The sequence below is a fragment of the Oryctolagus cuniculus genome, chromosome 17 (assembly GCF_051225735.1).
Source record: "Oryctolagus cuniculus isolate XC-2025 breed Fujian yellow rabbit chromosome 17, ASM5122573v1, whole genome shotgun sequence".
In the NCBI taxonomy this organism is placed as follows: Eukaryota; Metazoa; Chordata; class Mammalia; order Lagomorpha; family Leporidae; genus Oryctolagus; species Oryctolagus cuniculus.
Genome location: NC_142883.1, coordinates 68,129,454 through 68,201,542, shown reverse-complemented (window position 1 = coordinate 68,201,542; position 72,089 = coordinate 68,129,454). Strand labels below are relative to the sequence as shown.

The window sequence follows — 72,089 nt, the reverse complement described above, 5'->3', positions numbered from 1 at the left end:
AGGTTTACCTAAGCCATATGCTTTCAAACAGCAGGAACATCAAACAAAACTCCTGTAGCCAGAGGCTGGGGGAGACATTAGCTTTGGAGTGCAAGCTGAGGGCAGACTGTGGCAGCCCATGCCATTGGTGATACTGCATGAGTGAGAACCTTGAGGACTACACTGACTTTGAGTCTGGCCTGGAGACCTAGTTAGGCAGCAGGGTACCAACCCAATCCAGTGAAGGAAAGGCACATTTATGTCTCCCCATCACCCAAAAAATGGTGCCTGGTAACTGGCAGGGAGATGGCACCATCTTGACAACAGTAGAAGCTGTGGCACTCTAGTATGTATGACCAGGAGATTTTACCAGAAGGAGAAATCTACCTTTCCCACTGACTTTGAGTCTGGCTGGGAGGACTGACAGGGGCCTGGGAACCCACTTAGGACTGTGAGGTGTCCCCACCTTCTCAACCTATCACAAGCTCCAGAGCCCAAACTTCCAAGGTGTAGCACCCACAGGCAGCTGGATCTGGATGACTGCTCTCTCCATGGACAAGACAGGCTTGTGGGGTGGATAGGGGATCCTATGCACCCTGTGACTGTAGGGCCTCGCACACTGTGCTTGTGGGCATTCTGACTGCATGATAGGGTGTAGTTGGGTCTCTGGGAAATCACATGTCTGATGTCAGAGGCTCAGAGCCCTCTGCCTAGGCTGGGCCATTGCTGAGGATTCTGTGATCACAGTGAATCTGTGCAGATTCACAGATTCTTTGTGTGGTTCATGCACCAGGGCAGGTGAGGGTTGTGCACACTGTGGGCTAACCTCAGGCATTGATCACCTTGGAAGAGAAGGTGAGGGTGTGATTACACCAAGAAGCATGGTCATATTCTCCCTGCTGCTGACAGTAGAGGAGATCTACCAAGCCCAACGTGGGTGTCATGGACTTTCACACACTAGAGCACTGAGCAGAGCTCCTTGGCCCCACCCAGCATATGCTTCTACGTATTCACTGAGGGAGCACTGTATTAAGCCACAGGGGCATAGGTAAAAGATAAAACCCAACAATGGAGAAAACCAACAAGTGTTTCTATGAATACCTAAAAAAATGAGAAATCCAAGAAGCAAGAACAAGGAAGACAGTGTGACTTCCTGAAAGAAACACAACCACAGTTCAATATTAGAATGTGATGATGAAAGTTTGGTGAATTCCTAGAAAGGAATTCAAAAGAATGATAATGGAATTACTCACAGGCAATGAAATTCATGAGTTAAAGAAATCCATACATGACATGAATGAAAAATTTTCCCATGAGGTACAGATTTTGAATAAGAATCTGAAATATTAGAAATGAAGAATTCAATATGTCAAATAAAAATACAGTGGAATGCCTTAACAATGGTCTTAGGGAGGCAGATGAAAGAACATCTGAGCTAGAAGATGAATACTTTGGAAATATCTAAATCACGCAAAAAAGAAATTACAAAAATAAAACAGTGTTGGAGACTTATGGGATGCTATCAAACAACCCAACATGGGGGTCTTAGGATTTTCTGAAGGTGTGGAAAGAGAATGGATTAGAAGTCCTATACAGTGAAATAGTAACAGAAAACTTTCCTAATTTAGAGAAAAAGGATATCCAAGTATAGGGAGCACATAAAACTCCTATGATCAGAAAAGATATTCACCATAATACATTGTAATCAAACTTCCAAAAGTAAGACATAAAGAAAAGATTCTAAAATGTGCACAAAGAGAAATACAATTACCTTCAGAAGATCTTCAATTAGACTCATGGCTGATTTCTCATCAGAAACCCTGCAGACTAGGAGAGAGTGGAAGGACAGTCCAAGTCTTAAAAAATCATCCCAGAATACTGTACCCTGCACAGCTCTCATTTATGATTGAAGGTAAAATAAGAACTCTTCATAACAGACATTGAGAGAATTTGTTACCACTCATCCACTCTTACAAATGATGAATTGGGATGTGCTACCCACAGAAACACAGAAAGATAGTCATCATTATGAAAAAAAAATGTGAAGACAGAAAATCTCCTACTAAAAGTGCTAAGGAATTCAAAGCAAACAATAGGAATATTTACAGAAAATGGCATGATCAAGTCATTACTTATCAAGGTAACCTTGAATGTAAGTAGCCTAAATTCTCCAAATAAAAGGTAATTCAATATGTAAGCAGTAATCAGTCCATTAGTAATTGGGGAGATGCAGTCACAATCTGGGAGCAGCAAGTAAATCTCACCATAGCAGGTGGTGGCATGGGGACAAGCATAGAAATGCTCTTCACTGAAGGCAGATTCAATTGGATCCAGCTAGTTTGGAAACACATTGACATGACATATTCCAGGGTCATGGGCTGGCCTGAGGCTCATCACCTCTATTCTTAGGCTATTTCAAGTGACATGACACAGTTATGTAGCCCAGTGGGTATCATCTTAAGAGTCCTCAAAATGTAAAAATGAATGTGCCACAGATTGCCATGTAGCAATGAATTCAACGTCACATAAAATGAAAGAAGCAAGTGCCTGAACCTCACCTGCATAAAGATAAGAAACAAGCAGAAAATGGCAGTGTATTAGAGGTGTGTGCTGTGAAGAAGGGGAGGGTGAGAAACTTGATTCCTCACATTCATATTCTGTTCACAAACCAAGGTTGGGGAAGGCAATTTGGACCCTCAGCTGGGGGCCACTACATAGTTTTCATTCTTTTACTTAAGAAGATGCACATGAGAGTTTTGTTCTTTCATCAGTATATGGGATGCATTCTAAATAATAACACCAGGAGATAATCTGTGTAGGTGACCCACCCATCTATAAACTTGCTGGGGGAGGCAGGGACAGCCTTACTTAAAAAGGGATTCACTGGACCCACCTGGGATAAGGCTGTGTCACAGCATGAGTGTTTCTACATGAATAGATTGCACCTCTGTGGCTAGATGACATGGTAGGGGCTACCTCCAGAGTCCAGAAATTTATTCACCACAGATGGAGCTGAACTCAGCATATGGAGCAGCCAGTGCTCAGGGCCTCTCAGATGTTCAGGGTTGACCTTACTTTGTTGGCTCTGATGTACTCACATTAGGGTACTTCATCCTAAGGCACTGCACCATCAAGATCAGCTGTTTGCCTCAGAAATCTCCTTGCTGTGGCACATGCCGCACATCAGAATTGCATGGTCTCAGAAGTCCCCTTACTTGCCATACACCTCCATCAGCATCTCCATCACATTGGCAGAGGATCAGGTGCCCCAGGCACTGAACTTGTTACAGGAGCTGTACCTGCCAAGGAATGATTGGGAGCTGGGTGCACCATTGCATGGCTGGAAACTGGGCATGTCACAGGACATCAGAGAGCGGAGCACACAAGTCAGTGAGGGGATAACCTTGGTACAAGAGCTGAGCCCACAGTAGAATAGCTAGGAATTGGGAACATCAAAGAAAACTGGGGACCATAGTGCACTGCAAGACAGTGGTGAGTTAATCAGCTGTGTCCACTGCAGAGTGACTGGAAAGTGGATGTCAAAGAGGCAGATGCCATGGATATGCAGGGAGAGTCAGTGGCCATTCAGGTAGGAGCCAGCCCTACCTCCTGATAGCAAAGACTGAAGCTTCCTGATCTGAGGAGACATGGGGCTCTGGGAAGGAAGTAGCCTCCTGTGGTTAGCTTTATATTAGGGAACAAGAACTGACTTCTCAACATGTTTAGGTTGAATAGTATGTTGGTAAATATGAGTTTCGTGTAATTATCAACAAAGTTCATCCTCTTGTAGTAATAATTAATCTTAGTAGCAATAGACTTGATGCCTGACTCTGAAAGATTTAATTTCTCATCAAAGAGCAACATGGGCCCTGGTGAGAAGTCTTCTCTGGACAGAGAATGAGGAAGTTGAGCCTAAAAGACACAATAAGGCAAAAATCTGCAAAGCAGAGAGCCCTTGCCAGAAAACAAATAACCAAAGACCTTGACATGGAACCCAGCTTTCAGAACTATGAAAACTAGTTTACTTCCTTTAACCATCATAAAATGGTATTTTTTGATGTGTCAGGGAGAGGGGCCAACTTGGTGGTATAGCAACAGAATGTTCCAAGATGTACAGGGCAAAATAGATAGCAAGCAGAAGGGAAACAAGCTGGTGACAGAGTCATGGGAAGTTCGTGCAGAGAAGCCCAGGAGTCCACCAGAGACTGCTGAGGTCCACGTTAAGGGAGCAAAGAGGGAGGAGAAGTGGCAGAGGTGCAGTGAAGGTGCAGTGGAGAGGTCAAGTGAGGATATGGGCACCACCCCTCCACCTGCAGCGAACCAGGCAAGGAGACAATGGCAAAACATATTCCAAGTCCTAAGAGAAAAAACTGTCAATGCAGAATACTTTACCCTGTACCCTGAAAAATTCTCATTTATTAATGAAGGAGAAATAAGGATCTTCCACAACAAGCAGAAATTGAAAGAATTTGTAACTACTCTCTCAGCCCTACAAAAGATGCTCAAGGATACACACAGAAACAGGAATATCACTACAAAAGATGAATGCAGAAAATGACCCAGCAAAAGTACAAATGAAATCCAAAATACATAAACAGGACTATTTAAGGAAACATGGCAGGGCAAAGACAGTACTTAACAATAGTTGGACTGAATGTAAATGGCCTAACTCCCCAGTTAAAAAACACAGACTGGCTGAATGGATTAAAAACAAAACACATCTATTTGCTGCCTACAAGAAACACACCTTACCAACAAAGATGCACACAGACTGAAAGTGAAAGGATGAAAGAAGGTAATCCATGCTAACAGACACCAAAAAAAGGTAGTGTGGCCATCCTAATATCAAACCAAATAGACTTTAACACAAACACTATTAAAAGAGACAAAGAAGGACACTACATAATGATCAAAGGATCAACTCAACAGGAAGATGTGACTATTATAAATGTATATGTGCCTAAATAGAGGGCACTTGGCTATTTAAAAGAATTGTTAAGAGATTTAAAGGGAGATACAGACTCAAATATAATAGTATTTGGGGACTTCAATACCCTGCTTTCAGCAATGGACAGATGAACCAGAAAATCAACAAGGAAACAACAGAGTTAATTTGACACCATAGACCAAAGAGACCTAGCAGACATCTACAGATCCTTCCACCCTACAGCCAGAGAGTATACATTTTTCTCTTCAGTGCGTATACATTTTTCTCTTCAGTGCATGGAACTTTCTCTAGAATTGACCATATGTTAGGCCATAAAGTGAGTCTAAGCAAAATCAAAAATATCAAAATCATACTACGCATTTTCTCAGACCACAATGCAACAAAGCTGGACATCAACAACTCAAGAATTTCTACATCATATGGAAATGCATGGATAATGAAAAACATGCTTCTGAGTGAACAGTGGGTCATAGAAGAAATCAAAATAGATATCTAAAAATTAATGGAAACAAATGAAGATGACAATACAACTTACCAAAATTTGTGATATAGCAAAAGCAGTGTTAAGAGGAAAGTTTATAGCAATTGGTGCCTACATCAAGAAACTGGAATGCACCAAATAAATGATCTTTCTATGCACCTCGAGGATCTAGAAAAACAGCAGCAAACCAAATCCAAAACTAGTAGAAGAAAAGAAATAAATAAAATTAGAGAAGAAATTAACAAAATTGAAACAAAAAATATAAAAGATCAGGAAAATGAAGAGCTGTTTTTTTGAAAAAATAAACAAAATTGACACACCACTGGCTGAATTAACCAAAAAAAGGAAAGAAAAGACCCAAATCAATAAAAGTAGAGATGAAAAAGGGATTGTAACGACACCACAGAAATAAAAAGAGTCATCAGAAACTACTGCAAAGAGCTGTATGCCAACAAACTGGGAAACCCAGAAGAAATCGATAGATTCCTGGACACATACAACCTACCTAAATTGAACCATGGAGACATAGAAAACCTAAATAGACCCATAACCAAGACAGAAATTAAATCAGTAATAAAGACCCTCTCAACAAAGAAAAGCTCAGGACTGGATGAATTCACTGCTGAATTATACCAGACATTTATTTATTTACTTATTTCTTAAGGGAAAGAGTTTATTAGGGGAAACCAGACAGATGAGAGAGAAGGGGCTAAGAGGGAAAAAGAGAAAGAAAGTGTAAGAGAGAGATCCAGAGAGAGATCAAGAGACACAGAGAGAGACAGAGGGAGAGAGATCAGGAGATGGAGAGAGAGTCATGAGTTCAGGAACAGGTCCTTTTAAAACTTTGCTGGGGGGTGGGCAGGGCAGTAGGAGTAGTGAATCCCATTAGGATGGGGGTGGGGCTGGTGGTTGGGTATGTGGCCACCTGGCTTCCAGCAATGGCGGCAGGGGCTAGAGCCTAGGATGGTGTCGGGGTTCTACCAGACATTTAAAAGAGAACTAACGCCAATTCTTAAGTTATTCAAAACAAGTGAAAGGGAGGAAATAATCCCAAATTGTTTCTATGAAGCCAGCATCACCTTAATTCCTAAACCTGGAAAAGATGCAACAGAGAAAGAATTAGAGACCAATTTCCTTGATGAACCTAGCTGCAAAAATCTTCAACAAAACACTAGCCAACTGAATCAAACAACATATCAGAAAGATTATCCACCAAGACCAAGTAGGATTTATATCTGGTATGAAGGGATGGTACATCACTCACCAATCAATCAATATAATACATCACATTAATAAACTGCTGAATAAAAACCATATGATTATTTCAATAGTTGCAGAGAAAGCATTTGATAAAATAACAACACCTTTTCATGATGAAAACTCTAAGCAAATTTGGTAGAGAAGGAACATTCCTCAAAACAACCAAGATAATTAATTCAAACCCATGTTCAGCATCATATTGAATGGGTAAAAGTTGGAAGTATTCCCACTGAGATCCGGTGCCACACAAGGATGTGCAATCTCATCATTGCTATTCAATATAGACCTGGAAGTAAATGCAGCTGATGGCAAGAGCCTTGGGTGATAACTGATGTCATAAATAAGAGTATAAGAGTGTTAATTCTTAAATTACCAGCAGAAGTCATTGTGCACTTACTCCCCATGTAGGACTTCTGTCCTTAATGAGTTGTACTATCAGAATTAACTGCAAAACTTGTACTCAAACAGTACTTTATACATTGTGTGGGTGCGGTGGGTTCAAACTGTTGAAATCTTTACTTAGTATAGAGTTGGTCTTCTATATATAAAGTTAATAAAAATGAATCTTAATGAAGAATGGGATGGGAGATGGAGTAGGAGGTAGGACAGGAGTGGGGGTGGGAGGGTGGTTATGGGAGGAATAACTATATTCCTAAAGTTGTACCTATGAATTTACATTCATTAAATAAAAGCTTTAAAAAATATGTAGTATTTTTCTATGGTAGCCCAAAAAATTGAGAGAGATGATGGCACTAAACTTGGGGTAGTTTTCTAACAAATACTTAGGCTTGTGGAAGTAGATTTGGAACAGCATAATGGGGTGAAAATTGGAATGATAATTCAAATATATACTAGAAATATGAAGAAAAAAGTTATTCTGCTGTGATCGCAGTTGCAAACCAGGGACAAGTCATAAGAAATGAAACAAGGCAATTAAAATATCAAGAAACTTGGTTTTATCCTTTTTCTGAGGATCATACTTGTGAGCTATTAAATTACATATTTAACAGAGTACATATAACAAAAAAACTAAGCATCATAGGAGAACATGACAAAGAAGCAAGTAGGCTTTTAAAGAAAGGCATTTGGTGATTTCAATATCTCACATTTAAAAAGGTAGAGAACAACTATGGAAAAAGGAGAAATATATGAACATTATAAGAGTAAAGTTAAACATAAATATCACAACACTGAACAAGACAATATGCACTTTTCACAAATACATATATTTTAGAGAGAATATAATTTACTAGATTATAAAAGGTCTGAATGAATTTGAAATTATGGAAACCATATGAGGTATTTTATCTGACCACAACAGATTTCAACTGAGAACCAGAGATGATTGCTTGACCTGGTGTTTAAGAAGCTACCAAGGCCAGCTCTGTGGCTCACTAGGCTAATCCTCTGCCTGTGGCACCAGTACCCTGGGTTCTAGTCCTTGTTGGGGCACTGGATTCTGTCCTGGTTGCTCCCCTTCCAGTCCATCTCTCTGCTGCGGCCCGGGAAGGCAGTGGAGGATGTCCCAAGTCCTTGGGCCCTGCACCTGCACCTGCTGCACTTCTGATCCAGGTCTCTGCTATGGCCTGCAAAAGCAAAAGAGGATGGCTGAAGTCCTTGGGCACCTGCACTCATGTGGGAAAACTTGAAGAGACTCCTGGTTTCTGGCTTCAGATTGGCTCAGCTGCAGCTCTTGCGGCCATTTAGGGAGTGAATTAGCAGATATAAGATCTTTCTCTCTCTGTCTATCTCTACTTCTCTCTCTAACTTTGTCTTTCAAAATAAGAAAAATCCAGGGGTATAGGTAAAGTGTTATAGCTGCAAAATGAGTCAAGTGATATAACTGTAGCCACACCACTGGTTTCTACTAGAATAATGTGAGAAAGGAATCATGGGCAGAAAAGAAAACCACTCCACCAAATAAGTTGGCAATCAAGGAAGGTGATATTTCAAATAAGTGTTATAGACTGAACATTTGTTAAGAAAATTTGTGAAAGTGTAGTTCATTTACATTATCACACTCAAAATAATGGGAAGCTAAAAATGCAGATTGTATGTCAAAGAGAAAAGCAGATTTTGAAGAACATATAGTCAGCCTGTGTCACACACTTTACTCTACCACATGAATTCCTTAATCCCTGCTGAGTCATGATTGCAGAAAGGGACTTTCCCATATGTATTACATTTTCAGTGTTTACTCTCTGAAATTTTTCTGACATTTGTGGCAGTTTGCCTTTTAGTAAAGGCTTTTCTACTTCCATTGCATACAGAGTGTTTTTGCAACTGTGTGGTTTCTCACGTAGTGAGGTGACTTATGGTCATCACATACGTGCATGCTTTCTCATCTCTGAATTGCTAAATGTGTGCTGAAGATTGACAAGGCAAAAATATTTTTCATATTTATTATAAGATTGGGCTTTTTTTCCATTTTGTGTGACTTCTCTGTTATCTGTTGAGGTTTAACTTCTGGTAAAGATTTTTTTTTGCATTCATTGCATTCAAAAGTTTCCCTTTCTGTGCATTCTATGCCTCTTGAGGCTTGGATCTCAGAAAACTGTATTTTCACATTCATTGCATTCATAATGTTTACCCTCACTGAATTCTCTGATGGTAATGAGGATTGACCTATGCCAAAAGGCTTTTTTTTAAAAAAGATTTTTATTTATTTTTTGACAGGTAAAGTTACAGACAGTGAGAGAGAGAGAGAGACAGAGAGAAAGATTTTTCCTTCCATTGGTTCACCCCCCCAAATGGCCAGAGCTATGGCGATCTGAAGCCAGGAGCCAGGTGCTTGCTCCTGGTCTCCCATGCGGGTGCAGGGGCCCAAGCACTTGAGTCATCCTCCACTGTTTTCCCAGGCCACAGCAGAGAGCTAGACTGGAAGAGGAGCAACCAGGACTAGAACCAGTGCCTATATGGGATGCTGGTGCTGCAGGCAGAGGATTAACCTAGTGCACCGGCCCTGCCTAAACACTTTTCTATACTCATTACATCCAGAAGGTTTCTCCCTTGTGTGAATTTTCTGATTTGAGAATTGACATATGGAAAAGGTTGTTTCCACACTCATTACATTCATGTTGTTTTTTTCTCATGTGAATTGTTCATTTCTAATGAAGTCTGGCTTCTGCTAAGTGACTCATTGCACACATGAGGGTTTGCTCCCATGTGAATTCTGTGATGGATGGTATGGAAGGAACTACACTGAAAAATTTCCCATGAGGTTTACACAATAGAGTTTTTCTCTGTGTTTTTTTTTTTTTGATTTGCTGTACAGTCTGATTTGTAAATGAAAGGTTTGTCATACTTAATTCATAAGGTTTCTCTGTTGTGTGACTGTTGACATGAGAGGTAAGAATTTATGTAAAGTGAATTTCATCAGGTTCACTAGTGAGAAGCACATTGTGGAATAGTTTGCATGCATTAGGTTTCATTTCTGAACAATTTCTTTCTTTGATATTCAGTTTGGAATACAGTTTGAGCTTAAATTAAGTGCTTTTCTTAATTCAACTCTCTTGTGAGTTGATGTGTTATTGTTTGTCATTGCATCTTGCTTCAAATTTATGTCTTGAATCTTCTTTTTGGTCTCAATAAAGTCATTTCTTTTCAGGGCAACTGAAATGAGAAAAAAAAGCCATATCCATGAATCACATCTAAATATTTCTTCTGAAATGTTCATGTAAAGGCAATGAAGATATCTGTTAATCCAGTGACATGAAATTTTAACGTATCAGTAAAAGATATTCATTTCTGATTTTATCTTCCATACATTAAGGTAATAAAACTAAATAAATAGACTTCCCAATGTTCAATGTTTTTTTTTACTACCTTGAATGTTCTCTGAAGTGTGACAGACTGGGTTGTAAGGTAACGTGTACTAATCCAATGCTTGGGATGCCTGCATTCCATAACACTTGCAGTTTTGAGTTCTAACTACTCTTCTCCCAAGAGAGCTTTCTGCAAATGCACCATGTAAGGCAACAAATGATGGTTCAAGCCTAGGCCCCTGTCACATACTGGAGAAACCAGATGGAATTGAGACTTCTGGCTTTAGCCTAGTCCAGCCCAAACTGTTGCTAGCATTTAGTGAGTGGCATAATGACTACATGTCTCTCTATGTCCCTCTCCCACTATTAAGCAGTCTTCTCAGGTGAAAATTGTAAGATTTTAAATACTGGTGAAATCTGTAGTAAAAATATTCATCCACTGTCTTGTTGTACTAAAATGGTGAGTCCTTTCCAGTATCCGTTTGCCCCTGTTGCTTTTCTCTATTTTTTAAAAAGCTGTTTCCTATTTCTGTACTAGTTTTCCAGCCCTGAAGATGGTGAGGTTTTATTGGATCATTACTTGCAGGTAGAGAGGGACATATGCCTGTCTACTAGGAGGACCACAATCTTAGAACATGATTGGAACCTATGATTGTCTCATATCAGTCTTCCCAGGTTAATAGCACTTGTTGGATTTTTCATCTCTTTATCTGCACTCAATGACAGTTTTCTCCATATTTATAAGAAAGCCTCACATTGTCAGCTTTTCAGACAGCAACAAGTACAGTAAAGGAAAGAAATTCCCCAATATACCACCCTGGGATGCGTTCTCTACCAGGTTAAGTGATTAGTTTCTGCAACCCAGGGTGTGTTCACTTTTGAAAAGTGTTTTCTAAAGTGGGAAGCATTCCCTCTGAGTTCTGGTACCAGACAGGGATGCCCACTCTCACCATTGCTGTTCAATATAGTCCTGGAAGTTTCAGCTAGAGGCATTAAGCAAGAAATCAAAGGGTTACAAATTGGGAAGGAGGAAGTCAAACTATCCTTGTTAGCAGATGGCATGATTCTTTATATAGGGGATCCAAAAGACTCCACTAAGAGAATATTGGGCCGGTGCCACGGCTCACTAGGCTAATCCTCCGCCTTGCGGCACCAGCACACGGGGTTCTAGTCCCAGTCGGGGTGCCGGATTCTGTCCCGGTTGCCCCTCTTCCAGGCCAGCTCTCTGCTGTGGCCAGGGAGTGCAGTGGAGGATAGCCCAAATCCTTGGGCCCTACACCCCATGGGAGAACAGGATAAGTACCTGGCTCCTGCCATCGGATCAGCACGATATGTTGGCCGCAACGCACCAGCCGCGGCGGCCATTGGAGGGTGAACCAATGGCAAAGGAAGACCTTTCTCTCTGTCTCTCTCTCTCTCTCACTATCCACTCTGCCTGTCAAAAAAAAAAAGAAAAAAGAAAAAAAAAAGAGAATATTGGAACTCATAGAAGAGGTTGGTAAAGTAGCAGGGTATAAAATCAGCACACAAAAATCAACAGCTTTTATATACACAGACAATACCTTGGCTGAGAAAGAACTTCTAAGATCAATCCCATTCATAACAGCTAAAAAAAATCAAATACTTTGGAATAAATTTAACCAAAGAGATCAAGAAACTCTACGACAGCAAAACAAACAAGCCAGTTAAGAGATGGGCCAAGGACTTAAACAGACATTTTTCAAAAGAGAAAATCCAAATGGCCAACAGACACAGGAAAAAATGTTCAGGATCACTAGCCATCAAGGAAATGCAACTAAAACCACAATGAGGTTTCACCTCACCCTGGTTAGAATGGCTTACATACAGAAATCAACTAAAAACAGATGCTGTAGGGGATATGAGGAAAAAGGTACCTTAATCCACCTTTGATGGGAATGTAAACTGGTAAAGTCACTATGGAAGACAATGTGGAGATACCTCAAAAATTTGACTATAAACCTACCATATGACCAGCCATCCCACCCCTGGAAATTTACTCAAGAGAAATGAAATCAAAAAACAAAAGAGCTATCTGCACCCCCATGTTTATTGCAGCTCAATTCACAATAACTAAGACCTGGAATCAATCTAAATGCCCATCAAACAAAGACTGATTCAAGAATTTATGGGAGGGGCTGGCACTGTGGTTTAGTGAGTGAGGCTGTTGCCTCTAGTGCTAGCATTCCATGTGGGTGCCGGTTCCAGTCCTGGCTGCTCCACTTCTGATCCAGCTCTCTGCTGTGGCCTAGGAGAGCCATGAATGATGTCCTAGGTGCTTGGGTCCCTGCACCCACGTGGGAGACCTGGAGGAGGTTTCTGGCTCCTGGCTTCAGATCAGTGCAGCTTCAGCCATTGCAGCCAGTTGGGGAATAGACCAGCAGATGGAAGACCTCTCTCTCTCTCTCTCTCTCTCTCTCTCTCTCTCTGCCTCTCCTTCTCTCTCTGTGTAGCTCTGACTTTCAAATAAATAAATAAATAAAGCTTTAAAAAAAGAAATTATGGGATATGTACACTATGGAATACTAAACAGTGGGAAAAATAATGAAATCCAGTCATTTGCAACAAAATGGATGAATCTGAAAAACATCCTACTTAGTGAAATAAGACAGTCCTAAAGGGACAAATAGAATATGTTCTCCCTGATCTGTGAGAGCTAATAGAGCACCTAAAATTAAATCTGTAGACATGACATTGACATTTTGTGAATGGGTGACTTGAGCTTCCCTTGTCTTGACTGTTGAGGAAGAGTTTCATATTCTTTTTTTGTCTTTTTTTCATACTATTTGTGGAACTCTTTAATTAACAGAGAGTTAATCATATGTGTATAAAGTCAATTGAAAATAGATCTCTGTAAAAAATAATAATGGGAATAAGAGAGGGAGAATGAAGTTTGTAACTGTAAAGCTGTGTAGTTCTGCATACATTCCTACAGACTTACTTCTAAGGATACAGTTTAAAAATTTGTCATGGGATCCAAAATCTCATTAAGCCTGGTGATAAAAGTGCCATATTAATTGTTAAAGTGATCATTTTAAGTGTTAAAGTGAACATATGGATAGGATTAAGTGTTAAAGAGAATTTATAAATAGGATCAAGTGCCTGGGAGTAATAATAGAATTAAAAAGGAGAGAATGCCCTACATGAGAAGCAGTCCACACAGCAGATTCATAGGATGGCAATTGCTTTAACTAACAAAAGAGAGAGAGAGACTTAAGATTGTTCAAGTATCAATTTATTCTCAAGTAGAATTAACTACAAACCACCTCTGATTAGAAAAAGAAAAGCAAATGCCAGTGACTCATAGCATTTTGGACATGTTAGACACTTTTAGAGAGTACCATTTGCTTAAAGAGTTCTGGCACAAACTACAGGCGTAACAACAATTACATAAGATGCCACATGCTAACTGCAACAGTGTGCACATTATTGAATTTTTAGAGCAACCCATAATGATGAATAATTTGAGTTAGTAAAATAGTTTACCTTACGGATCCATTGGTTTATTTTTAAAATAAAGGCAACTGATAAAAGGTGTTGCATATCTTCATCAAATCCTAGACAAAAATGTATGTAAATGGTCACACACATGGGGGAAGCACCAATTCCCACAAGGCATTAGAAACATTGGATAAAAGGTTGGGGGATGTGGTAAAGAAAACTCTCAGTGTTAACAGTGGTTTCAGTACCCAGTTTGTTTAGAGATGTCACACAAGCTGCAGTCTGCCTTCCGCAGAAGCAGTGGAGGAAAAAAATGAGAGAGGCATTAAGTTTTAACAAGCACAGTGAACACAAAGTGCTCTGCTCCTTTCCTAAAGCCCTCTTTTCCTCTCTACATGAGAAAAGCCCCTCTGTGAGTGCAGAGTGCGAGCGCATGCCTGTCCACATCGTCTGCGCAGACCAGAGTGGTGCACCAGGGTCACTTTCCTTTCTTCCAGCCACATGCCCTTGCACCTCTGCCTGCACCCAGTGAGGGGTGGCGGGACGGCGGTGCACATGCATTCATGTTGGGAGGCAGGGAAGGAAGGAGGAGACCAGAGTGCCTGCAGTTCTTCCCTGTAAAGGATCCAAGTGCAGAAGGAATCCAGTCGTACTTTGCTAACACTTTCTCTGGGCACCCTGGGGGTGCCACCATCGCCTCACCATCTGTGAAGCTGCATTCTGTGGCTTGTACCTGGATTACCTCTGGCTCCCCAAGAGCACATGCCAGGGTCTCTTGGCCACCCCTGCCCCACCGCCTCACCTCTGTCAAGCTGGAGCTCTCTTGAGGCTGAGGCCAACCAAGAGCCTGGTGGCTACGCGGCATTTCATGACCCTGGCTCTGGAAGTGACACCAGCTGGTCAGAGGTGGTTCCAAGGTGCCAAGGCAGCTGAGCCTGCACCCCAGGGCAGCAGCTGACCAGCCCCTGTGCAGAACTCAGGAAGACTTCTTCCCGCAGCACTTTCCTAAAGCAGTGCTTGGAGAGTCTGCACCTTGCAGACAACGCTTGATCTAACGGTCATCCTGCCATTCTCATGCCTTGGATGAGCTGAAGCTAGGAGCTCCCAAGCTCCCCGGGGCTGCATGCAGGGGCTTGGAGGTAGGAGGTGCGGTGTGTGGGACCCCTGCTACACTCCCTGCCATCATTGCTGGAGTGACTTGGAAAACAACGAAGTATCTTCCAGAGGGGAGCAAGCACAGGCCAGGAGCATACGCACTGTGAACAGCACATGTGAACCCAGCTGCCAGCCCTCATCCTTCTCTCTACTCCTCTCCCCTACTTCTTCTCTCCCTGCCCCCTCTGCTCCTCTCCTTTCCTTCTCCTTTCACCACTTCCCTCCCTTCTGCTTGGGAGAGAACAGGGAACAAACCGCTGTCACCCCTCTGAAGTTCCTATATTGCCTGAACCTTCACAGCCACCAGAGGCTGGGTTTAAGGGGGGCAAATTTGATGTCTAGGTCTCTCAGTTTCCAACATCAGCCACGTTAGGAACTCTTGTAAACTTCCTTTCTCAACATAGCCAGCAAAAGCGGTTGGGGGATTTTGGAAAGGACCTGTTGTGGCACAGAGCTTCATGAGAAGCCGAACCACTGAAAGTGAATTGCACTGGCTGAAATGCAGCCCTATCCACAGAGAGACCTTCCCCCCATAGGCCAGGCACTTCTCTGCTGTGTCAGTGCTCAGCACTGGGAGAGAGGGCAATGGGCTCATGTGTTCACAGGGCCAAAACCAGGAGCAGACCACCCTCTCCTGAGAAGGGCATACTGTTTCATGGGGAAATAGTGGGGGTGAGTTCAGGACCTGTAAGGAATCAGAAGCTAGATGCATCTCAAAGGCAGAACCAATACCAAAATAAATGCACTGGTCTTGGCAGTGAATGTCATTGAACCAAAAGCATAACTCATGTTCTACAATTGTGGTTTTCTCTGTGTTTTTAGGTTAGAATGCTTGCTCTACATGGATTCAATTCTGGCAGTTGCAGGTACCAAAAAATGCTTTGCTAAGGGAATGGGAGATACATTTGTTTACTCTCTCTTTTTTATTTCTAAATTCACAGATGTTGGAATATGAGAGTTGTGGCGAAGTGGTTTCAAGCAAATTCCAACTTCCTGGTAAACTATTATTACTCACTTTGAAAGCATGCTTTAGTCATCCCCTTGCATGATCATCAAAAGTATTTAATTTTTGAAATGTGTGATATTAGTTTTATGAAATTATTTCTCGAAGATAGTCTAAATCCCCAAATTAGAAAATTGGAAACCAGTTTCTTTCTGATAAAATATTTAAGTAAAAAGAGCAAGCTAAGAGGTTTTTTAACAAAAATATTTTATTTATTTATTTGAGTTACAGACAGTGCAAAGGAGAAACAGAGAGAAAGGTCTTCCATCTGCTGGTTCACTCCTCAAATGGTGACTATATCCGGAGCTGAGCCAATCCGAAGCCAGGAGCCAGGAGCCAGGAGCTTCTTCTGGATTTCCCACTCAGATACTGGGGCCCAAGTGCTTGAGCCATCTTCCACTGCTTTTCCAAGCCATAGCAGAGAGCTGGATCATAAGTGGACCAGTCAGGATTGAACCAGCTTCCATATGGAATGCTGGCTCCACAGATGGAGGATTAACCTACTAAACCCCACAGCACTGGCCCCACTAAGAGTTTTTTTCACTTTTCCTATATAAATAAGGAAAATTCTGGTAATATGTGAATCTTAATAAGTATGTTAGGAAATTAAGTAGCATTTGGTAATAGTGTATTTACTAAACATATTATTTAATTTAAAGATCTTTTGAAAAATATCCAGAGAGCATAAAACTGAATTAAATGCCCAAATGCCTGAAGCAGTGACAGTAAATGTCTGTCTTTATTATCTGGTACACAACTTGTGAAAGGCATTTCAGTTCAATGCCTGTACTTTCTTTTTTTAAAAAAAATAGATTTATTTATTTTAAAGTCAGAGTTACACAGAGAGAGAAGGAGATGCAGAGAGAGAGAGTGAGAGCGAGAGCGAGAGCGAGAGCGAGAGAGAGGTCTTCCATTCACTGGTTCACTCCCCAGTTAGCCACAATTGCCAGAACTGTGCCATCTGAAGCCAGGAGCCAGGAGCTTCCTCCTGGTCTTCCCATGCAGGCACAGGGGCCCAAGGATTTGGGCCATCTTCCACAGCTTTCCCAGGCCACAGCAGAGAGCTGGATCAGAAGAGGAGCCACTGGGACTCAAACCGACGCCATCCCTATATGGGACACCGGAATTGCAGGCGGTAGCTTTACCCACTATGCCACAGTGTCAGCCCCTGCCTGTACTTTCACCGAAAATCATATAATTATCAGCCTTTCATTTTGAAGACTGCAGGCAATTTTCCTAATTTACATTAATAAGACTAATTTCACTGTTACTGAACACATATCTAGCCTATTCACCATTGGATTCTTTTTTTTAACTTTTATTTAATGAATATAAATTTCCAAAGTACAGCTTATGGATTACAATGGCTTTCCCCCCATAACTTCCCTCCCACCCACAACCCTCCCCTTTTCCGCTCCCTCTCCCCTTCCATTCACATCATGATTCAATTTCAATTCTCTTTATATACAGAAAATCAGTTTAGCATATATTAAGTAAAGATTTCAACAGTTTGCACCCACATAGAAACACAAAGTGAAAAATACTGTTTGAGTACTAGCTATAGCATTAAATCACAATGTACAGCACATTAAGGACAGAGATCCTATGTGAGGAGTAAGTGCACAGTGACTCCTGTTGCTGACTTAACAAATTGACACTCTTGTTTATGGCATCAGGAATCACCCTAGGCTCTTGTCATGAGTTGCCAAGGCTATGGAAGCCTTTTGAGTTCACTGACTCTGATCATGTTTAGACAAGGTCATAGTAAAAGTGGAAGTTCTCTCCTCCCTTCAGAGAAAGGTACCTCCTTCTTTGATGACCTGTTCTTTCCACTGGGATCTCACTCGTGCAGATCTTTCATTTAGGTCATTTTTTTTTTTTGCCAGAGTGTCTTGGCTTTCCATGCCTGAAATACTCTCATGGGCTCTTCAGCCGGATCCGCATGCCTTAAGGGCTGATTCTGAGGCCAGAGTGAAGTTTAGGACATCTGCCATTCTATGAGTCTGCTGTGTATCTCGCTTCCCATGTTGGATCATTTGGATTCTAAGAAATGTTAGAATACTATAGAAATTGAAATCAAAAAGAGAAATAAGATAAAACTCTGTTCTGAATCTTGCCTCATATAAAATGGTAAATGATCCTTATTAATCAAATATGACCCAGTCTACAGTTTTGTGGCTTCTCCAAAAATGTGCCTAAAGAACTGAAAAATAAATCTATCCATCACATGAAGGACACTTCCCAAATTGCTTTTTGTAGGCCTCCTTCCCCCTTCCAAGTTGTTAGTCTACTTATGGAAATAAGTTTCCTGGTCAAATAATTTTGGGAAACATCCCATATTTAAGCAGCCTCTAATAAATTTATGGTGAATTGTAGCATATTAAATAATCCAAAAGGCCCTACAATTAAGAAATATTTCCAAAAGAGTTTAATCCATCAGTTTGCAAACTATTCTTTTTTAAACAAGTTTTTCCCCCAGAGCACCTGTTACCATATTGTAGATTGAGTGTTACAAGGAAGATTACTTGAGAATGTCATCTTATTTTTTTAAAACTTTTATTTAGTAAATATAAATTTCCAAAGTACAGTTTATGGATTACAATGGCTTTCCCCCCCCATAACTTCCCTCCCACCTGCACCCCTCCCATCTCCCTCTCCCTCTCCCATTCCATTCACATCAAAATTCATTTTTAATTATCTTTATATACAGAAGATTGATTTAGTATATATTAAGTAAAGATTTCATCAGTTTGCACCCACACAGAACATAAAGTGTGTAAAATACCATTTCAGTACTAGTTACAGCATTAATTCACATTGCACAATACATTAAGGACAGAGATCAGAGAGAGCAACAAGATGGTGGAAAAGGAAGGGAGCACACTGATAGTCTGGGAAGAGACAGTTTAATAAAAGTGGAGATACTGCAGGTTCAAGGAAGAGTAAGGGAAGAAACAGCAGAGGAAACTCTTGCGGAACTAGTGATTCACAGTGGACCTGCATGGAGAGCGTGGGTGCCCATGGTTTGGGACACCAGCAGCAGAGTCAATGCACCAGTGCTGGAATGCGAGGTGAGACGAACCTCAATAGCCTGAGACACTGGCAGGCAAGCAGAAAGAGGAGATTAGAGGGAATGAGGCAACTAGAGGGAACGAGGCTTGAAACCTCATGGGGAAAAGTTCACCAGGCTAACTAGAAGAGAGAGGAAAAAAAAAGAGACTGATACGGACACAAGTTTCTCTCTCTGCTCACCTCTCAAAGGCGAGCAAGACAAAGAGCAGGCACCACTTTGGACATACATCATAAGTGGTGTGACCTTAGGACTGCACCCGCCCTCAGCCAAGCAGAAAAACCTGACTCTGGGGGGGAGGTGAAATAACAGGAGATTAGGACCTAGTGAATGTGTGGTGCTAATGAACTGAGACTGTGAAAAAAGAGATGGTGGGTGAGAGACTCATGGAATTCATGTGAGTACTCTCCAGAGACACTACAATGCAGTAACCTTGGCAAGCCAGTGGGAGATTACAGGAGAATTTGATTCCACACTGAGGGCAGAACAGATTCCCTGTGTGGTCCTTGGGAAAGAGCTTCCGATCTCTGGCTCCTGTGGGTATATCATTCACCTGCTAAATACCTTCAATTCTGCTCAGCTGTGTGGAATTACTTCCCTTTTGAATGAAAGAAAGAAAGAGAGAGAGAGAGAGAGAGAGAGAGAGAGAGAGATTTACCATGCCTAACCTGGGAGTGTCACCTTTGGCACACCCTTAACCCTGAGGAACCAAACAGAGCTCTTAGGCCACACCCATCTCAAACCTCTAAGACTCCATCAAAATCAGACAACCCACTTAATAGAGTCATAGTATAACAAGAAAAAACACCACAGTGAGAGAAGAAGAATCCAAAGAATATCTCCACAATGCCAAACAGCAAACACAGAAACTGAGGAAACAAGAACAAGGAAGACATTATGACACCCCCAAATGAACAAGACACCCCAAGCCAAGATTATGAAGATGATGAGATGGAAGAAATGCAAGATACCAATTTCAAAAAACTTATGATAAGAACAATTAGAAGTTTTCAAAAACAAATGCTTGAGCTACAGAAATCCTTACTGGACAGGATAGAAAATCTCCTTCAAGAAAATGAAATCTTAAGGAGGAATCTAAATGAAACACAGAAACTAGTAGAACAGGAAAGTGTGAGAGTGAAGAGAAATCAAAATGAAATGAAGAATTCAATAGATCAAATGACAAACACATTAGAGAGCCTTAAAAACAGAGTCAGTGAAACAGAAGAGAGAATATCAGACTTAGAAGACAGAGCACAGGAAAGTATACAGTCAAACCAAAGAAAAGAAGAGGAAATTAGAAATCTAAAAAATATTGTTGGGAATCTACAGGATACTATTAAAAAAGCCAACATTCGGGTTCTAGGAGTTCCTGAAGGCATGGAGAGAGAGAAAGGATTAGAAGGCCTTTTTAGTGAGGTACTTGCAGAGAACTTCCTGGGTTTGGAGAAGGACAGAGACATCCTAGTACAGGAAGCTCATAGAACCCCTAGTAAACATGACCAAAAGAGATCCTCACCACGACACGTTGTAATTAAACTCACCACAGTGAAGGATAAAGAAAAGATTCTAAAATGTGCAAGATAGAAATGTCAGATTACTCTCAGAGGATCTCCAATTAGACTCACAGCAGACTTCTCATCAGAAACCCTACAGGCTAGGAGGGAATGGTGAGACATATCCCAGGTACTAAGATAGAAAAACTACCAAGCCCAGATTATTATATCCTGCAAAGCTCTCATTTGTGAATGAAGGTGAAAAAAAGACCTTTCATAGCAAGCAGAAATTGAAAGAATTTTTCGCCACTCGTCCAGCCCTGCAAAAGATGCTTAAAGATGTGTTACACACAGAAACACAGAAACACGGTCATCAATATGAAAAAAAGTAAAGGAAGGAAACCTCACAGCAAAAGATCACAGGAAGTTCAAAGCATATATTAGAAAATAGCTTTGGGAAATGGCAGGGCAAAGTTGCTACTTATCAATAGTCACATTGAATGTTAATGGCCTGAACTGTCCAGTTAAAAGACACAGATTGGCTGATTGGGTTGGGAACAAAACCCATCTATTTGCTGCTTACAAGAAACACATCTTTCCAACAAAGATGCATACAGACTGAAAGTGAAAGGCTGGAAAAGATACACCATGCCAATAGAAATGAAAAAAGAGTGGGCATAGCCATCTTAATATCAGACAACATAAACTTTAACACAAAAACTATTAAGAGAGACAAAGAGGGGCACTATAAAATGATTAAGGGATCAATTCAACAGGAATATATAATGATTATCAATATATATGCACCTAATTACAGGGCACCAGTTTATTTAAAAGATTTGTTAAGGGACTTAAAGGGAGACTTAGACCCCAATACAATAGTACTGGGGGACTTCAATACTCCACTCTCAGAAATAGACAGATCAACTGGACAGAAGATCAACAAGGAGACAGTAGATTTAAATGACACTGTAGCCCAAATGGATCTAACAGATATCTACAGAACTTTTCATCCTACACATAAAGAATTTACATTTTTCTCAGCAGTACATGGAACGTTCTCTAGGATTGACCATGTACTTGGCCATAAAGCAAGTCTCAGCAAAGTCAGAAGAATTAGAATCATACCATGCAGCTTCTCAGACCATAGAGGAATGAAGTTGGAAATTAGCAACTCAGGAATCCCTAGAGTATATGCAAACACATGGAGATTGAACAACATGCTCCTGAATGAACAATGGGTCATAGAAGAAATCAAAAGAGAAATCAAAAATTTTCTGGAAGTAAATGAGGATAACAGCACAACATACCAAAACTTATGATATGGTAAAAGCAGTGCTGAGAGGAAAGTTTATATCAATAGGTGCCTACATCAAGAAATTGGAAAGGCACCAAATAAATGAGCTTTCACTGCATCTCAAGGATCTAGAAAATCTGCAGCAAACCAGACCCAAATCTAGTAGGAGAAGAGAAATAATTAAAACCAGAGAAGAAATCAACAGGATTGAATCCAAAAAAAATACAAAAATCAGCCAAATGAGGAGCTGGTTTTTTGAAAAAATAAACAAAATTGACACCCCATTGGCCCAACTAACTAAAAAAAGAAAATACCAAGTCAATAAAATCAGAGATGAAAAAGGAAACTTAACAACAGACACCACAGAAATTAAAAGAAGCATCAGAAATTAATACAAGGACTTGCATGCCAGCAAACAGGGAAACCTATCAGAAATGGATAGATTCCTGGACATATGCAAACTACCTAAATTGAACCAGGAAGACATAGAACACCTAAACAGACCCATAACTGAGACAGAAATTGAAACAGTAATAAAGGCCCTCCCAACAAAGAAAAGCCCAGGACCAGATGGATTCCCTGTTGAATTCTACCAGACATTGAAAGAAGAACTAACTCCAATTCTTCTCAAACTATTCAGAACAATCGAAGAAGAGGGAATCTTCCCAAATTCTTTCTATGACGCCAGCATCACCCTAATTCCTAAGCCGGTAAAAGATGCAGCACTGAAAGAGAATTACAGACCAATATCCCTGATGAACATAGATGCAAAAATCCTCAATAAAATTCTGACCAAAAGAATGCAATAACACATCAGAAAGATCACCCATCCAGACCAAGTGGGGTTTATCCCTGGTATGCAGGGATGGATCAGTGTTCGCAAAACAATCAATGTGATACACCACATTAACAGACTGCAGAAGAAAAACCATATGATTATCTCAGTATATGCAGAGAAAGCATTTGATAAAATACAACACCCTTTCATGGTGAAAACTCTAAGCAAACTGGGTTTGGAAGGGACATTCCTCAATACAATCAAAGCAATCTATGAAAAACCCATGGCCAGCATCCTATTGAATGGGGAAAAGTTGGAAGCATTTACACTGAGATTTGGTACCAGAGAGAGATGCTCACTCTCACCACTGCTATTCAATATAGTTCTGGAAGTTCTAGCCAGAGCTATTAGGCAAGAAAAAGAAATTAAAGGGATACAAATTGGGAAGGAAGAACTCAAACTATCTCTCTTTGCAGATGATATGATTCATTATTTAGGGGACCCAAAGAACTCTACTAAGAGACTATTGGAACTCATAGAAGAGTTTGGCAATGTAGCAGGATATAAAATCAATGCACAAAAATCAACAGCCTTTGTATACACAGGCAATGCCATGGCTGAGGAAGAACTTCTAAGATCAACCCCATTCACAGTAGCTACAAAAACAATCAAATACCATGGAATAAACTTAACCAAGGATGTTAAATATCTCTATGATGAAAATCACAAAACCTTAAAGAAAGAAATAGAAGAGGATACCAAAAAATGGAAAAATCTTCCATGCTCATGGGTAGGAAGAATCAGTATCATCACAATGTCCATTCTCCCAAAAGCAACTCATAAATTCAATGTGATACCAATCAAAATACCAAAGACATTCTTCTCAGATCTGGAAAAAAATGATGCTGAAACTCATATGGAGACAAAGGAGACCTCGAATAGCTAAAGCAATCTCGTACAATATAAACAAAGCCAGAGGCATCACAATACCAGATTTTAGGACATACTACAGGACAATTGTTATCAAAACAGCATGGCACTGGTACAGAAACAGATGGATAGACCAAAGGAACAGAATATAAACACCAGAAATCAATCCAAACATCCACAGCCTACTTATATTTGATCAAGGATCCAAAACCAATCCCTGGAGAAAGGACAGTCTATTCAATAAATGGTGCTGGGAAAACTGGATTTCCATGTGCAGAATCATGAAGCAAGACCTCTACCTTTCACCTTACGCAAAAATTGACTCAACATGGATTAAAGACTTAAATCTACGACCTGACACCATCAAATTATTAGAGAACATTGGAGAAACCTTGCAAGATACAGGTACCGGCAAAGACTTCTTGGAAAAGAATCCAGAAGCACAGGCAGTCAAAGCCAAAATCAACTATTGGGATTGCATCAAATTGAGAAGTTTCTGTATTGCAAAAGAAACAGTAAGGAAAGTGAAGAGGCAACCGACAGAATGGGAAAATATTTGCAAACTATGCAACAGATAAAGGGTTGATAACCAGAATCTACAAAGAAATCAAGAAACTCCACAACATCAAAACAAACAACCCACTTAAGAGATGGGCCAAGGACCTCAATAGACATTTTTCAAAAGAGGAAATCCAAATGGCCAACAGACACATGAAAAAATATTCAAGATCACTAGCAATCAAGGAAATGCAAATCAAAACCACAATGAGGTTTCACCTCACCCCGGTTAGAATGACACACATTCAGAAATCCACCAACAATAGATTCTGGAGAGGATGTGGGGGAAAAGGGACACTAACCCACTGTTGGTGGGAATGCAAACTGGTTAAGCCACTATGGAAGTCAGTCTGGAGATTCCTCAGAAACTTGAGTAAAACCCTACCATTCAACCCAGCCATACCACTCCTTGGAATTTACCCAAAGGAAATTAAATTGGCAAACAAAAAAGCTGTCTACACATTAATGTTTATTGCAGCTCAATTCACAATAGCTAAGACCTGGAATCCACCCAAATGTCCATCAACAGTAGACTGGATGAAGAAATTATGGGACATGTACTCTATAGAATACTAAACAGCAGTCAAAAATGATGAAATCCAGTCATTTGCAACAAAATGGATGAATCTGGAAAATATCATGCTGAGTGAATTAAGCCAGTCCCAAAGGGACAAATATCATATGTTCTCTCTGATCAGTGACAACTAACTGAGCACCAAAGGGGAAACCTGTTGAAGTGAAATGGACACTATGAGAAACAGTGACTTGATCCGCTCTTGTCCTGACTGTTGATGTACAATGTAATACTTTATCCATTTTAGTTTTTTTTTTTGTTCTAGTACTATTGGTTGAACTCTGTAATTAACACAATTATTCTTAAGTGTTTAAATTTTAACTGAAAAGTGATTGCTGTTAAATATAAGAGTGGTAATAAGAGAGGGAGGAGATGTACAATTTGGGACATGCTCAATCGGACTTGCCCCAAATGGTGGAGTTAGAGACATGCCAGGGGAATCCAATACAATCCCATCAAGGTGGCATGTACCAATGCCATCTCACTAGTCCAAGTGATCAATTTCTGTTCACAACTGATCACACTGATAGGTCTAAGAGTCAAAGGGATCACACAAACTAGTGTCTGCTAATACTAACTGATATAATCAAAAAGGGAGAGAACAATCCAACATGGAAAGTGGGATACACAGCAGACTCATAGAATGGCCGATGTCCTAAATTTCACTCTGGCCTCAGAATCACCCCTTAAGGCATGCAGATCTGGCTGAAGAGCCCATGAGAGTATTTTAGGCATGGAAAGCCAAGACACTCTGGAAAAATAAAGAAGACCTAAATGAAAGATCTCTGTGAGTGAGATCCCAGTGGAAAGAACGGGGCCATCAAAGAAGGAGGTACCTTCCTCTGCAGGGAGGAGAGAACTTCCACTTTGACTATGACCCTGTCAGAATAAGATCGAAGTCAGCAAACTCAAAAGGCTTCCATTGCGTTGGCAACTCATGGCTAGAACCTAGGGAGATTACTGACACCATAAACAAGAGTGTCAAATTGTTAAGTCAACAACAGGAGTCACTGTGTACTTACTTCTCATGTGGGATCTGTCCTTAATGTGTTGTCCAATGTGAAATAATGCTATAACTAGTATTGAAACAGTATTTTACATTTTGTGTTTCTGTGTTGGTGCAAACTGATGAAATCTTTACTTAATATATCCTGAATTGATCTTCTGTATATAAAGATAATTGAAAATGAATCTTGATGTGAATGGAATGGGAGAGGGAGCAAGAGATGGGAGGGGTGCGAGTGGGAGGGAAATTATGGGGGGGCATTGTAATCCATAAACTGTACTTTGCAAATTTATATTTACTAAATAAAAGTTTTTTAAAAAAAGGACAGAGATCCTACATAAGGAGTAAGTACACAGTGACTCCTGTTGTTGACTTAACAATTTGACACTCTTGTTTATGGTGTCAGTAATCTCCCTAGGCTCTAGTCATGAGTTCCCAAGGCTATGGAAACCTTTTGAGTTCACCGACTTTGATCTTAATTAGACAAGGTCATAGTCAAAGTGGAAGTTCTCTCCTCCCTTCAGAGAAAGGTACCTCCTTCTTTCATGGCCCATTCTTTCTACTGGGATCTCACTTGCAGAGACCTTTCATTTAAGTCCTCTTTTATTTTTCTTGACAGCGTGTCTTGGCTTTCCATGCCTAAAATACTCTCATGGGCTCTTCAGCCAGATCCAAATGAAGTAGACTTAAGTAGCAACAAAACAGAAAATGAACTGAGGGATGTTTACTGGTTTTTACACTGCTCTGAATGTTTCTGTCTCCCCATGTCACTGTGTTGATGCTTAAATCCCCATGTGATGGTAATGGGAGAAGGAGTCTTGGTCATGGGAGTGGAGCTCCGTGGATAGGATTTGTGCCCTTGTAAGCAAAGAGGAGAGATGTTCTCCCTCTGCTCTCTGCCATGTGAGGACACAGAAGGAAGACAGCCATCTAGGAATTAGATGCAGGCCCTCTCCAGATTAGAAGCTGCCAGCACCCTGAACCTGGCCTTTCCAGCCTCCAGAACTGTGAAAAGTGTTTGTTGCTTAAGCCAATTAGCCTATGGCAATTTGTTCCAGCAGCTCAAACTGACTAAAACAGTTTACAATTATTCCTACCGGCTCAGAGTTTGGGTGCTGGAGCATACTTGGATACAGGTATGGTTTTCATCCATGACACTTAAATTGGAATACTGTGCCTACCACTGCAAGCCCTTTAACTAAAAAATCAGTTCACTGCTGTGCCTCAGTATTCTTATCTGTGGAATTGAATTAACAAGTGTACCAAGTTCATCCTGGCAGATTGTGGCAGTGCACAAAAGGGCATAGCCCAGAAGGGAACATACAGGATATTAAAAGACAATGATGGAAGGACGGTTCCACAGCTCACTAGGCTAATCCTCGCCTGTGACACCAGTACTCTGGGTTCTACTCCCAGTTGGGGTGCCGGATTCTGTCCTGGTTGCTCCTCTTCCAGTCCAGCTCTCTACTGTGGCCCGGGAAGGCAGTGGAGGATGGCCCAAGTCCTTGGGCACTGCACCCACATGGGAGACCAGGAGGAAGCACCTGGCTCCTGGCTTCAGATTGGCATAGTGTGAGCTGAACTATGGAATGGCTTCCAATCTTACCATACTTTCCTGTCCAGGACTGAACATAATCAATATCCCACACCTTCGTAAGAGCACTCATGAGGTGACTGGCTTTACGCTTCTCTTAGAAATTTTTTCAGGGACCTACCTGCACTGTCATGCAGGGAGTGGGTTGAGCTGCAGCCTGCAATGTTACCATCCCTTATAGACATCACAGTCTTAGCTGCTCTCCTTGCAATCCAGCTCCCTGCTAATGTGCCTATGAAAGCAGCAAAAGATGGCCCAAGAAGTTGGGCCCCTGCACACATGTGTGAAACCCAGATGGAATTCTGTGCTACTGGCTTCAGCATGGCCCAGCCCTGGCCATTAAAGTCACTTGGGGAATGAACCAAAAGAAGGAATATCTGTTTCTCCTTCTCTGTAACTGCCTTTCAAAATAAATATTTTTAGCTGGCGCCATGGCTTACTAGGCTAATCCTCCACCTGTGGTGCCAGCACCCTGGGTTCTAGTCCCAGTTGGGGTGCTGGATTCTGTTCCGGTTGCTCTTCTTCCAGTTCAGCTCTGTGCTGTGGCCCGGGAAGGCAGTGGAGGATGGCCCAAGTGCTTGGGCCCTGCACCCACATGGGAGACAAGGAGAAGCACCTGGCTCCTGGCTTCAGATTGGTGCAGTGCACCAGTTGTAGCTGCCATTTGGGGGATAAACCAATGGAAGGAAGACGTTTTTTTCTGTCTCTCTCTCACTGTCTAACTCTGCCTGTCAAAAAATTTTAAAAAATAAAAAACAAAATAAGTATTTTTATAAAATCTGTGTAGGATACAAGACACTGCTTATTAATTCCCTATTTAGTAAATGAAATCACAACCTTTATTTTATTTAAGTACACCTGATTTTTTTAGAGGAATTGAATGATTTAAGTGAGATAACAGGCAAATTTTATCACTCATGTTTTTGTCTAAATTTAAGAAGTGTATAATGCATGCTTTTCACTTTAGAGAGGGGTTTATATGGGCATTTTCTTTTATTAGATTCCATGATCAACTAAAGCAGCTTGATTTATTTTAATTAAGATGGTTGATGTAAAGTGAATCTTTTACTGCCTTATTGTAAAATGAATATAAAACATTAATAACATCCTATTCTCTAGAAGACTCTTTATCAATTAGTCTCAAAGAACATTTACTGAGAGTTATCTATTTTAATGATTTCCTCTTGAGGGGCAGGTGCTGTGGCACAGTGAGTTATTCCTCTGCCTGCGGCACCAGCACCCATATGGGCACTGATTCTAGTCCCAGCACTCCTCTTCCAATCCAGCTCTCTCCCATGGCCTTGGAAAGCAGTTGAAGATGGCCAAAGTGCTTGGACCCCTGCACCCATGTGGGAGACCCAGAAGAAGCTCCTGGTTCCTGGCTTTGGATAGGCCCAGCTCTGGCCCAGTCCAAATGGCTGTTGCGGCCATTTGGGGAGTGAACCAGTGGATGGAAGACCTCTCTCTCTGTCTCTCCCTCTCACTGTTCCTCTACCTGTCAAATAAATAAATAAAAACCTTTAAAAGAAAAGATTTCCTCTTGAGCAATATGAGTTTAGGATAAAACTTGGGTTATGTATTGCTCAAGTCTTAACCATCACCACAAGGGTAGATATATCTTATTAGAATCAAGGAAAAAGAAAAACTGAAAGATACAAATACATTAACAGGAAAAGGCATTTTCGATAGTCTAGGGATACATATATTTCTGTGATCAGAGTCTGAAAAAAAAAACCACCAGAACAGCTACCAGCACCAGGCATACCGTTTCCACATAGATTAAGTAGATGCACTTGATGGTATGGAGACAGGTGTGGGTACCAATGTGAAAACATTGATTTGATAGTGCTTAGATGGAAACTACTGAGTAAAAGCTTCCTGGAAATAGATTTTACATGCAACATGAAGATTTCACTGTCTATATTTGTCCAAAGCTTCCAAGGAAATGCTGAATTCTTAATCACAAAGGTGTTTGTGACAAGGTTTATAGATTTAAACATACTCCAATACTTCCCTAAAATCATTCCAAGGGTAATATCACAAAATATGGTATAAAATGATTATTTTATGAGAAGTTGAAACTCTTGGTTTTAATCAAACTAAACTCATTTATGAAGTGATTAAAATATTCTCTAACATTAAAATTTAATGCTCATCAAGGGCTTTAAGTTCTGTTTGTATTCATAGGCTGACAACCTTTGTTTTAACTTGTTGACTGAAGTCTGAGAGTTTGGATGCATAGGACACACAAACATACACACAGAAAACATGCAAATGCTGTTTGAGAAAAAAATCGTAGTATTTTAATATGATAAAGGACAATCAAGAGGGAATAAATAAAATTAAAATTAACTGATTAGAAGTTATACTGTTTATTTCTGCTGTGTTTGAGGTACCCATGCATTTTGTGCTGATACATAATTTCAAACAATATGTGAGTACAAAAAAAAAAATTGGCTTCCCTGACAATTTACCCCAATTTTTCACCCACGATTGAATAAATATGCATCTCTTTTCCTTAAATCATTATCGACTTTATTTTTTAAACTGAGTTTAAAAAAAAACTTAATTATTTAAAAAAATCCAGAAAGTGGGAGACAGATCTTCTATCTGCTGCTTCATTCCCTGTCGCTCCCCCTCTTCGTGGAGGAATGACACTAAACCCTGCCTAGGCTTCATATCCGAGTCACGGCACCATTATGTTGCTCCCCCTCTTCGTGGAGGAACGACACAGGACCCTGCGCTGTTCTTTCGTCTGCTCGGCCCTCCCCGGGTTTGCTGCTGGTTCTTCCCAGGTTGGCTACCGTCCCTTCCACCTCCATGGAAGGGCGGTTCCCCCTGGCCACTTTCCCCACACCTCCACAGGGGAGCGGCACACCACCGGCCGGCTCTCTCAGGGGCTGCACAGGTGTTCCTTCAGATAGATGTTCCCCCTAGATGTTCCTGGTGCATGTTTTCTCTCTCCTCCTTTATAGTCCTCTTCCGCCAATCCCAACTCGGCTGCCCACACGCCGAGTACGCTGCTCTCCTCCAATCAGGAGTAGGATCAGCTCCTGGAGGTCATCATTCAAGTTGGCAAGAGGCAGCTGCGTAGAAGCTGTTTTCTCCTCTCCCAGCGCCATATTGTGGGAGAGCAGATGCATAGAATAAGTCTTAATTCCAGTAACTTAGTCTAGTCCGAGTTGCTCCCCACAATTCCCCAGATCTCTGCAATGGCCAGGAGCTTCATCTGGGTCTCCCATAAGGGTGGCACAGGACCAAACAACTTGGGTAGTCTTTTGCTGTTTTTCCCATGTTATTAGCATGGGGCTGGAAAAGAAGTGGAGCAGCCAGTACTCGAACTGGTACCCATATGGGATGCTAGCATCACAGGCAGCAGCTTAGCCATCCATACCATGCATTTTATTGCATGGTATATATATAAAAATATATTTTTGTCAATCTTGATTGAGAATATGAACATCAAATAGGAAGAATCAGTGGGAGAGAATAAAAAAAAACTGTTATTAGTGAGAAAAAGAGTCCTTAGTCCAAATATAAGTAACAATTCATTGTAGGCTATCTGCCGGTACTCATTCTCAGGTTAAGACTATTTCCTGCCAGCTGCAGTGGCCACTGGAGGGTGAACCAATGGTAAAGGAAGACCTTTCTCCCTGTCTCTCTCACTGTCCACTCTGCCTGTCAAAAAAAAAAAGACTATTTCCTTATATAATTACATTGTTTCTCTTACTGTAACTGTAAATGTATGTGTAATTTAATTTTCATACTTTTGATTCACATATTTTTAGATCATATGGCTTCTCACTATGTTCTTGGAATTAAGTAAACAAATATTAAATATCTATTATTAAACCAAATTATTCATATTATCTTTTTCCTTGATATATTATTTTTATTGGCACTATTTTGGTAGATATTTTTACATCATTAAGTATGAGTAGTTTTGTCTATTTACAGTCTTATTTGATTTTGACTTCAGGCAATGCTTACCACACAAAATGAGTTGAGAATTATTAGTTTTTCTTCCAATTTTTTAGTAGGTATTTATAATTACTATTTTAATTAGCAGGCTATCTAGACAAATATCCACATTTTTCTCCTCATATTTATTTAAGTATTGAGTTAAATCTACTTCTTCAGTACATTGACTGAAACTACTGACACTCTCTTCCATTCTCTTATTTGTTTTGCATACAATTAGTGTTTTGGGGCCTCCACCTGTGACACCAGCATCCCTTAAGGAAAACTGAGTCCTGGCAGCTCCACTTTCTTTTTATACAGATAAGAGGCAGACAGAGAGAGAGAGGTCTTCCATCTGATGGTTCACTCCCCAAATGGCCGCAACAGCCAGAGCTGTACCGATCTAAAGCCAGGAGCCAGGAGCCAGGAGCTTCTTCCAGGTCTCCCACACAGGTGCAGGGGCCCAATGACTTGGGCCATCTTCTACTGCTTTCCCAGGCCATAGCAGAGAGCTGGATTGGAAGAGGAGCAGACAGGACTAGAACCGGTGGCCATATGGGATGCTGGCACTTCAGGCCAGGGTGTTAACCCACTGCGCCACAGTGCTGGCCCCGTGGCTGCTCCACTTTCAATCCAGTTCCCTCCTAATGTGCCTAGGAAAGAACTGCTTGGGCCCCTGAACTCACATGGGAAACCTGGAAGAAGCTCTTAGCTTCAGCCTGGCACTGCTCTGGCTGTTGCAGCCATCTGGGGATTGAACCAGCAGATGGGTTATCTCTCTGTCTCCCCTCACTCTGTAATTCTGTCCTTCAAATAAGTTAAAATAAATATTTTAAGAAATCAGTGATGTGGGCGCCAATGCTGTGGTGTAGCAAGTAAAGCTGCTGCCTGTAGTGCCAGCATCCCATATGGGTGCTGGTTTAAGTCCTGGCTGCTCCACTTCCAATTCAGTTCTCTACTTATTGCCTGGGAAAGCAGTAGAGGATGGCCTAAGTCCTTGGGGCCCTGCACCCATGTGGGAGAACAAGAAAAAAATCCTGGCTCCTGCTTTGGATCAGCTCAGCTTTGGCCATTAAGGTCACCTGGGGAGTAAACCAACAGATGGAAGACCTTTCTCTCTCTTTCTCTCTCTCTCGCTTTCTCTCTCTCTCTCTCTGCGTCTCTATAATTCTGTCTTTCAAATAAATAAATAAATCTTAAAAAAAGAGAAATAATTGAAAATGAGTCTTCCCTCTGCTTCTGATCTAGCTTCCTGCTAATGTGTATCCTAGGAGACATCAAATGATGGCTCAAGTGCCTGGCTCCCCTGCCACCCATTGTGAAACCTGGACAGAGTACCTATCTTCTGGCTTTAGCCTACCCCAGCCCTCATTATTACAGGCATTTGGGGAGTGAACTAAATGATTGAAGATATTTCTATCTGTGATTATACATTTCAAATAAAAATAAGTAAATGCACTTTAAAAAGATACTTCAAAATCAGTATCTCTATGAAAAGTGTATTACTCTATCCTATCAGATGGTGCTGTGAAATATGAAATGCAACTATATAGACCAAACCATGGATATATACATACTCACATTTATCTCCATATATATATGGAGATATATATATATATATATATATATATATATATATATATATATTTGTGTATGTTTTTGGGTATGAGGTTATAATTATACCTCAAACTCCAATCCAGCATATGAGGCTCACACCAGAAGTATTAAATGATGAATAGAATTTATTAAGCATATCCTTATTAAGATTTTGTTCTCTTAATTGAATCTTAGTAATTTTTCTGAAGGAATTCCTTCAGTTATTATAAGATTATCATACTTGATTTTAAAACTTAAATTTTATTTTTGTCTGACACTTAAAATTGTACAGTAATTGTGCATATTTCTGGGGCACAGCATGTTATTTTAATGTAGGAATATATGCAATCAACTCAGGTTAATTAGCATATACATCACCTTAGATAATATTCAAAAACCTCATTAGCTATTTCAAAATACACAAACTACTAGTTAACTCTAGTTGTGTTTTGATATTGAAGTAACACCTTGACAGTAGGGACTCCATTTTGGAGCACTTGAGACTCCATTCTGGGAAGGTACCCCACACACACACTGTGAGACTCAGGTCTGAAACTATGATCTAAAACAGTTGGACAATAGCAGTCCACTACATCACACTTGGCAGAGCATAGAAACCCCCTAGCATGATCGCTCAAGCTTGGAAGTGGATAGGATACACCTGGGTTAATGATAAAAATGTAATTTGTCTATGGCCTACAAATGATTAAAACCAATACCTGGATTAATGTCAAGATTATAATTGGAATTGTTAAGATTGTAACTGGTATTTTCAAGATTATAATTGATACTAGTTTTGCATAGGTTTTAGGTCAGCTTGATCCTGGTAACTATGTATTCCCCCCTGTTCCTAGCAACCATGAATTCCCCTCCCGATTTTGTGGTTTTTGCCTTTATAAACCCTGTTGCTTTGGGCTTCAGGGTCGAGAGTTCTTTAGGGCATGAGCCCACTCTCCATCGCCGGCAATAAAGGACCATCAAATTTGATCAATATGTGGTGCTCCTTTGTTTACACTCGCTCAGGTACAACAATATAATGTAAAACCAAAACTCATCTTTCTATCTCCCTTTAACTTTTTAAAAAAGATTTATTTATTTATTTGTAAGTTATAGTTACACAGAGAGAGAAGGGGAGGCAGAGAGAGAGAGAGAGTCTTCCATCCTCTGGGTCACTCCCCAAATAGCCACAATGGCTGGGGCTGTACCAGGCAGAAGCCAGGAGACAGGAGCATCCTCTGGGTCTCCCACATGGGTACAGGGGCCCAAGGACTTGGGCCATCTTCTACTGCTTTTGCAGGCCATAAGCAGAAAGCTGTGTGGGAAGTGGAGCAACAGGGCTTGAACCAGTGCCTATATGGGATGCCAGCACTGCAGGTGGCAGCTTTACCTGCTATGCCACTGCTCTGGCCCCCTCCCTGTAACTTTTAGTGTTAATCAATGTCTCAAACTTTTCTCCTTTTCCACTACCCTTACCAGCTTGTGGTAACTGCTCTTCTACTCTCTACTTCTCTATGAGGGCAACTTTTTTAGATTCCATATAAGAGTGACATATCATAGTGAATCTGTCTTTCTGTGCCTGGATTAACATAATATTCTCTAATAACATTGCTGTGAATTACAGAATTTCATTAGTTTCATGGCTTCAAAGTAGTCCATATGTTTTATTTTACGTGGATTTTTCTTTATCCATTCATCCAATAATGGATACTTAGGTTGATTAAGTCTTGGCTATTTTGAATAACGCTGCAGTGAACTCTGAAGTGCAGAAATCCATTTGACATAATGACTTCTCTTTTTTTTTTCTTTTTTTTAACTTTTATTTAATGAATATAAATTTCCAAAGTACGATTTATGGATTACAATGGCTTCCCCCCCATACCGTCCCTCCCACCCACAACCCTCCCCTTTCCCACTCCCTCTCCCCTTCCATTCACATCAACGTCTCTTGTTTTGGATATATACAACAGTATTTCTAAATCCCTAAAAACAGTATTTCTATTTGTATTTTTTCAGTAACTTCTGTCCTGTTTTTCATAATGGATATACTAATTTATATTTCAACCAACAGGTTGCAATGGTTCCCTTTTCTCCATTCCTAATCAATGTCTTTTAATTTCTCATGGTAGATTTTATTTGTATTTCCATGATAGTGATGTCGGGTATTTTTTTCATGTATCTCTTGGTCATCTGTGTCTTAAGAACTATATATTGAAGGTTTTTTTTAAATCATTTTTACATCTTGCATTTTGTATGTTGTCATTCACTTGTTTCAATTATATATTTTGGATAACACCACCTTATCAGATGTATGGTTTGCAAATACATCTTCCCATTCTGAAGGTGGTCTCTTGGCTCTGTTTTATTTGTTGTGTAAAGGCTTTTTTAATTTTATGTAGGCTTATTTATCTGTATTGGCTTTTGTTGTCTGTCCTTTTGGGGTGCTATAAAAATGCTTACTTAAAGTCTAAGGCTTACCTTTATAACATTTATGTATTTGAAAGGAGAACTGAAAGAAGTGGGGTCGGCTGAAATCTGAAACTCCATCCAGACCTCCCACATGGGTGGCAGACTCAAGTACTTGCGTGATCATCCAGCACTTACCAGAAATATTAGTAGGAAGTTGGATCACAAGACTAGCTAGGATTTAAACTGACACTCTGACATAGGCTGTGGACAACTCAAATAGTTGCTTAACCCACTGCCCTTCTTTTTGTTTTCTTCTAGTATGTTTGTAATTTCACATCTTATACTTATCTGGAACACTTTAATTTTGTACATATTGAGAAGAGGCTAATTTCATTCTCCTGCATGTCAATATCATTTTCTCAGCACCATTTATTAAGAGTTTGCATTTTCCACATTATGTGTACTTTGCCCCTTTGTTACAAGTTAGCTTGTGGTAGATGCATAGGCTTACTTTCTATTGTTTTCTCTATTCTGTTCCACTTTTTCATGTAACTGCTTTTATCTAATTCCATGTAGGTTATGTTACTAAACTTTGCAGTATATTTTTGTTAGGTAGTGTGATGTGATGCTTTCAGAGCTATTCTTTTTTAAATTGATGTGTTTGCCTGAAGTCTTTTGTACTTTCATAATATTTAAGAATTTTTTAAAGATTTATTTTATTTATTTGAAAGACAGAGTTACAGAGAGAGGCAGAGAAAGAGAGAGAGAGAGAGAGAGAGAGAGAGAGAGGTCATCCATCTGCTGGTTCACTCCCTGGATGGCCACAATGGCCGGAGCTGCACTGATCCAAAGCCAGGAGCCAGGAGCTTCTTGTGGGCCTCCCACATGGGTGCAGGGGCCCAAGGTCTTGGGCCATCCTCCACTGCTTCCCCAGATGCATTAGCAGGGAGCTGGATTGGAAATAGAGCAGCCAGGACTAGAACCGGCACCCACATGGGATGGCGGTGCTGCTGGCCAAGCCTTTAATCCACTGCACCACAGTGCCAGCCCCCATATTTTAGAATTTTTAAAAAAATCTCTAAGAAGAATGTCATTGGCATTTTAATGGAGATTACATTGGATCCACAGATTGTTTTGCATAGCATGGTCATTTTAACTATGTTAATTATAATCCATGAATACAAAGTTTGTTGGTGCCCTCTTCTATTTCAATTATTTATAGTTTTCTTTTTTTAAACTTTTATTTAATGAATATAAATTTCCAAAGTACAGAATATGGATTACAATGGCTTCCCCCCCAAAACGTCCCTCCAACCCGCAACCCTCCCCTTATCCACTCCCTCTCCCCTTCCATTCACATCAAGTTTCATTTTCGATTCTCTTTGTATACAGAAGATCAGTTTAGCATACATTAAGTGAAGATTTCAACAGTTTGCTCCCACACAGAAACATAAAGTGAAAAATACTGTTTGAGTACTAGTTATAGCATTAAATCTCAATGTACAGCACATTAAGGACAAAGATCCTATGTGAGGAGTAAGTGCACAGTGACTCCTGTTGTTGACTTAACAAATTGACACTCTTGTTTATGGCATCAGTAATCACCCTAGGCTCTTGTCATGAGCTGCCAAGGCTATGGAAGCCCCCTGAGTTCACTGACTCTGATCATATTTAGACAAGGCCATGGTCAAAGTGGAAGTTCTCTCCTCCCTTCAAAGAAAGGTACCTCCTTCTTTGAAGACCTGTTCTTTCCACTGGGATCTCACTTGTGGAGATCTTTCATTTAGGTTTTTTTTTCCCCCAGAGTGTCTTGGCTTTCCATGCCTGAAATACTCTCATGCACTTTTCAGCTGGATCCGCATGCCTTAAGGGCTGATTCTGAGGCCAGAGTGCTGTTAGGACATTTGCCATTCTATGGGTCTGCTGTGTATCTCACTTCCCATGTTGGATCATTCTCTCCCTTTTTTATTCTATCAGCTAGTATTTGCAGACACTATTCTTGTTTATGTGATCCCTTTGGTTCTTAGTCCTATCATTACAATCAATTGTGAACAGAAATTGATCACTGGGACTAGTGAGATGGCATTGGTACATATTTATAGTTTTCATTGTAAATACATGTCATATCCTTTGTTGATTCCTGGATATCTTACTTTTGTGTAACTGCTATAAATGCAATGCAATTTTGTTGGTTTTTCTCTAACAATTCACTATTGGAATATAAAACAGTTCCTGACTTTGTCCTAAAAATTCACTGAATTTGATAATTCTAATAGCTTTATGGTGGATTCTTCTGATGTAATATCCTATTGTCTACAAAGAGTAGAAATTTGAACACTCTCTTTTTTAATAAAGATGTATTTATTTATTTCAAAGAGTTAGAAGGAGAAACACAGAGAGATCTTCCATCCACTGGTTCACTCTCCCAATTGCTGCAATGGGCCAGGGCTCAACCAGGCTGACGCCAGGAGTTTAATCTTTGTTTCCCACATGGGTGCAGGGGCCCAAGTACTTGGTCCATGTTCCAGTGCTTTCCCAGTCCCAATAGTAGGCAGCTGCGTCAGAAGTGGAACTGTCAGGATTCAAGCCAATGCCTATATTGGATTCCAGGTCTACAGATGGCAGCTTAACCTATTGCTCCACAGCGTCAGACCCAACTTTCTTCTTTCCAGCTTGGATGTCCCTCAGCCCCATCTCTTGTCTGACAGCTCTACCCAGCACTTCCAGTACCATGCAGACTGACAGTGCACATCCTTGTCTAGCTCTAGATTTTAGAAGGCTTTCATCTTTTCCCCATTCAATATGTTAGTCACAGGTTTGCTATATATGGCCTTTATTATCTCAACCCTATTCCTTATATACTGGATTCTAATTCCTCAAGCTTTGAAGGCTCTTTGAGGATGTAAGGTAAACATGGTAAGAAGGGAAGTCTATTCTGGGTTGTTTTTGTTTGGTGGTTCCAATGTAATCACAGAGCTTTATAATGGAGAAGAGGGGAGAGGAGCCAGAGAAGGAGCTATGATGAAGGAAGCAGAAGTCAGAATGATGCCTTGCCTGGCTTTGAAGCTCAATGACGATCATGAGCCAAGATTGGTGTCCACCTTCTTGAATCTGTACAAGGCAGGGATAATCCTTCAGTGAAAGTTACAGGTGGAAAACAACTCTAATGACAGTAATTTTAGAAATATGAATTTGTACTGTGAAAGCTAAGTTTGTGAGAGTGAATATATTTGGAATGAGAAATAGTATATAAATAAATAAAGATAAGGAGGAATACAGGACTAAAGATACATGTTTTAACTTTTTAATTGTGGTTTATTGATTTTAGACATCAGTTTAATTATGTATTTTTGTTTCTTTTATGTTTGTGAACTTATACATGATTTCTCACATTAAAAAAATTTTCTGTTTTGATATCTTTTATGACAATTTACATTATTTTGTAATTTCTTGAAATAATGCATTTGATATTATAAATTTCCCTGAGCAGCACTTTTGCAAATATATAAAATATATTTTAAAATTTAACTATAAAGGTGTATTGTATAAGCATACTTCAAATAATTTAACAGCAAACGGAATTTTGAAATCCATGTATACAACAGATATTTGAAAATTTTCATGATATATTCATGCTGTGAAAAATTTTATTTATGGATTTCAAAACACATCTTTAATTCCATTCTTCCATGAACTATCTGAAGTACAATCATATATGTGCCTTATATTTCTGCTATAATTTCAATATTGCATGCTGATCAGTGATACACAAAATTTGTTTCAGGGAACTATACGTTGTTGTCTTAGTACTTGAAGATGAACTAGTTGAGTCTTATTTTATAAACCTTTTTACCAGTTTTGATCTGTTCATTTGTGGTCAGTACATGTTAAATTTATCTGTCATAGTACTGTTTTTATATCAAATTGTATTCATCAAATTACTTCTTGTGAATCATGAGAATGCTGAGAAGTATATAAAAACTCAACTATTTTATCTTATTGGTGGACTCTAACTTTATGAATAAGGTAGCACTCTTTGTACCTTTTGTATCAGTTATACTGAATTACATTTTGAGATGTATATCAGTACAGTGGCTTGTTGTAATCATCTTAGTCATTTATTTAAAAAACACCCAAGTTGGGGCAGCATTGTGGCACACTGGGCTAATACATCACATTATTCTAATTCTTATTTCTAAATAGATAAAAGCCAACAAAAATCTATTTATACTTAACATGTTACCAAGCAAAGCAGTATACCAACATCCTCCTTTAAGTATGAATTATCCTTGGTATTTTGTTATCTTGAATCTTATCACCTGTGATAACCTAATCTTTCCATATGACCCAGACATTGAAACTGGAGTGTGTGAGTGTGTGGAGTGAACTCTGTATTTTGGGGGTTGGGTACAACTGCTTTACTCAAATGATCCAGGCCACAATACAAAGAAATGATGACAGCATAGAATGACTACTTTATACTGCAACACCTGAGCTCAAACTCAGGAACAGCCATATTCTAGCTTTTCCTTCTTGGGCAGTGTTTACTCCAGCAAACTGCACTTAAATGATGAAATCCAATGCGTAGTTGGACTACTTTTTTCTGCAGTCCACTATCCTATCACAGCAGCAGTGCCTTAAAGAAAGCTTTCCAGGTGCTTTGCCCAGCATACCTTGAAGGATCTCATCAAATAATAAAGCTTTTATACATTTTTTCTTAGAAGTGGACTCACTTCTGGCACCATTATCCTCATAAAAATGTTCTTGATCTTAGCTTTAAATTTTCTTTAATATTTCTACTGCTTCTTATCATTCAAGGTGCCAGAAATTATTTATACTTAACCATCCCCTCTAACAGAGGTCAAACAAATGCTTTGAAACAACTATTCTTCATTCAAAATGCACACCAGTAGAAAGCAATCAATAACGTAATTTTATTGATTTGCTAACAACCTAAAAATGACTCCCAGTGACAAGGAAAAGAACTAGTCATTGGTTTGACTTAGATTCATTTTTTCAATGACTTCTAATTAGAAGTTACATCTCCAAGCTCCTGTTCAGACAGACCGGTGGTTCTGCCGGGGATCGACACGCAGACGGACTTTGGCGAGGTCTGGGAGGACAAAGTGGAGAAGCCAACAGCCTCGGTGGAGAAAAGAAAACGGCGGCGCTGACCGGGCTGGGTGGCGGAATGGCGGCAGGTGTGAGGGAGTGCGCAGCCACTGCCGGTCAGCGCGCCCTCTCGCTTCGCCAGGCTCCGGGTGGTGACGTGAGTAGCCTGGCCCACTAAGCAGAGCGCCCGGTGCTGCCGCCACCCCTGTAACAAAAATACAAAGGTCGGGTCCAGCCTCTGCCTCGGCCCAGCATCACCCGCTTCCAGATTTACCTCAGGACTCAGCACCAACGCGGCCTTCAGACAGCGCCCATGACTGCGGCTGAGGGGAGGATCCTGAAGCAGAGAGGAGGACCGGCCCGGGAGTGCTGCCGGGGTCACTGGGAGGGAAGCTTGTTGATTGGTCAGAGCAAGGTCAGAGGTTATGACCCCGGTGCCGTCACCGCCCCAGCACCACACCCTTTTAGATGGCTTCTCTGCACCTACTCCAGAGCATTGCTAGCTATGACCGGAAGTTGAATTGCTGGGGTTAATGTAAAGCCTCCGTTCATTCACTGACCTCAGCTGATTCTTTGAGTTACTAATGCAACAATGTTCTCTACATTTAGGGGCCTTTTTTTTTTTTTCTCACCTGTATCTGTAATGGGCATAAAGTATAAGAGAATAATTTCTCAAATATCAAAATTTTGGAGAAATTCTTTTCTTTGAGCATAACAACGTCAACATACGTAGTTTTTGATGATATACTCTCTATTCCGCTCATTAAGCCCAACCAACTCTCAGCAGCTAAGCCACCATCAACATTTCCTCGACTCCTTGATCACCTGGATCAAGGATCACCTGGGTTGTGCCTGACTCCCTGTGTTGTTTTAATTATATTGATAGAGCATTCAGGCTTATAAAATAATTCAGAAATGCACTGGGAAAGTTACAGAAGTTTTATTCCAGACAAAAGTATACAAATCATTTTTCAAACTGCTTTCAGTTTTAATCCCTGCACAAAAATATAAAACAGCAGTTTTTCCTTCAGGTATATTGGATGCTCTTATTAAAATTATTTGTTCATTTGGGGCCGGCACCGTGGCTCACTTGGTTAATACTCTGCCTGCGGCGATGACATCCCATATAAGTGCCGGTTCTGGTCCCGGTTGCTCCTCCTCCAATCCAGCTGTCTGCTGTGGCTTGGGGAGGCAGTGGAGGATGGCCCAGGTGCTTGGGCCCTGCACCCGCATGGGAGACCAGGAGGAAGCGCCTGGCTCCTGGCTTTGGATCAGCGCAGCTCCAGCCGTAGCGGCCATTTGGGGAGTGAACCAATGGAAGGAAGACCTTTCTCTCTGTCTCTCTCTCTCTCACTGTCTATAACTCTACCTGGCAAATAAAATTTATAAAAAATAATTGTTCATTTTTTTATTTCTATGGCTATTTTAAAGTCAATGATAACATCACAACTGCAAAATGAATGCACTTAAAAACACAAAGGATACATTTCCATGACAAAAAGTATTCAATGATCATGAAAAATCTGTACACTTTAACAAGGATGAGTGAATGAAAGACATTATGAAAAAGTCAGTGTCTTCAAATATATGCCTAGCGAAAACGCTCTCCTAAATAGTAAAGCCATTATTTAAGAACATGTACTTTTACATAGCTGGACACCAGCTCCAATAAAATTGGGGGGAGAAGGATAAGAAAAGATGGCTAAGTCTCCCCAGGATTTCTTTTTCTTTATGAAAAAGTTTATTTACAGAGGCCCTCCCTCTGTCATTCCAGAAGTTCCCTTTCAATCAAACTGGATGTCTTCACTTTTCTATGAAGCTTTTATTTAATAAATATAAATTTCATAGGTACAGCTTTTGGAATATAGCATTTCTTCCCCTCAAATTGGCCCTTCCACCCCCACTCCCATCCCACCTTCTACTCCCTCTCCCATCCCATTCTTCATTAAGACTCATTTTTAATTATTTTTATGCAGAAGATCAACTCTATACTAAGTAAATATTTCAACAGTTTGCACCCACCCTGCCACCCACACACAACATATAAAGCATCATCTGAAGACAAGTTTTACTGTTAATTCTCGTAGTACAACTCATTAAGGACAGAGGTCCAATATGAGGAGCAAGTGCACAGTGACTCCTGTTTTGATTTAACAATTGACACTCTTATTTATGATGTCAGTGATCACCCGAGGCACTTGTCATGGGCTGCCAAGGCTATGGAAGCCTTTTGAGTCCACAAACTCTGACATTATTTCAACAGGGCCATAATCAAAGTGGAAGTTTGTCGCTCCCCCTCTTCGTGGAGGAACGACACAGGACCCTGCGCTGTTCTTCTGTCTGCTCGGCCCTCCCTGGGTTTGCTGCTGGTTCTTCCCGGGTTGGCTACCATCCCTCCACCTCCGTGGAGGGGCGGGCCCCCTGCCACTTTCCCCACTTCCGCAGCGGAGTGGCACACCGCCGGCCGGCTCTCTTGGGGGCTGCTCAGGTGTTCCTTCAGATGTTCCTGGTGCATGTTGTCTCTCTCCTCCTTTATAGTCCTCTTCCACCAATCCCAACTCTGCTACCCACACGCCGAGTACGCTGCCCTCCTCCAATCAGGAGCAGGTCCTGCTGCTTATTGGTTGAACTGGAGGCAGCTGTATAGAAGCTGTTTCCTCCTCTCCCAGCGCCATATTGTGGGAGAGCAGATGCATAGAATAAGTCTTAATTCCAGTAACAGTCTAGTCCGAGTTGCTCCCAGTTGCTCCCCACAGAAGTTCTCTCCTCCCTTCTGAGAAAGGTACCTCCTTCTTTGAGGGTCCCTTCTTTCCACTCTCCCCAGGATTTCTAGATAAAAACATGTTCACAACTACACTTTTAAAACAAGCACTTGATTCCAAATCAAATGACCATTACCAACAGATGACAATGATATGAAGCTGTTTCCTAGACAGAAACCTGATGAAGCATTTTTTAGTATCAGCTTAACAATCATTTAAGTAAAATGCAGTGGTACCACCCAGCCTACTCCCAGCCACTGGGAGCAGTACTTTCCCTGAAACTGTCCTTCACGTCGCTAAAACATCCTCAATTATCTGGAGTGATGTCATACTTGCATTATTTGAACTGCTTGTTTTCAGATGTGTAGAATTATTGGAGCTGAGATTTTTTAATCAATATTTGTAACTTAGCAGAGAAATAAAAATCCATTTACTATACAATGCTTGGGTTTCCTTAAGCAAATCTGAGTAATGATTATAATAATAATGCTGATGGTAGTTATACCTTCAAATTTTACCCTTTAAAAATATGTAATCCGTGTTAACATTAATTGTCAGGTTACAGTGTATACTTTATTATCAAGGCATGACTGTTTGCATGCCTTCCAAGGGAAACAAAGTCATAATGGCATTTCCTGCCAGTTTTATCACTGATAAGCTATAACAAAATTCACATAATGAGTACATTAAGTACATGATATTAAGCAAAAAAAAAATAAAACCATCATAATTTTGCTAAAAAACACATTAAAAAGTGAGTGGTTAGATGAGCATGCTGTAGATCCCAAAGTTTATACTGTGATTCTGAACTGGCTTTTCAAAACAGAAGTTGTCTACATACAAGTTCTGTGATTATTTCTTATACTAGAAAGATCCAAAGCAAATGTTGTAAGCTCAGCCCCCTTTTGTCAAAGATAAATATTCAGATAAACTGGAAGTCCCATTTACTAAAGTGCATCTGCTACCCATGACTGCTGTAGCCCTGAAACTCAGAGCTTTCCAGGAAAGTGGCAGTCACACATGCTTATTTCACTCACTCACTGTCTATGCTAAGAATCACACACAACATTGGAGATCTTAAACCAAATACTTTGTACAGTGAACTATAGAAAAAACAATCCTTAATAGACCTTGAAGATCTTGAGAGAGTCAAGACAATCTCATTAACTTTAAATACTGAAAATGTAAAGGGTCCATACAAACTAAGAGTTGTGGTAAATGTATACTTTCTAATATTTACTTGCTGTGCTATTAAGAATCTCTGTGAGAGAAGCAGATATCCCCTCCCAGCCCTGCCCAGGTCTTTGGTCAACTGATTCAAAAGCAAAAGTTGCAGGGCTGTAAGATTTCATGAAATTTGTGTTTTATTTAAAAGCTAAATTACTTATTAACTTGCATTATTATTGCACTCATATATTGCCTGGAATATGCCTCCAGCAACTCAGAAATATTGATTGCAACAAAAATAAGGTAAATAGGTCAGAGCTAGTGACGTAGTGCAGTGGGTTAATGCTATGGGCTGAAGTGCCAGCATCCCACATGGGCGCCGGTTCAAGACCCGGCTGCTCCACTTCTTATCCAGCTCTCTGCTGTGGCCCGGGAAAGCAGTAGTAGATTGCCCAAGACCTTGGGCCCCTGCACCCATGTGGGAAACCCAGAAGAAGCTTCTGGCTCCAGGCTTTGGATTGGTGCAGCTCTGGCCAATGCGACCAATTGGGGAGTGAATCATCAGATGGAAGACCTCTCTCTCTCTCTCTCTCTCTCTCTCTGCCTCTCCTCTCCTGTGTAACTTCGACTTTCAAATAAATAAATAAATAAATCTTTTAAAAAAAGGTAAATAGGTCTACAAAGCATTTTATTTCTTTATAAGGGACTTTCATAGAGGAAATAAAATAACTGCAATTCAAATCATATTTATATACTTAACAATGGTTTAAACCTTATATAAAATTATGTCTAACATTTACCACTATAAATCTCTAAGGAGTCAGAAAACAATTTATAGGACACAATGTCTTGACTATGGTTTCATTCCACTTTCAAAGCACTCTGAGACAAAACAGCATTTTCCCAAGAGTTAAAGAAAAATAGATTTTATAAAAGGGATCCTTTTAAATGACTGAATACATCATTTCTGTTACTGATAGAAACAGGTTATACTTTTCCCCCACCACTCTGATTAAAGGAATAATTCTTTCAACTAAAAAATGCTACATATTCAAGACTACAGGAATTATCAGTAGGCATTCTTTCTCCGTATCTGTTATTTGTCTCTAAAACATGTCAAGTAAACTTTTAAAGACTCAGGGAGGGGCAGCTTTATGATTTTCTCAGTAAATTCTGAGGAGACCCTTCTGGCTTCATGGTTTTGCCGTGGTCTTTCCCCTCCTCTTATTTGTGATTCTCACTGTCTAGAGGCTGAGAAAGAAGCTGATTACCCACAAAGACCTACGTGTTAATTCTGACTCATTCTCTTTTCATTTTGGATAGACCCTTTTGAGAAATCCCTTTGGCCTGTGTCTCATCATTTATGAAATTTCTAAGTGCAGTGAATATAAATACAGGACAAGTCCTGCAGGTTCCTCAGGGCACAGGGCCGGGGGGGGCATCCCACAGAATCAGGTTTGCTGTAATCATTCTTTCTTGCCTGCACAAATGGAGCAAATAAAACAGCAAGGATATTTTTACTTTCCCAAGTGTTTTGTTCAGTTTGCATAATCTGTGTTAACTGATCTTCTACAGGAATGACTAGTAGGCCTCCCATGTTCAGTAAAATTTTCACGTAGCTTTCATTGTCTTTCTAGACTCCAGCAACACAATAATTTGATCATACTGATAACTGTCAGATGCTCTCTGGAGGCAATTACCAACCACAAATGCAAGATCACACAACTCAAACTTATCAAAGCTATCATTATGTTTGATGAAGCTCTCCGTTTTCCCCTGGCATATTCCACCACATCTGAATGAAGCTCAATCCCATGATTTCTTGGACAGGCAGAGTGGTAGAGAAGGGGAGAGGGGAGAGAGAGAGAGAGAGAGAGAGAGACAGAATATGAAGAGAGGAAAGGAGAGGAGAGAAGAAGGAGGTGGAGGAGGAGGAGGGGAAGGAGAGGGGAGAGGAGGAAAAGAAGAAGAGAGAAAAGAGGAGAATGAGAATGAGAATGAGAATGAGAAAGGGAATGAGAATGAATCTTCTTTTCATTTTCATTCCCCAAATACCCTCAATAGCTTCAGCTGGGCCAAGCCAAAGCCAGGAGGCAGAAACTCCATCCAGGCCTCCTATGTATGTGGCAGAAACCCATCTGGTTGACCCAATATCTGCTTCCTCACAAGCTAATTATCAGGAAGGTGGATTGGTGTGTGCATTCTAAGTGTCAGCTTAACCTAAAGTGCTACAACAGTCACGCTAAGATAACAATTATTCTATGGATAAATATTAATGTTAAAATGAGCCAGGCATTACTAGCAGGAATTGAACATGGATAATTAACAGGCAAGTGCTAGTATGCCCCCTCATAGGTATTTGTTTAAATTGTAATATCTTTTCTTAATTTCTCTAGCTTTCTGACTGCCATCTATTCATTAATCTAAAGGGAACATTTTAAGAAATGTCTTTAAAATTGCTTTCTCTACACTTTCATTTATTGTAGGAAAAGAAAAAAAGTAAATTTGTACTGAAGTAAAAATTACACTGCTGTTTTGGTCTAGATGAATTATAATCAATGGTATCTTCTAATAGAACAGATAAGAGGAACAAACATCATTTTAGACTAAAAAATTATAGTCTGCAAGATATCTATATGGCTTGGTAAATATTTCTCAAAGTTATACTCCTGAAGTAATGCTAGGATTGTGCTGAGGTGAGGGTGGTCAGACACTGGGAAGTCTTTTCCTTAATACTAGAGACTTCATGCACCATTTGTTGGCGACTGAAGTACCATAAGTTACAACCTGGGTAAGAGAAAAGGAGGGTGATTGATAATAATTATGCTTACTAAATAAAATAGAAAAACATTATTTCTATTAAGAATAAACCTGACTGAGTATAATAGATCATTGAACTCATGGGCTTATCTAAATCATATTTATTTTTCTTTGTAACAATCTCACCAAACTATATGATCTCGGGCTAATATGGTAGTCTGAGAGTGTAAGCAGTGACATGTCCTGACAATGTGTCATATTCTCCATATTCTTACCTCATAGATACATAATAGCTGCTGTATAACCAACACACTATCTGTGTTTCAGGAAGGAATAAGGAAAATGATTTTGCAGCTAAAGCTTCCTCCTTTATAATGAGCATTCTAAAAAATGCTCAATGACTTCCACTTTCATCTTATTTTTCAAGAGAATACATCACAACAGATATTTTTCTTCATGTATTGTGAACTACAGTAAGAGTTATTAATCAAGATATGCTAACAGATTTTATGTCATGTTGATACACATGAAAAATAGAGCAAAATGATCAAAATTGTTAACTAGTCTTTATTTAAAAATAAAACTAAAAAGGCAAAAATGAATTGAAAATGATAATCAGGCCTGTGCCATGGCTCACTTGGTTAATCCTCCGCCTGCGGCACCGGCATCCCATATGGGCACTGGGTGCTAGTCCCCGCTGCCTTTCTTCCAGTCCAGCTCTCTGCTGTGGCCCGGGAGGGCAGTAGAGGATGCCCCAAGTGCTTGGGCTCCTGCACCTGCATGGGAGACTGGGAAGAAGCACCTGGCTCCTGACTTCAGATCGGCACAGCGCCGGCCATAGCGACCATTTGGGGAGTGAACCAACAGAAGGAAGACCTTTCTCTCTGTCTCTCTCTCACTGTCTATAACTCTGTCAAAAAAAATAATGAAAATGATAATCAGATATTAATACATTTGAAGGTATAACATGGAAGATTAAAAGCATAGAGCCAAAAAATCTGATTATGGATGGAAAATAAATGTATTTGAAAACAGACAAACTGAAAAAAATCAGATCAAAATAGACATTGAAAATAAAAAATATTATAGTGTGCATACTTTTGGGTAAAAATCATTTTCCTATATACAGATACGGTGAATATGGGAGTTTAACAAGAAGTGTGGTGTAATGGGGTTGATAAGATGTTCTAATTTTAATCTGATGATTTACAAACATTTTTATTTATTTTTGTAAGACATCAATGTAGTGGCAAACAATCTTCCTTGCTGTTCAGTTATACATGTATTGACTCTTACATGCAGTGCGTGATATTACTTCAATCTCCATTCTTTCAGAGACATCCCACCCATCAAATAAATGAGTCTACACCTCATGTCTGTTTCAGAGCCAACAATAGAATAATAAATTATTGGTCTCCATTTTGTTATTGTATCCAACTGATATATATTGATTATAATTTTATAAAAGTGCTTTTGTAACCTTTTCAAATGTCACATGGTGCTACATTTAAATACCATATGTATTGTTTGAAACCAAAGACCTGGAAGCTCAGAAAATAGTGAGAGAGCAGAAACAGTTCTTCAGGGAGGAAAGAACCCCAGATTACCAACTCAGCCCCTAGCTTAGGTTCAAACCCTGCTGGGAGGGAATGAGTTACAGAGAGTAACCCTAGGCTTATCCTGACCTGTTCTCTGGTGTCAAAGGCTACTCCCAGGCCAGACATCAACCTTCCAGTTCCCTCTACTCTGGACACCAGATTCCCTAGACGTCAAGCAGCAGACTTAGTCCCAACAGGCAACAGTGATCATGTTTCCCTATGCAAGTAGAAAAGAGGCTGCATGAAGCACCACAGCTCAGAAGCCCAAGAAGTGGGTCATGGGCCTCCAAAGCACAATCCTTCTAATCAATAGTTCCCACCACCTCCTGGGAAAACCTAGTCCATGAGTAAAACCAGATGTAGGCCTTGGTGGGGAAGGTCCTGATGGAGTTGATGATGCAGGAAAGAAAAAGGCCATGGACATCACCAAGATCAGCAAGAATGATCACAGGAGCTTTCAGGGTCCTCTTAGCAACGAAGGCCCCCAGGAGCAAGCAGAAACAGAAGCCAATGGCTGGGGAAGGTGGAGATAGTGCTGGTTCCCAAGAAAATGCCTCTAGGACTTCCAAGGGGAAACAAAAAAGGAGTGCAAGTGGTAATGGCAAAGAAAAAAAGGTCTCCTGACTCCCATGGATCCAAGGACAAGCCATGAGGGGATTTGGGAACGGTGAAGATTAAGGATGGAGGTCAAAGCAACCTGAAAACAAGGAGACACAATCTAAGAAGGAAAGACAAAGGACAGGACAAAATGGAAAAGAAGAAAGCAAAAAGAAAACCCTCATCCAAAATCCCCAATGCATCATCCAGGAGAATAAGGAGATGGCAGACAAGAAGGAGTTTTGAGGGGTCTGTGGCATGGGTGCATAACCAAGTGGGGAGCATCCTCATGTCTACAGGCTGGAACTACATTTTTAACTCCAGTCTCTCATAGTAAAGTCTGACCAGATTCAGGGGCTGGATGCTGGACAAGCTAGTGAGCCTTAAGGGAGGCTGGTCCAATATGAAAGTGTATCCTGATCCCTTGATCTTACCCTACTTCTCCTTGTGGGGAGCAACCCGGACTGGACTGAGTTACCGGAATTAAGACTTATTCTATGCATCTGCTCTCCCACAATATGGCGCTGGGAGAGGAGAAAACAGCTTCTACGCAGCTGCCTCTTGCCAACTTGAGTGATGACCTCCAGGAGCTGATCCTGCTCCTGATTGGAGGAGAGCAGCGTACTCGGCGTGTGGGCAGCCGAGTTAGGATTGGCAGAGGAGGACTATAAAGGAGGAGAGAGATGGCATGCACCAGGAACATCTAAGGGGAACACCTGTGCAGCCCCTGAGAGAGCCGGCCGGTGGTGTGCCGCTCCCCTGTGGAAGTGGGGAATGTGGCCAGGGGGAACCGCCCTTCCACGGAGGTGGAAGGGACGGTAGCCAACCCGGGAAGAACCAGCAGCAAACCCGGGGAGGGCCGAGCAGACGAAAGAACAGCACAGGGTCCTGTGTCGTTCCTCCACGAAGACGGGGAGCGACATAATGGTGCCGTGACTCGGATAGGAAACTTAGGAGGGAAGAAACGGGAAGAAGTGGGAAAATACGAGAGAGAGAGATTAGCAAAGAGCCTAGGGGAAAGCCGGACGAAAAAGGTGCCGGAAGAAGCTATCAAAAGCCTAGGCATAGACTCAGATACGGACTACGGGGGGAAGCTGGGAGAAATCTCTAAGGTCGAAAGCGAAAGTGAAAGCTAGAACAAACAGACTTGGATACGGACTGTGGGGAGAAGCCAGGAGAAATGAGGGAGGAATATTGTTGGAAGAAAACTTAGGGAAATATACCGGGTAGAGAAAAATGTTAGGGAAATTGAAGCCGCGGGGGGCAGGCCGAGGCGGAGACGTAAGCCAGTTTGGAATTCTTTAAGTCAGCCTGGGGGGCAAAAGGCGAAAATCTGGAACCAGAGGCAGAGACGTGGGCCGCCAGGTTGGAATCCGTCAGATTAGCCCGGGGAGCAAAGGACGGGAAGCCAGACCGAAAGGCACAGACGCGTGAGCTAGGTTGAATTCGCCAGGTTAGCCCGGGGAACTTAGATTGAATACTAGTGGCAGAAACGTGAGCTGGGGCTGTGTGACTTGCGGAAGCCGCCGTGTGCAGAGAGAGCACGGGGCGTGAATAGATAGGGAACGCGGGGCTGGCGCGAGGCCATGGTGCGAACGCGAAGGGCATGGAGACCGCGGAGCGTGCGAAGCCAAGTCGCGCAAAGCCGGGAAGCCGCGCAGATGGGAGAAGCGCGGGTTGAAGTGGCTCAGAGCCGGGAAGCCGCCGAGAAGCTGCCGATAAGCAGCCTCGGGGCGGGCGCCGGGAAGCCGCAGGGATAAGAGAAACAGAAGTTTTAGAAGTAAAATGAGAGAAATAGGAATGCTGGTAGATAGAAGTAAAATAGGAGAAATAGGAATGCCCAGAGATAGAGAAATAGAGAAAGGCCTCCCCACAACACAGCAATGAGAGCTTGGATTCGGTCTGCCTGATTAGGACGATAAGCACCTGCGGGCGGCTAGCAGCTTATGAGCCGCAGGTCACCGAAGACAGGCACGAATTAACATCAATAAGTCTCCCCACAATACGGCAATGAGAAGGCTTGGATTCGGTTTGCCTGATTGCTAGGTTTTGTAAGCACCTGCAGGCAGTTCTAGCAGAGCAGAGCATGCGCTGCAGGGCACCGAACACAGGCACGCATCAGCGCCTAAAAACCTCCTCACAACATGGCGAAGAGAGGACCCGGATTTGGTTTGCCTGATTGATAGGGCTTGTAAGCACCTGTGGGCAACTATAGCAAGCAGAGCAGAGTGTGTGCCACGGGGCACCGAAGACAGGCGCGTATCAACGCCAAAAATAAAAAGAAAGGGGGATCTGTGGGGAGCAACCTGGACTGGACTGAGTTACTGGAATTAAGACTTATTCTATGCATCTGCTCTCCCACAATATGGCGCTGGGAGAGGAGAAAACAGCTTCTACGCAGCTGCCTCTTGCCAACTTGAGTGATGACCTCCAGGAGCTGATCCTGCTCCTGATTGGAGGAGAGCAGCGTACTCGGCATGTGGGCAGCTGAGTTAGGATTGGCGGAGGAGGACTATAAAGGAGGAGAGAGACGGCATGCACCAGGAACATCTAAGGGGAACACCTGTGCAGCCCCTGAGAGAGCCGGCCGGTGGTGTGCCGCTCCCCTGCGGAAGTGGGGAAAGTGGCAGGGGGAACCGCCCTTCCACGGAGGTGGAAGGGACGGTAGCCAACCTGGGAAGAACCAGCAGCAAACCCGGGGAGGGCCGAGCAGACGAAAGAACAGCGCAGGGTCCTGTGTCGTTCCTCCACGAAGACGGGGAGCGACACTCTTGACACAGAATGTTTTGTACAGATGCACTCAGTGGGTGAGTGTGTGTGTGTGTGTGTGTGTGTGTGTGTGTAGTTGTCAAAGCAAATGTGCCCAAAGACCTCAGGACTTTCCATTACCCTGTTCTACTTTGTCTCTGACAGGTCCTCAGGATGTCTCCTTGGTTTCAGTTTTACCATTGTGTTTTTTTTTAAGAATTTGGAAAAATCATTAAAAGAAAACAAAGCAAATAATTAAAAGATAAAAAAGCATTCCATACATTTGTCTAACTGAACATTAAAGCTCAACAACACAGCACATTGTAAAGAATCACTTGCTTGACCTCATGATTTTTTGGCTGATGATGGGGAGCTGTGACTTGCTACCACCGCCCAGAATTGCAAGAGAGTATTATAACATAGGTGATGAGCTATGGAAAAATCAAAATTAAAACTGTGAATATGGCTTCTATTGAATATGTATCACATCTGTTCTGTGTATCAGGCACAGGAATAGAAACACATTTAGCCCATATGCACATGCAAGTGGAAGCACTGAGAGGCCTACAGGGTCTGCACACACAGGGATTGGAAAGAGAAGAGGAAATCAATGGGCTGAAATGGACACTATGAGAAACAGTGACTTGATCAGCTCTTGTCCTGACTGTTGATGTACAATGTAATACTTTATCCATTTTAGTATTTTTTTTTATTCTAGTACTATTGGTTGAAATCTGTAATTAACACACAATTATTCTTAGGTGTTTAAATTTTAACTGAAAAGTGATCCCTGTTAGGAATTTGGAAAACATTATGCTGAGTGAAATAAGCCAGTCCCAAAGAGACAAATATCATATGTTCTCCCTGATCGGTGACAACTGACAGAGCACCAAAAAGGAAACCTGTTAAAGTGAAATGAACACTATGAGAAACGGTGACTTGATCAGCCCTTGCCCTGACTGTTGATGAACAACTTAATACATTATCCCTCTTAGTATTTTTTTGTTTGTTCTACTTAATACTTTTGGTTGAATACTGTAATCAATACACAGTTATTCTTAAGTGTTGAAACTTAACTGAAAAGTGATCGCTGTTAAATATAAGAGTGGGAATAAGAGAGGGAAGAGATATGCAATTTGGGACATGCTCAAGCTGACTTGCCCCAAACGGTAGAGTTAGAAACATGCCAGGGGATTCCAATTCAATCCCATCAAGGTGGCATGTACCAATGCCATCTCACTAGTCCAAGTGATCAATTTCTGTTCACAATTTATTATAATGATAGGACTAAGAGCCAAAGGGATCACATAAACAAGACTAGTGTCTGCAAATACTAACTGATAGAATAAAAAAGGGAGAGAACGATCCAACATGGGAAGCGAGATACACAGCAGACTCATAGAATGGCAGATGTCCTAAACTTCACTCTGGCCTCAGAATCAGCACTTAAGGCATGCAGATCCAGCTGAAAAGCCCATGAGAGTATTTCAGGCATGGAAAACCAAGACACCCTGGCAAAAAAAATGACCTAAATGAAAGATCTCCATGAGTGAGATCACAGTGGAAAGAACAGGTCATCAAAGAAGGAGGTACCTTTCTCTGAAGGGAGGAGAGAACTTCCACTCTATGACCTTGTCTAAATATGATCAGAGTCAGTGAACTCAAAAGGCTTCCATAGCCTTGGCAACTCATGACAAGAGCCTAGGGTGATTCCTGATGCCATAAACAAGAGTGTCAATTTGTTAAGTCAACAACAGGAGTCACTGTGCACTTACTCCTCATGCAGGATCTCTGTCCTTAATGTGCTGTACATTGTGATTTAATGCTATAAGTAGTACTCAAACAGTATTTTTCACTTTGTGTTTCTATGTGGGTGCAAACTGTTGAAATCTTTACTTAATATATGCTAAACTGATTTTCTGTATATAAAGAGAATTGAAATTGAATCATGATGTGAATGGAAGGGGGGAGGGAGTGGGAAAGGGGAGGATTGCGGGTGGGAGGGAAGTTATGGGGGGAAAGCCATTGTAATCCATAAGCTGTACTTTGGAAATTTATATTCATTAAATAAAAGTTAATTAAAAGAAATCCATGGGCTGGGACAGATACAGGAATTACAGCCTTAAGTGACTATATTAGAATAAAATACTAAAAATCGATCATCACAATTCCATTTTAACAATTAAAAAGAAAAAAACATGAAAGTACATAAAATAAAGACAAGCAAAAAGATAACAGGAGATATGAAATGCTTTTTTTCAGTTTTCTTTATACTCATAAGATTAAACCTACAGTAAGTAAAGAGTTCAACAAATAGTATGAGGAGAAAAAAGTTCCTCAGCTACAGAGACAGGGGCTGTAAACAATCATCAAAGCTCAAGATGTCAATTTCACTCCTATAGATTACATTTTAGATGCTCTCTTAGTTATGACAGATTAGGGAAAGCATGGTATTTGTCTTTTTGGGACTGGCTTATTTCACTAGGGATAATGGTTTCTAGTTGCATCCATTTTGTTGCAAAAGACAGGATTTCATTTTTTTTTTACCACTGAGTAGTATTCCATAGTGTATAAATTCCATAATGTGAAATGCATTCTTCAAATCAATATTAAAACATGACACAAATGGCCCAACAGAAAATTGAACAGAAATACAAAGAGAAAGCCCCTAAGCGAAGAAGCAGAATTTTAACTCACCTGAAGCAGGTGACCGCCAGCTGCAGCCAGGATCCGCCTGTGAGAAGCACGGGGCGACCCCGGGGCGACCCCAGCGGGTGGCAGGTGCACCGAGGGGAGAGGAGCCCAGGAGGAGGGCAGGGGGCCGCTTCGCACCTCACCTCATTCCCACCAAGCACAGACCAGTTAGGGAGCCACGGCTTGGAGGATGCTGATTGGCTGAGTCTTTTGTGACGCTATGTGTGCCCCCATCCAATCAGGCACGATGATGTCATCACGCGGGATCTTGACGTCACAGTGGTCTTACAGTTTCTTGGTAGAGCGAGGTCTTAGGAGAGGGCTGTGCTGTTTCGAGGCTCCAGAGCCCAGTCAGGGTCTGCGCTCTCCACCTTCGCGCTCTGGGGGTCACCGGGCACCTAGGAACTGAGGACACGGTGAGTGTGTGGGCCCAGGAGTCCCTACAGGGGGAAAGCAGAACCAGCGGAAGCTTCCCGGGACCCCTGACCCCTTCCCTGACACCCGGAACCCCCGACGCCTGGCCCCTCTCTGGCACCTGGGACCCCCGATGCCCGGCCCTCCCTGTCACTCAGGACCCCCGACGTCCGGCCCCCTCCCTGGCACCCTGGATCCCCAGAGCCCGGCCCCTTCCCCGATGCCCAACCCCTTCCCTGGCACCCATGATCCCAGACGCCCGGCCCCTCCCTGGCACCCGGGACCCCTGATGCCTGGCACCTCCCTGGCACCCGAGACCCCCAACCCCCTCCCTGGCATCCGTGATCACTGACGCCTGGCCCCTCCCTGTCACTCAGGACCCCAGACACCCGGCCCCTTCACCTATGTCCAAGATCTCCCTGGCTCCCAAGACCCCGACGCCCGGCCTCTTCCCTGGCAACCAGGACCCTCAATGCCAGGCTCCTCCCTGGTACCTGGGACCCTGAGGCCCAGCCCCTCCCTTGCACTCGGGACACCCAATGTTCGGCCCTCCCTTTCACTCGGGACCCAGGACGCCCGGCCTCCACCCTTGCACCCAGGACCCCTGAAGCCCGGCCCTTTCCCTGGCACCCAGGACCCTCGATGCCTGGCCCCTACCTGGCACCCGGGACCCCTAATGCCCTGCCCCTCCATGGCACCCGGGTCCCCTGATGCCCAGCCCTCCTTGGCATCTGAGACCTCTGACGCCCTCCCTGGCACTCAGACCCCTGACGCCTGACCCCTCCCTGGCATCCAGGACCCCCAACTCCCTCCCTGGCCCCTGTGACCCCCGACACCCGGTCACTCCCTGTCATGTGGGACCGCAGATGCCCGGCCTCTTTCTGGTACCCGGGACCCCTGACGCCAGGCCCCTTTCCAGGCATCCGGAACCTCCATTGCCCGGCTCCCTCTGGGCCCCAGGACACCTGACCACTCCCCTGACACCCGCTACCCCCAACTTCCAGCCCCCTCCCTGGCACCTGTGCCCCCTGACACCTGGCCACCTCCTTGACACCTGGGAAGCCTGACGTTCGGCCTCCCCCCCCCGGGCACCCTGGACCCCCAACACCCAGCCCCTCCCCTGGTACCCAGGACCCCCATCGCCCGGCTCCTTATTGGGCCCCAGGGTCCCCAACCCTGGCCACTTCCTTAACACCTCTGTCCCCTGACACCCAGCTTCCTCCATGGCACCCAGGACTCTCAATGCCCGGCCCCTTCCTGGCACCTGGGAACCCTGCCGCCCACCCCCTTCCATGGCACCCAGGACCCCCAAGTCCCAGCCACCTCCCTGGCACCCAGGACTCCTGCTGCCTGGCCCCTTCCCTGGAACCCAGGACCCCCAACACCCGGCCCCATCCCTGCACCCAGGACCCCGAAGCCCAGCACCTCCCTGGCACCCGGGACCACAGACGTCCAGCCCCCTCCCTGACACACTAGACATTGACGCCCGGCCTCTTCCCTGGAACCCAGGACACTTGACACCCAGCCCCTCCCTGATACCCATGGCCCTGTTGCCTGGATCCCATTGCCCACCCTCCCCCCTGTCACTTGAGACCCCAGACGTCCGGCCCCCTCCCTGGCATCCCTGATCCCCAATGCCCGGCTCCTTCCCCCATGCCCAGCTCCTTCCCTGGTACCTGAGACCCCCCATCACCCAGCCCCCTCCCTCTCTCAGGACCCCTGATGCCCAGCCTCCTCCCTTGCACCCTGAACCCCTGATGCCTGGCACCTTCCCTGGCACCAAGGACCCTCAATGCCCATCCTCTTCCTGGCACCCGGGACCCCTGATGTCCGTCCCCTCCCTGGCACCCGGGACCCCCAACCGCTTCCCTGGCACCCGGGACCCATGTTGCCCAACCCCCTCCCTGGCACTCAGGAACACTGGGCCCAGATCCTCCCCTGGCACCTGGGGCCCCCAATACCTGGCCCCCCCCGCACGCAGGACCCTGACACCAGGCCCCTCCCTGGCACCTGGGACCACCAACCCCCTCCCTGGCACCCGTGACCTCAAAGTCTGGCCTCCACCCTGGCTCCCATGACCCCTGAAGTCCGGCCCCCTCCCTGGCACTCCAGACCCCCAACACCCGGCCACTTCCCCGACGCCCAACCCCTTCCCTGGTACCTGTGACCCACACCATCTGGCCCCTTACCAGGCACCCGGGGCTCCCATGCCTGGCCCCTCACTGTCACTGGGGACCCCAGATGCCAGGCCCCCTTACTGGCACCGGGGACCCGTGATGCCTGGCCCCTTCCCTGGCACACGGGACCCTTGACACCTGGCCCTCCTTGGTACCTGTGATTCCCCATGCCTGGCCCTCCATGTCACTTGGTACCCCCGACTTCCAGCCCCCTCCCAGGCACCCAGGATCCCTGATGCCCGGCCCCTTCCCTGATGCCCAGCCCTTCCCTGGTACCCAGGACCCCCATCACCCAGCTCCCTACTGGGCCCCGGGATCCCCAAAGCCTGTCCCCCTCCTTGATACCTGTGACCTGTGTTGCCCAGCCCCCCCCCCGGCACCCAGGACCCTCAATGCCCGGCCCCTCCCTGGCACCTGGAACGTCAACTCTCAGCCTCTTCCCTGGTACCCGGGAACCCTGACCCCTTCCCTGACACCCAGGATCCCCGACACCAGGCCCCCTTCCTGGCACCCAGGACCCCTAATGCCCGGCCCCTCCCTGGAACCCGGGACCCCTGATGCCCAAACCCTCCCTGTCATCTGAGACCCCCGACCCTCTCCCTGGCACCTGTGACCCCCGATGCCCAACCCCTCGCTGACAGTCAGGACCCCAGATGCCTGGCCTCTTATCTGGCACCCTGGACGCCCAACACCCAGCACCTTCCCTGGTACCCGGGACACAAATCGCCTGACTCCCTCCTGGGTCCAGGAATCCCTGATGCTTGGATCCCTCCTTGAAACATGTGACCCCCAACACCCAGCCATCCCTGGCACCAAGACCCCTGATTCCCAACCCCTCCCTGACACCTGGCACCCCCACCCCCCTCCCTGGAACCCATGGCCCCAATGCCAGGCCCCTCCCTGTCTCTCAGGACCCCAGACACCCATCCCCCTCCATGGAAAGCAGGATGCCTGACCACTTCCCTGTCACTGGGATCCCTGACCCTCGGCCCCTCCCTGGCACCTGGACCTCAATGCCCGACACCTCCCTGGCACCTGGGACCCCCAACAACCTCCTGGCACCTGTGACCCCCAACTCCTGGCCCCTCCCTTTCCCTTGGGACTCCAGACACACAGCCCCCTCCCTGGCACCTGGAACCTCCAACCCCTTCCCTAGTACCCAGGACCCCCAATGCCCGGCCCCCTACCTAGCAATCAGGACTCAACACCTGGCCCCTCCCTGGTACCCGGGACCTCTGACGCCAAGCCCCTTCCTTGGCACCCAGGACCCCCATCGCCTGACTCCCTATTGGGTCCTGGGATCGCCAATGCCTGGCCCCTCCTTGACCCCCAAGACCCCTGACACCCGGCCTCCTCTCTGGCACCCATGACCCCCGATGTCCAACCCCCTCCCTGGCACCTGTGAACCCTGGCACCTGGCCCCCTCCTTGTCACCACAGAACCAACGCTTGGCCTCCCCCTGGCACCCTGGACCCCCAATACCCAGCCCCTTCCCTGGTACCTGGGACCTCCATTGCCCAGCTCCCAGCTGGGCACAAGGATCCCTGATGCCTGGCCTCCTCTTTGATACCCATGACCCCTGAGGCTGGCCTCCTCCCTGGCACCCAGGACACTTGACGACTGGCCCCTCCCTGGCACCCGGGACCCCCGATGCCTGGCCCCTCCTTGTCACTTGGGATCGCAGATGCCCAGCCCCTCCCTGGCACCTGTGACTCCCGATGTCCAGCCCCCTTCCTGGCACCCAGGGACCCTGCCACCCGGCCCCTTCTGTTGCACCCAGGACCCCCGAGGCCCAGCCGCCTTCCTGGCACCCAGGACTCCCACTGCCTGTCCCCTTCCCTGGCACCCAGGACCCCCAACGCCTGGCCACCTTTCTGCACCAGGGACCCCGATGCCCAGCACCTCCCTGGCAGCTGGGAACTCTGACCCCTCCCTGGCACCTGTGACCCTCAATGCCCGGCTCCCTCCCTGCACCCGGGACCCTGACATCCAACCCCCTCCCTGGCACCCTGGATGTTGACACCCGGCCTCTTCCCGGACACCCGGGACCCTCGACACCCTCCCTGACACCCGTGACCCCGTCGCCAGGCCCTCCCTGTCACTAGAGACCCCTGATGTCCTGTCCCCTCCCTGGCACCCCTGATCCCCAATGCCCAGCCCCTTCTTCGAAGCCCAGCCCCTTCCCTGGTACCCAGGACCCCCATCGCCCGGCCCCCTCACTGTCTCTCAGGACCACAGAAGCCCAGGCCCCTCCTGAGCACCTGGGACCCCAATCACCTGGCCCCCTCCCTGTCACTCAGGACCCCTGATGCCCAGTCTCCTCCCTTGCACCCAGGATCCCTGACACTGAGCCTCTTCCCTGGCACCCAGGACCTTTGATGCCCATCCCCTCCCTGGCACCTGGGACCCCTGATGCCTGGCCCCTCCCTGGAACCCAGGACCCTCGATGCCTGAACCCTCCCTGTCACCCAGACACCTGAACCCCTCCCTGGCACCTGTGACCCCCGACTCCCATCCCCTCCCTGTCACATGGGACCCCAGATGCCTGGCCTCCTCCCTGGCACCCTGGACCCCCGATGCCCACCCCCTTCCCTGGTATCCAGGACTCAAATTGCTTGGCTCCCTCCTGGGCCCAGGGATCCCTGATACCTGGATCCTTGCTTGAAACCCATTACCCCTGATGTCTGGCCTCCTCCAAGGCACCTGTGACCCCCGATGCTTTGCCCCCCCTGGCACCCAGGACCCCCAACCCCCTCCCTGTCACCCGGGACCCCTGATGCCCAACCCCCTCCCTGTCACCCGGGACCCCCGATGTCCAACCCCTCCCTGGCACCTGGGACTCCCAATCCCCTCCCTTGCACCCGTGACCCCCGACTTCCAGTCCCCTCCCTGGCACCCCTGATCCCCAATGCACAGCCCTTTCCCCAATGCCCAGCCTCTTCCCTGGTACCCAGGACCCCCATCACCTGGCCCCCTCTCTGTTTCACAGGACCCCAGAAGCCCAGGCCCCTTCTGGGCACCTGGGACCCACATCGCCCGGCCCCCTCCCTGTCACTTGGGACACCTGACGCCCAGTCTCCTCCCTTGTACCTGGGACCCCTGATGCCCAGCCCCCTCCCTGGTACCTGTGACCCCTAATGCATGGCCCCTTCCCTGGCACTCAGGACCCTTGATGCCTGGTCCCTCCATGGCACCCAGGACCCCTGACGACTGGCCCCTCCCTGGCACCCGAGATCCTCCACTCCCTCCCTGGCACCTGTGACCTCCGACACCCGGCCCCTCCCTGTCACTCAGGACCCCAGATGCCCAGACTCCTCTCTGGCACCCTGGACCCCCGACGCCCAGCCCCTCCCTGGTACCCAGGACTCAAATCGCCTGGCTCCCTCCTGGGCCCAGGGATCCCTGATGCCTGGACCTCACCTTGAAACCCATGACCCCTGATGTCCAGCCTCCTCCCTAGCATCTGGGACCCCCAACACCTGGCCCTCCCTGGCACCTGGGACCCCCAACGCCTGGCCCCTTCCTGTCTCTCAGGACCTCAGACGCCTGGCCCCTCCCTGGCACCCGGGACCCCTGATGCCCGACCCCTTCCCTGGCAGCCAGGACCCTCAACCCCCTCCCTGGCACCCATGACCCCCTGACTGCTGGCCCCTTCCTGTTTCTTGGGACCCCAGACGCCTGGCCCCCTCCCTGGTACCAGGGACTCCTGACACCAGGCTCCTTCCCTGGCACCCAGGAACCCTGATGCCCGGCCTCCTTTCCTGGTACTTGGGACCCCCATTGCCCAGCTCCCTAATGGGCCCTGGGATCCCCAATGCCTGGCCCCCTCCTTGACACCCATGACCTCTGACACCCAGCCCCTTCACTGGCATCCAGGATCCCTGTCACCCAGCCCCGCTCTGGCACCCCAGACCCCCAATGCCCGGCCCCTCTGTCACGTGGGACCACAGGTGCCTGGCCCCCTCCCTAGCACCCATCACCCCTAACACCCGGCCCCTCCCTGTCACTCAAGTCCCCAGATGCCTGAGCCCCTCCCTGCTTCCTGGGACCCCTGACACCTGACCCCTTCCCTGACACCTGGGACCCCCGACAACTGGCCCCCTCCCTGGCACCCCAGACCCCAGACTCCCAGCCCCTTCCCTGGTATCCATGACCCCCATCGCCCAGCTCCCTTTTGGGCACCAGGATCCCCAATGCCTGGCCCCCTCCCTGGCACCCCAGGCCCCAGACTCCCAGCCCCTTCCCTGGTATCCATGACCCCCATCGCCCAGCTCCCTTTTGGGCACCAGGATCCCCAGTGCCTGGCCCCCTCCTTGGCACCCAGGACCCCTGATGCCTGGCCTCCTCCCTGGCACCTGGGACCCTCAATGCCCGGACCCTCCCTGGTACCCGGACCCCAACCCCAGCCTCTCCCTGGCACCCAGGACCCCCAACCACCTCCCTGGTACCTGTGACCCCCCCAACACCCTTGACACCCATGTCCCCTGATGTCCGGCCCCTTCCCTGGCACCCAAGAACCCTGCTGCCCGGCCCTTTCCCTGGCACCCAGGACCCCCAAAGCCTGGCCCCCTCCGTGGCATCTTGGAGCCCTGATGCACCACCCCTCGCTGGCACCCGGGTCTGCTGACCACCTCCCTGGCACCAGTGACCCCTGCCTCCCAGCCCTTTCCCTAGCATCTGGGACCCCCGAAGCCTGGCCCCCTCCCTGGCATACTGGACCCCCACTGCCTGCCCCTTCCCTGGTACCTGGGACCCCTATCACCCAGCTCACTCCTGGGCCCAGTGACTCCTGATGCCTGGCCCCCTCCTTGAAACCCATGACACCCGACGTCTGGCCGCCTCCCTGGCACCCATGACCCCGGATGCATGGTCCTCCCTGGCACCTTGGACCCCTGATGCCCGACCCCTCCCTGGCACCCAGGACCCCCAATCCCCTCCCTGGCACCCATAACCCCCAATGCCCGGCCCCTCCCTGTCTCTCGGGATCCCAGATGCCCAGCCCCTTCCAGGATGCCCGACTCCTCCCTGGCACCCAGGATGTCGACGCCTGGCCTCTTCCCTGGCACCTGGGACCCCTGACCCCTTCCCTGACACCTGTGACCCCTGATGCCCGACCCCTCCCTGGAACCCAGGACCCCCGACCCCATCCCTGGACCTGTGATCCCTGATGCCTGGCCCCTCCCTGGCACCCAGGACCTCTGATGCTCAGTCCCTCCCTGGCACCTGGGACCGCTGACACCCAACCCCTCCCTGGCACCTGGGACCCCTGACACCTGGCCCCTCCCTGTCACTTGGGACTGCAGACACTGGCCCCCTCCCTGATACCCAGGACCCCTGAAGCACAGCCCAATCCCTGGCATCCTGGACCCATAACGCCAGGCCCCTTCCCTGGTACCCAGGACCCCCATCACCCAGCTCTCTACTGGGTCCTGGGATCCCAAGCACCTGCCCTCCTTGACACCCAGTACCCCTGACTCCCAGTCTCCTCCCTGGCACCCATGACCCCCGATGCCCAGCCCCTTTCCTGGTACCCGGGAACCCCAATGCCAGCTCTCTACTGGGCCCCAGGATCCCCAACACCTGGCCCCCTCCTTTACACCCATGACCCCTGATGCCTGGACCCCCCCAAACCCAGGACCCTCAATGACTGGCCCCTCCCTGGTACCTGGGACCCCTGTTGCCCAGCCTCTCCCTGGAATCCGGGACCCTGATGCCCAGCCCCTCCCTGTCATTTGGGACTGCAGACACCGGGCCCCCTCCCTGGCACCCATGACTCCCGATTTCCAGCCCCCTTCTTGACACCCAGGACACCTGCCACCTGGCCCCCACCCTGGTACCCAGGACTCCTGCAGCCCAGCCCCTTCCCTGGCACCCAGGACCCTTGATGCCCATCCCCTCCCTGCACCCGGGACCTCGATGCCCAGCCCCTCCCTAGCACCCGGGACCCCCAACCCCCTCCCTGGCACCCATGACCCTGATGTCTGGTCTCCACCCTGGCTCCCATGACCACCAAAGACTGGCCCCTCCCTGGCACCCCAGACCCCTGATGCCCGGCCCCTTCCCTGACACCCAGCCCCTTCCTTGGTACCCAGGAACCCAATGCCCGGCCCCTTCCCTGACACCCAGCCCCCTCCCTGGCACCCTGGACCCCCGATGCCCGGCCCCTTCCCTGACACCCAGCCCCTTCCCTGGTACCCAGGACCCCCATTGCCTGGCCCCTTCCTGGGCATTCAGGACTCCCAACGCCCATCCCTTCCCTGTCACTCAGGACTCCAGACACCCAGCCCCCTTACTGGCACCCGGGACCCATGACTCCAGGCCCCTTCCCCGGCACCTGGGACCCCAATGCCCAGCCTCTTCCCTGGCACCCGGGACCCTCAACACCTGGACCCTCCCTGTCACCTGGTCCACAATGCCTGACCCCTCCCTGGCACCCAAGACCCCCGACCCCCTCCCTGGCACCCATGACCCCTGATGCCTGGCCCCTTCCTGTCATTCAAGACCACTGACACCATGCCCACTCCCTGCAACCTGGGACCCCTGACACCTGACCCCTTCCCTGGCACCCAGGACCCCCGACAACTGGCCCCCTCCCTGGCACCCCAGACCCCAGAGTCCCAGCCTCTTCCCTGGTACCTGGGACCCCCATTGGCTGGCTCCCTTTTGGGCACCAGGATCCCTGACACCTGGCCCCCTCCTTGGCACCTGGGATCCCCAAGGCCCGGCCCCTCCCTGTAACTTGGAACCCCAGATGCCCAGTCCCCTCCCTGGCACCCAGTACCCCGACGTCTGGCCTCCTCCCTTGCACCCAGGACCCCTGACGCCTGGCCCCTACCTGGCACTCTGGACCCCCAATGCCCAGCCCCTTCCCTGGTACCTGGGACCCTCATTGCCTGGCTCCCTCCTGGGCCCCAGGATCCCTGACTCCTGGCCCCATCCTTGACACCTGGGACCCCTGTCGTTCAGACCCCTCCCTGGCACCCGTGACCCCGATGCCCGGCTCCAACCCTGGCATCAGGACACCTGCTGCCCGGCCCCCTCATGGCACCCAGGAGTCCCGAAGCCCAGCCCCCTCCCTGGCACCCGGGACCCCCCCCCACCTGGCCCCTTACCTGCTCGCAGCAACTTTGTGGCCCTGGAGCCGTCCCTGGGCAGCTGTGTGGAGGCAGCCCCGTGTCCTCCTTCCTCAGCTCCTCCTTCCTTCCACGCCGGGACCTGATTCCTCTGAGGTTCTAAATATGTGGGCAGCAGGGTCTCCTCCAGGATGCTGAGCTCTCAGCACAGATGTTTCTGGAAAGTCTCACTCTGTTTTCTGTTTCCAGTAACACAGTAACATGGATTGGGTAAGGTAAAAGCAAACTGTTATCTGACTCAGGGTTTTTGTCCAGGGTTTAGACAGGCAGGAGACCCTGTACTTTGGCACTTGGGTGTCACCTTAACACTTACTGTTCCCTCAACTGGCTGCCATCTGTCTTTGCACTTTCAAAATAGAAATTTTGGCTATTCAAATTTATGAGTGTTTTAAAAATTATTTATGTTCCATGAAAGCCTTATCAATCCCGAAGATATATCTAGTTTACTAAGTTATTTGGAGATTATATTTTAATATAGGAGCTTGTTTACTTTTGCTTGTTTTAAAATTTTCAAATATTGTTGGAGTATGGTTGACAAAATTTGTGCATATTCAAGGTATGCAACCTGATATTTTGAAATGTGAGGGCCTTTTGAAAAGTTATGGAGAATTCATATTATCTTTTAATCCCTTTTTTGCTGGAATAAATCCAGGTTTGTTGTTTTTTTTTTTTCAAAAAAGATTTATTTATTTTTTGAAGGTCAGAGTTACACAGCAAAGAAGAGGTAGAGTGGGAGAGAGGGATGAAGGGAGGGAGAGAGAGAGAGAGGGAGGGAGAGAGAGAGAGAGAGAGAGAGAGAGAGAGTATTTACATCTGCTGGTTCACTCCCCAGATGGCTGCAATGGCTGGAGCTGCACCGATCAGAATCCAGGAGCCAGGAGCTTCTTCTGGGTCTCCCACGTGGGTTCAGGGGCCCAGGGACTTGAGCCATCTTCTACTGCTTTCCCAGGCCATAACAGAGAGCTGGATCAGAAGTGGAGCAGCCGGGACTCGATCCAGTGCCCATATGGGATGCTGGAGCTGCAGGCGGTGGCTTAACCTGCTACACCAAAGTGCTGGCTCCTTAATCCCATTTTTTTCATAACCTTTTTGGAGTCCTCTTTTATTTGTACATTATGAAATGATTAGGATAATCTAACATGCATCTCCTTTCATTGCTAAGTTTTTAAGAGAATACATAAGATATTACCAAGTTGTGAGTATGTAATAGCATGTTCATATAGTAACAGTATTGAGTATTAAGATCTGGAGTGGATAATTTATCTCATAACTGCAAATGTGTGCTCAGCTAACATTTTCCCATTCCCTTCACTCTCAGCCCTGACAGCCACCACCCTGTTCTGTGATTGAGTGTGATTTTCTTAAATTCCACATGAGTGAGATTGTGAGGCATTTATCTTTCTGTGCCTTGTTTCAAATAGCCTCATGTCCACATTCATGTTTTTGGATCTATGTTTTGACAACATGCAGAATTTCCTGTTTTATTAGATCATTTGTTTTTATCGGCACTCAATAATTGTACGTATTTATGGGGTGAAAAATAATATTTGATACATGCACACATTTTAATGATCAAATTAGGATAGTTGGAATCCATCACTTCATATATTCAAGATTTATTTCCAGTGTGAACATTCAAAAGTCTTTCTTCTAGCTATTTTTAAATCTACAATATATTACAGTTGACAATTGTTATTCTACTGTGTAATAGAACACAGGAAAGGGGGCTGGTGCTGTGGCGCAGTGGCTTAAAGCTCCAGCCTGCAGTGCCAGCATCCCATATGGTAGCCAGTTTGAGTCCCAGCTGCTCCTCTTCCAATCCAGCTCTCTGGTATGGATTGGGATAGCAGTGGAGGATGGCCCAAGTCCTTGGGCCCCTGCACCCATATGGCAGTCACAGAAGAAGCTCCTGCCTCCTGGCTTCAGATAAGTACAGCTCCAGCCATTGCAGCCATCTGGGGAGTGAACCAGTGGATGGAAATCCTTTCTCTCTGGCTCTACCTCTCTCTCTGTAGCTCTTTCAAATAAATAAAATAAGTCTTTTTTTTTAAAAAAAAAAAGAACACAAGAAGGATTATTTTTACAATAAGGAAAAATACTTTTCAATAAATGTAAACCTTTCTGAGCTTTAATTAATTCAATTTTAAATTTTTTTATTTTTAAGCATTTTTTGAGAAGCCTAATTAACCTTGAAGAAACCAAAAATGACACATCTGTTATGAGCACTTACACATAAATATAGCTTATGAAGGCTAAGGATATCCTCCTTTTAATACACTAAAACCAAGTAAATCTTTAAATCTTTGAGAACAAGTTTTACTATTAACTCTCATAATCCAACTCTTTGAGGACAGGGGACCTGCATGGGAAATTACTGCATAGCAACTCCTGTTGTTAATTTAACAATTAACGCTCTTATGTATGTGGTCAGTAATCACTCGAGGCACTTGACATGCGCTGCCTACACTGTGAAAGCCTTTTTATAAAAGATTTATTTTATTATTTGAAAGACAGAGTTACAGAGAGAGGTAGAGACAGAGAGAGAGGTCTTCCATCTGGTTGTTACTCCCCAGATGGCCACAATGGCCAGAGCTGCACCAATCTGAAGGCAGGAGCCAGGAGCTTCTTCTGAGCCTCCCACATGGCTACAGGGGCCCAAGGACTTGAGCCATCCTCCACTGATATCCCAATCCATACCAGAGAGCTGGATTGGAAGAGAAGCAGCTGGGACTAGAACTGGCACCCATATGGGATGCTGGCGTTTCAGGCCAGGGCTTTAACCCACTGCGCCACTTCACCGGCCCCAAGTGGAAGCCTTTTGAGTCCACTGACTCCTTCTGTATTTAGACAAGGCCATGAGCAAAGTGGAAATTCTCTCCTCCTTTCAGAGTAAAGTACTTCCTTCTTTGATGACCACTTCTTTCCACTAGAGTCTCACCCAGGTAGGCCCTTCATGTAGGACAGTTTTTGCCACAGTGTCTTGGCATTCTATGTCTGAAATGCTCTCATGGGATTTTCAGCCAGACCAGAATGTGTTAAGGGCTGATTCTGAGGTCACAGTGCTACTTAAAATAATTGTCATTCTATGAGTCTGCTGTGTGGACTGCTTCCCATGTTGGAGCATTCACTCCTTTTTAACTCTATTATTATTACCAAACACTTAATCCTATTTGTATAATCATTTTAACATTTAATCCTCTCTACATGATCACTTTAACACTTAATCCTATCCATATGTTCACTTTATTTTTTTTTAACATTTATTTAATGAATATAAATTTCCAAAGTACAGCTTATGGATTACAATGGCTTCCCCCCCATAACGTCCCTCCCACCCGCAACCCTCCCCTCTCCCACTCCCTCTCCCCTTCCATTCACATCAAGATTCATTTTTGATTCTCTTTATCTACAGAAGATCAGTTTAGCATACATTAAGTAAAGATTTCAACAGTTTGCTCCCACACAGAAACATAAAGTGAAAAATAATAGATGATTTTTTTAAATGATGATGAAATCAGATCAGACCTATTGTCATGTTTAATCACAGTGAGAGACAAGTTGGGAATTGATAATTTCTTCTTTTTTTTACAGAAGATCAGTTTAGTATACATTAAGTAAAGATTTCAACAGTTTGCACACCCATAGAAACACAAAGTGAAATATACTGTTTGAGTACTCGTTATAGCATTAAGTCTCAATGTACAGCACGCTAAGGACAGAGATCCTACATGAGGAGTAAGTGCACAGTGACTCCTGTTGTTGACTTTACAAATTGACACTCCTGTTTATGGCATCAGTAATCTCCCCATGCTCCAGTCATGAGTTTCCAAGGCTATGGAAGCCCCTTGAGTTCTCCGACTCTTATCTTGTTTAGACAAGGTCATAGTCAAAGTGGAGGTTCTCTCCTCCCTTCAGAGATAGGTACCTCCTTCTTTGAAGACCTGTTCTTTCCACTGGGATCTCACTCACAGAGATCTTTCATTTAGTTTTTTTTTTTTTTTGCCCGAGTGTCTTGGCTTTCCATGCCTGAAATACTCTCATGGGCTTTTCAGCCAGATCCGAATGCCTTTAGGGCTGATTCTGAGGCCAGAGTGCTGTTTAGGACATCTGCCATTCTATGAGTCTGCTGAGTATCTTGCTTCCCATGTTGGATCACTCTCCCCTTTATTTATTCTATCGGTTAGTATTAGCAGGTACTAGACTTGTTTATGTGCTCCCTTTGACTCTTAGTCCTTTCATTATGATCAATTGTGAACTGAAGTTGATCACATGGACTAGTGCGATGGCATTGGTACATGCCCCCTTGGTGGGATTGAATTGGAGTCCCCTGGTATGTTTCTAACTCTACCATTTGGGGAAGTCAGCCTGAGCATGTCCCAAATTGTACATCTCTTCCCTCTCTTATTCCCACTCTTATGTTTAACAGGGATCACATTTCAGTTAAATTTTAACACTTAAGAATAACTGTGTATTAATTACAGAATTAAACCAGTCATATTAAGTAGAGCAGACAAAAAAAAAAACGACTAAGAGGGATAAGGTATTAAGGTATTAAGTTGTTCATTAACAGTCAGGGCTATGCTGATCAAGTCACCATTTCTCATAGTGTCCATTTCACTTCAACAGGTTTCCTTTTTGGTGTTCAGTCAGTTGTCACCAATCAGGAAGAACCATATGTTCACTTTAACACTTAAAGTGCTGTTTTTTCCACCTAGCTCAAGGGGATTTGGGGTCCCATGGCAAGTTTTTAAACTGTACCCTTAAAAGTAAGTCCGTAATAATGTATGGAGAACTATACAGTTTTACAGTTATAAACTTCATAATTTCACAATTACAACATAAGGAACCTGGCGATTCTTCCCAATGTGCATGCCCTCCCATCCACACTCCTACCCCCTTCCTCCTCCCTCTCTTATTCCCACTCTTATTTTTTACTAACATTTATTTTCAATTAACTTCCTACACATATGATTATCTCTATATTAAGCAAAAAGTTCAACAAATAGCATGGAAAAAAAAAACTGTTCCTCTATAGTCAAGACAAGGGCTGTACAAAGTCATTGCTTCTCAAAGTGTAAATTTAACATCTATAGCTTGCCTATTAGGTGCTCTATTAGTTACCACAGGTCAAGGAGAACATATGGTATTTCTCCCTGTGGGACTGAATTATTTCATTAAATGTGATGATTTCTAGTGTCATCCATTTTGTTGCAAATGATTAGATTTTTTACCACTGTGAAGTATTCCATGGTGTACATATCACATAATTTCTTTATCCAGTCTGCAGTTGATGGGCATTTTTATTGATTCAGTGTCTTAGCTGTTGTAATTGAACTGCAATAAACACAGGGTTGCAAATAACTCTTTCAAATGCTGATTTCCTTTCCTTTGGGTAAATTCCCAGGAGTGGGCTGGCTGTGTCATAGGGTGGGTCTATATTCAGATTTCTGAGGTATCTCCCTACTGTCTTCCATAGTGGCTTTGCCAGTTTACACTCCCACCAACAGTGGATTAGGATGCCTTTTCTCCCACATCCTCACCAACATTTGCTGTTTGTTGATTTCTGTATGAAAGCCATTCTGAAGGGGGTGAGGTGAAACCTCATTGTGGTTTTGATTTGCATTTCCCTGATGGCTAGTGATCCTGAACATGTTTTCATGTGTCTGTTGGTCATTTGGATTTCCATTTTGAAAAATGTCTGTTTAAACCTTTATGCATCCTTTAATTGTGTAGTTTGTTTTGTTGTTGTTGAGCTTCTTGATCTCTATATAGTCTGGTTATTAATCCTTTATCAGTTGTAGAGTATGCAAATTGTTTCACCCATTTTGTTGGTTGCCTCTTCACTATGCTGAGTATTTCTTTTGCAGAACAGAAACTTTTCAATTTGATGTAATCCCATTTGTGAATTTTGACTTTGATTGCCTGTGCCTCTGGGATCTTTTCCAAGAACTCTTTGCCTATGCCAATGTCTTGCAGGGTTTCCCCAATGTTTTCTAAGAATTTGATGGTATTAGGTCATAGATGTAGATCTTTAGTCTATTTTTGAATGGATTTTTGTGCAACGTGTAAGGTAGAAGTGCTGCTTTATACTCCTGCATTTTGAAATCCAGATTTCCCCAGTACCATTTGTTGAAGAGACTGTCCTTGCTCCATTGATTGATTTTAGCTCTGTTGTCAAAGATAAGTTGGTTGTAGATGTTTGGATTGATTTCTGGTGTTTCTATGCTGGTCCATGGTTCTATTCAGTACCAGGCTGTTTTGTATCAGTTTTTGTATGAGTACCAGGCTATTTTGATTATTACTTCACTGTAATATGTCTTAAAATATGGTATTGTGATGCCTCTCACTTTGTTTTTGTTGTATAAGATTGCTTTACCTCTCCAGGGTCTCCTATGTTTCCATAGGAATTTCAGTATCACTGTTTCTATATCTGAGAAGAATGTCCTTGATGTTTTGAGTGGTATTACAATGATTCTGTAAATTGCTTTCAGTAGTATGGGCATTTTCATGATATTGATTCTTCCAATCCATAAACAAGGAAGATTTTTTTCCATTTTTTTGTATTCTCTTCTATTTCTTTCTTTGATGTTTTATAATTCTCATTGTAGAGATCTTTGATGTCTTTGGTTAAATTTATTCCAAGCTATCTGATTTTTTGAGGCTATTGTGAATGGGATTAATCTTGAAAGTTCTTTCTCAGCCATGGCATTGTCTGTGTATACAAAGACTGTTGATTTTTGTTTATTGATTCTATATCCAGCTTCTTTGCCAAACTCTTCTATTTGGTGCTTTTATAATTTCTTCATGTAGGCTTCAATTGCTGTAAATTTTCCTTTTAGCACTACTTTTGCTGTATCCTATAATTTTCATATGTTATATCATCACCATCTTCATTGATTTCCAAAGATTTTACCTTTCTTGATTTATTCAGTGACCTACTGTTCATGCAGGAGCATTTTTTTTCAGCCTCTGTGTGTTTCCATATGTTGTAGACATTCCTGAGTTGCTGATTTCCAACTTCATTCTATTGTGGTCAGAGAAGAGGCATGGTTTGATTTTGATTTTCTTTATTTTGCTGGGACTTGCTTTATGGCTTAGCATGTGGTCAGTCCTAGAGAAAGTTCATGAACTGGTGAGAAAAATGTTTATTCTGCAACTGTGGGGGTGAAAAGATCTGTAGATATCTGTTAGATCCATTTGGTCTATAGTGTCAATTAAATCTGCTATTTCCTTGTTGATTTTCTTTCTTTCTTTCTTTCTTTTTTTTTTTTTGGACAGGTAGAGTAGACAGTAAGAGAGAGAGACAGAGAGAAAGGTCTTCCTTTTTCCATTGGTTCACCCCCAATGGCCGCTGTGGCCAGTGCACTGTGGCCAGTGCACTACACTGATCTGAAGCCAGGAGCCAGGTGCTTGTCCTGGTCTCCCATGTGGGTGCAGGGCCCAAGGACTTGGGCCATCCTCCACTGCATTCCCGGGCCACAGCAGAGAACTGGACTGGAAGAGGAGCAACCAGGACAGAATCCAGCTCCCTGACTGAGACTAGAACCTGGTGTGCCGGTGCTGCAGGCAGAGGATTAACCTAGTGAGCCATGGCACCGGCCTCCTTGTTGATT

General features: G+C 44.3%; 1 long non-coding RNA gene and 1 pseudogene across 1 annotated transcript; both read right to left on the bottom strand.

The window, feature by feature from the left end:
* Positions 1 to 40,229: 40,229 nt before the first annotated feature.
* On the bottom strand, positions 40,230 to 40,995 carry LOC138847902 (uncharacterized). Its single transcript, XR_011385781.2, has 2 exons — positions 40,701 to 40,995; positions 40,230 to 40,631 (listed from the first exon to the last, which is right to left on the bottom strand). It is a non-coding gene; the product is annotated as an uncharacterized LOC138847902 (long non-coding RNA).
* A 4,456-nt stretch (positions 40,996 to 45,451) lies between these two features.
* On the bottom strand, positions 45,452 to 47,497 carry LOC149121344 (protein-L-isoaspartate O-methyltransferase domain-containing protein 1 pseudogene; annotated as a pseudogene).
* Between the last annotated feature and the right edge of the window lie 24,592 nt (positions 47,498 to 72,089).